Source organism: Ruditapes philippinarum, unplaced genomic scaffold, assembly GCF_026571515.1.
Source record: "Ruditapes philippinarum isolate M1 unplaced genomic scaffold, ASM2657151v2 ctg2763_1_1_1_1, whole genome shotgun sequence".
Classification (NCBI taxonomy): domain Eukaryota; kingdom Metazoa; phylum Mollusca; class Bivalvia; order Venerida; family Veneridae; genus Ruditapes; species Ruditapes philippinarum.
This window is the reverse complement of record NW_026865109.1, coordinates 4,525-76,613: the sequence shown is the minus strand read 5'-3', so window position 1 is coordinate 76,613 and position 72,089 is coordinate 4,525. Positions and strand designations below refer to the sequence as shown.

Genomic DNA, 72,089 nt, shown 5'->3' with positions numbered 1-72,089 from the left:
ATGTTGTGTTGAGATTTGTCTGGCCATGACAGAGAAAGCCATCTGTCATACTCATGGAAATGAATATTTGGCTTGATGTTGGTTTCAGTGGATATGTTGATGTAAATGTTGCATAAAGCCTTTTTGATTCTTTGCGTGTCCTTTAATCGGAGAGACATGAGTGTGTGTTGGTAAATGCGGATAAGATCATCGTTCGAGTATATCCCCGTGCGTTTTAATGATTTTGTGTTTTAAATGATATCTATGTTTGTTTGTCTTCGGACAAATTTAACGATAATAGAAAGATCGTTGTTTTCCTTGTATTGTCCGATTCTGTGGGTTATATCTTTTTCGTCGTCATTTATAGTTAGGTCTAGATTATCGCTTCACATTTTCAGAAACTGATATTTTGTTCGAGGTGACGTCTGTTTTGCGGAAACATCTATTGTCTCAGTAACTCGCAGATTGCTTCTGTGGCTATATTGTTCCTGTTCATTGGCATTTTCTTTTAATTTTTTATTTTCCGACTTTGTTTTTTTATTTCAGCACACAGTTTTTCGTCATTTGATTCATTTTTTTTCCTCCAAACTTGCTTTATTTGACTCAATATCTTTACAATTTGTGAGGTTGGCATATACTTGAGGTGTATTTCATTTTCCAATACCCCCGAACACTTAATGACAGAGCCTAGTCATTGCTCTCTCATTTCTTCAAAAGTGTCTTTTATGTTTTTTATAAATAGTCTGTCATCTTTTGTTTAAACATTACTTAATTTTTGGTAAATTCTGTAAAGTTTTTTTTCAAGGTTAGATTCTGTTAAAGACATTATTTTTCGCTTTTTGCTTTTCTTTTTATTTTGATTGGATCTACTTTTATTTTACTTTGAATTTCCTTGGAGAATTTTACTGATATTCGATTCTTCAATATATATTCGTTTAGACCAATGAACAAATGAACATAAGCGCTAGTATCTAGGTCACTACAACTTGTTGTGGACTTTTTTTCGTTTACTACTTGTACCATTCATAGCATGCACAATATATTGTATTGTTTACAATAATAATGTAAAAAAAATACTTGGTAACTCAAGCGTGACGAAATTTTGGCTAGACTATCTCGGCAGTTTGCTCACTTACTGCACGATATTCACAATAGTCATGCACTTCCATAACCCAACTTTTAGAATGTCTATGTAACCATTTCATAAACAAATTTAAGCAATTTCACTAAAAAAAAGTTTAATTTCTGTATGCCATTTAAAGCCTTATGTCATATATGTATAAATTGCACATTTTTCTCTATTGGCGATCTTGTAGTTTTGTAGAAATTGAGCCTTACATTTTATAAAAATTTATTTTTTTCAAAACCGGAAGCGGAAATACCTTTTGTTACTATTTTCCTTAATGTTTCTTTATTTGTTACAAAAATAATAATAATAAATAGAACAGACTTTGTTACTTTTGGCTACTGTTTTGCATGTTCCAAAGAGTACATTTAATATTCTAATCTCTACCAAAAGCCTTCCAAAATTGATGATGAACACTGTCTTTCGTCCGCCCATTTTTCTATAATGTACAATTCTGGTTAAATCCAATAAACCATAGAAAATTTTATAAGAGTATATTGTCTTCTTATGTCTACTAGTTCATCGTCATTTGCTTCATTTCTTGCTTGAAACCTCTTGGATGATTTGCAACGCTTAGTTTGGTTTGCCGCGAATATGTCAAGGACATTTTTGACAAAATAAAAATAACGTTAATGAAAGTTTGTTTTTTTTTTGGCTTATTAACATATGGATTTTTATTATTTTTACAATGATTATTTGTTGCTTTTTGAAGGAAATTAGTAGCATTATATTTGAAGAAGAAAATATAAGTGCTTTGATATTTTTTATCATCTTATATTACTGACAACAGTGGAGACACAAATAGAACAATGTTGCACTACTGTAATGTCACATTACATTTACAAGACTTGTAAGTCTCATTCGTATTGGAAGTACTTTTCTTACCTTCGGTATGCATCAGTGAAAGCTTTTTTTGATTCATCAAATATCTGGCCCCTCTCTTTTGGACAGTGCATACCAAACGATAAGTATAATTATGCAAAAAATGATTTGCAAAATATCTGGAATAATGCACAATAGTACTTAATCTGAATAGATTAAGGTATCTGTAATGGGCGTATCTTTACCCGAAGCTTCTCAATTGCTGCATTGCATCTACATTTGTATTTTAAACTACTAAGGTTTGCTTAGCACAAAACGTTTTTTACTATAGAATGAAAAGTTTAAGTTTTCATTTTGCATAGATTCATTCAGCAAAATTTTGAGATGAACCCAACCTTATGTAAGATGTTTGAATGGGATAGGCCTTTCCATGTGGTCAATGAAAGCGCGCATCCTTCATCCTTCTTCAACCATGAGTAACCTACCTTTATAGGAATTTCAGGAAAGCATGGGAGCAAGTGGACAAGACATTGAGAAATCTTCTCTTTTCTGATGAGTCCATATTGTGCAAAGACTCTACTGATAAGGGAGTGTGAGTTTGGATAAAATGTTTGGAAATATTTTTTGAGCTGTAAATATTGCTGAGCATCACTGCTATGGGAATGACTCAGTTATGGTGTGAAGAGGTATCAGCCTCGTCAAACTTACATCATTATACTATAAAGAGATACATTGAATGGGCATTGGATCATTGATGAAGATGTATGCCAGACAGTGGCCAACATTTCATTTTAATATGATTATAGGCGTCCTCGTGGGTCTGACTGGTCCATGACTGCATGCAAAGGGAAAATATTGAACGCATTGACTGCCAGCTCATTCACCCAACCTTTATACATTTGAGCAAATGTGGAATAATCAGTAGATATTTACTCAATAGGTGCAACACAGAATAATCAAGGAGCTTGAGTTCATGTTGGTGCAAGAATTGGTAGCCATTCCTGTAAGGATAATGAGAAACATCATTACGAGCAGGACAAGACATTGCCAAGCAGTTGTCTTTAGCAACGGGTCTCACGCACACTGCTCAGTATAAACTTGTAAATATAAATAAGTTGCAGGTCCAAAATCATTGAAGAGGGAGAATTTATATTATATAACATCTGAAAGATTTGTCATTGCTAATTTTATTAAATTCAATTTTATGTTAACTTTATTGACAATTTATTTATTCTAATTTTCAATGCATCAATTCCCTCTGAAACATGCAAATGGTGAATTAATTTTTGCACTTAAACATTGTAAATTGATAAAACAATTAAAGTACATTTTATAAACATCAGGGTACTTGAATGTCAGCTGGTGATGTAATGAAAACATCTTTATATTAGATAAACTATAATATAAAAAGGAGTCAACAAATTCTGTCAATATCCACTATATAATAGCTTAACATTTTTGTCTAAAATTTTATTTATTTATTTATTAGAATCAAATACGATCATTTTATGATCTTTGTCTATAACGTAAGTAAAATCACTAGAACTTAAATTTATGTAAATCCTTCCCTAATAATAGATTACACACCCGACAGGCGACTCTCAGCAACTTGCAAAAAAAAATTCAGTGCTTTCCAGGACAACTTTATCTAAAGGGAAGTCTCCAAAAATGTGTCATCATAATGGTCAAGCCTAGAGAATGGATAAATTACATTTCGAGACTCAATTGAACAACAGATGTACTCATTCCGATTTAACAGACACATTTATCAAAGTTTTGTTGATTGCTCCGCGCCCACAGGCGTGGAGCTTTTTATGTTTACAATTTTTTTTTTGTCCAGGTGCCCGGATTTGAGCAATAAATCCTTTCGATTTACAGCTAAAAGTAAATCCGCATTCTAGAACTTCTTTCGATTTCTATAATGGTTTCCCCGTCGGTGATTCGCAGCATGTCATATTAATGAATGAGAACCGAAATACAGTTCTGCTGTTACATAAATTCGAAAGCTAAAAATAGCTATAAATGTTCTGATTTGTTATTTCCCTTTTTAGTAGTACATGAAATCATAATGTGTTACATTTTGAAATACATTTACACACAGCATATCAAGTATACTATTTGTGATTGAATTTGTCATTATAAAGAAGATTTCAGGCACAAGATTTTAACAATTTTGCTTTTGATAATTATTTTTAATTTATATTTATGAAATGAAATGTTTAATAATAACATGTTAATATATTGGTTGTTTTGAAATAATTAAACTTTAGTATATAAGGTTACATTTCATTGTCGTCATTGGTACAGCATAACACTTTGTGAAAAAGAAAAGAAGTTATTTGTATGACTTGTGGTATATTCGGGGGTATGTGCCGTACTCGACAGCGAAAGCTGCATTTAGCAGCCCTACGAGCGGATGGATCGTCAATAAAGTGGACATGTTTGTGTTCACAAAGTCTGTGCAAAGTGAAAGTAGGCCAAAATTCACATAACAACAAAGCTCACATTGTTATATGATGAGCCATTTGCAAGTACACTTCCAATTTTATGTTTTAAAGACTATTTTAAACAAAAATACAAATGATAACAATAAGAAATTAACCTTGAATGGGCTACATTTCTAAAGACCAAAAACATTCTGTTGCAAAGTTTTATGCGCATTTCATGAATGGCAGAATCCAGTTTAAAGTCTATTTTAGTGCCAACAAATGCTATTGTTTACAGAAAATACAAAAAAAACTTTAAAAAACATAAATCTTAGGAAAGTAGTTTATCTGACCTTGAAAAAACATGGCCTCCATGACATGTGTAAAAAAGTAGTACCATGAAAATAAACATCATTTACCTATTTCCTGTGTACATGACAAACAGACACACTTCACTGTTACACATAAAAAGGTTAGATTTTAAAGTTAGATGGTGTTTTCATTTTAATTGTAGTTCATAAGGCTATAAATGATGATTGTTTTCTTGCACTACTTTTTTACAAAAAATAATGGAGGCCATGTGCTTAGAAGGACATGAAATACTGTTTTATTTGGAGTTAAGTTTTGAAAGATTTTTGGTATTTGCTGCAAAAAATAGCTTTTGTTGGCACTAAAACATACTTTAAAAAGAATTTTGCCATTCATGAAATGTGCATAAAACTTTGCAACAAAATGTTTTTGGTCTTCAGAAATGTAGCACATTCAAGGTAAATATTCTTATTGTCATCATTTTTATTTTTGTTGATAATTGTCCTTTAAATGTAAACCTGGAAGTGTACTTGCAAATGGTTCATTATTTTACAATAAGAGCTTTGTTGTTATATGAATATTGGCCTACTTTCACTTTGGACAGACTTTAGTGAAAACAAACATGGCTGACAAAGCGGAATCACCTTAAGCATAGGCTATAGATAGATATCATGACAACAACAGAAACTTTGATCTGCAACTTGAACATAAGTGTAATGTTTTTTTATGAATGGTTTTAAAGCAATTCAACAAAAAATATTTATTGATCTCCCAATAAATTAATTAATAATAGTATTTTTTATATACATTACCACTATCAAATAACTTTCATATCTTTGTCTCGCACGAATATGATATTAGTGAATTTCCTCATACCTACCTAAAATTCAGGTAACAGTCTTCTATTATATTGATAAATACTGTATCACCATGTAACGCGTGTATAACAAACAAAAAAAATCCTGAATTTGGTCTTTTTGAAATTCATCCTATTTTTTCATTCCAAAGTGTGTTCTACTTTCAGTATTGAAAGAAACCTTTTTTTAATTTGACATGAAAAATATGCATGTAATATTAATATATTATAATATAAGTCCCTTTTGTTACTATTTGTATATTTGTTACAATTATAACATACTTTGATATTTCTATCATCTATCTTCTGTTATTGACTACAGTAGTGACAGAACAGTCATGTCATATAACATTTACAAGTCTTGTAAGTCTTGTTTGTATTCAATGGAATTACTTTCCTTAACAGGTAAGCATCAGTGAAAGCATTTTTATATTAAATATTTTCCCCCTCTTTTTAATTATGGACAGTGCATAAGATAAGTATAATTATGCAAAAAAAAGGTTTACAAAACATTCGGAAAAAAACAACAATAGTACTTAATCTGAATATGCGTAGGAATAATTTGGTAAGGTATCTGTAATGAGCACATTTTTTTGCGCGGAGCTTCTCAATTGCTGCATTGCAGCAACATTTGTATTTGTTTGTTATATACTCTCCTTAGCTGTGATTTTCCTGTAATGTATTTAAAGTTTTACAAGCAGATGCTTGATTAATATTTGTATCAAAAGGCCACCTTCAGTTTTAAAATTAAAGCCTTTATCATGAGACTTTTTCTCTTTTATAATTTTAATCCACAATTTTTAAAATAGAAAACTAATTTGTTCTTCTTTTGCTTTTTTCCTTTATTCAATTATTTGAGTTTGGTTTATTACACTTGATATTTAAAAAACATAAGATGATTTAGGGTGCATTTACAGTACTTATTACCTTAATGAAAATAATAAAAGTATAATTTCAGCTTGGAGATTTTGTAATGTTATCTGATACTCGGGCTTATCAGTATACGTAATTAAAGATGTCAAAATTTGTATTCCAGCATTTTCCATATTTAACTGAAGTATTTACACAGCAGCCGAGTATTTGTTTCCCCACTGTTGTCACGAGGCGGGCTTGTTGATACAGTCTATAATGTATGTATTTAAAAGTAAAGCGGCGGTCTTTTAATCTTTAGTTTAATAACATAAATATCTTAAATATAAGCGAATATTTACATACTCATTTATAAAAGCGTGCAAGATCAGCAATAGAGTTCTCAGACATAAGAGAAAACAAAGATTGTGCCCATTGTATGCAAGGTCTTCTTACATAATTGTTAACCCTTAACCTGCTGATTTTCTTAAAAGGACTTGTCCAGTGTGTTTGGCTCTGTCCATATGTAATTATCTAATAAGCCAACAGAAAACAACTTGTTCGGACTAAATCTAATTATATGCATGCTGATCTGGCTGATACTGGTGGAAAACTTTCAACTGAAGCAGGTAAAGAACATAAGGATGCAAAACTTTAAGTGGCAATAGTCTCTCTAATCTAGATAAAATCATATTGATAGAATAGCAGTAGACAGTCATTTTTTAAACCTCTCAAGAAATGTATTTCTGTAGGGATTGTTACATTTCGTTCTTTTTGTTAAGAATGTTTGATTTTAATGTACATAATTTTCTTAAGCCTTAAGTAAAACAGAAATTAGTTCTGCTTTTTCTCTCTCCAGATAAGATCATAACAATATGAAAGCAATATGAAAGTACACCATTTTGTACTTGTTAGTTAAAGCACTACACTCTTTAGTATTAACTGCCCTTTTTACTTAGAACTTTTCTGATGTTTGTATAAATCGAAGTGTAAAATACAGTTTGATAATTTCACTTTGGAATTATCAAAATATATGTTCAATGTATACAAGCTATATTTGACTAAGAATGAAAAGAGGATGAATGAAAATATCCTGACAATGATATTTTGTCCATATTTAAATGTACATGATGATTAATAGCATATAAATAATTGCAAATTCCATGTTATATTGTAACCAAATTTGAGAACTTTACAGACTTAATTTTTCAGCATATATATTGTGATATCTTGAGTTTATACTTTTATGAAGGAGAACATAAGAATACTTAACACCCTCAAATAAATAGATGTTTGTTTGGTTTTTATAAATGTTAAAGAAAATGCTATGTTAAAGACACTTTAAGTCTCATAAAATATCTTCTTCATTTCTGTAGAAAGTGCAAACATGTACTATGTTGTAAGTGTTGATCAATAACATTTCATATGCTAATAGCATGTAATATGAAATTATTTTTATATAGATAGCAAAAATGCAAAATAAGTGGTCTGTTGACTTCGATACAATATACTATATCGCTATTTCTTTACGATTGTCCACAACCCAAAGTAAGCTCAATATGACTAAGCTGTTCGGTCATTTTTAAAACTGTTGCATTTTATCAAATTTTAACAAAATGACATGTTACCATTATTAAGACTAAATTTGCCTTAAAGATAATTTTGTTCATGAATTCAACAGAGAAAGGGGGTTTCAGCAACATGGATAGCCTAAAACCCCTGAATAACCTTTATTTAAATATTCCTTTCATATCGGCAATTAAATAGCCCTCTTAGCATAGATTTTACTATCTACTTGCCAGCGTTAGTACATATATTAAGTGAAAAACATACAAACATGTACTCACCTATTTTTTTGTATTTTTCAACAACTGTTTTCTTCAATACATCTCTAAGTGTCCACAGTGCACCATTGCATACGTTCTTAATTTTCTTATTTTTCGATGATTTCAAATCTACGAGTAAATCAACGACCTCAAGTTCCGGTTTTCCGGTAATGAGTGACTGGTTATCTTCGTCAAAACACAGCGCCCATAGCGCAGAAACACTCTCTATAATAATAATTCATATTTCAAATAATAACAACATATTTATGCTATGAATAAACTTGTAAAATTCATTATCAGTGGCATTATTAAAGGTATGGCATTTTTTGGTTGGGTTTAACGTCGCATGAACACAGTATAAGTCTTATAGCGACTTTCCAGCTTTACTTCTGCAAGAAGATCTCAGGTTCCCCTCTCAACATTATTTCAAGCAAAACCGGGCACTTGAATAAAACCACCGATGGTCTGTTAGCTGGATAGCATTTTCACATGAGTAATCCGAATGGCGTGGCTCAAACCGACAGCGGAGAGTGGCAAGTGGTGAAAGTTTTGCTAGAGACAAGAATAAAGAGACACGGAGAGTGAGTGTGATGAATCTATGTCCAAGGGCTTAAATCAAAAACTTCTCCTATTCGCTACCCTCTAAACAATGAAAGTTTGAACCTTAAAATGAGTTTTAATTTTTTTTAGAAAGCTATAGAGCTAAGTATCTTGTGCTGAATTAACAAAAGCAACAGAAAAGTAAACAATTGATTTCTTTTGACTTTTTACAGCCAATGCAAACTGAACTGAACTGACTTGTTTAATCCACATATTATATCAAATTGTGGCAAAAGCTTATGTTAAGTATCTTTCCAGAATTAAGGTGGAAACCTGTAAGAAGTCGGTAACTTAGTCAATAGAGCAGTGGAATGGTATTCCAAGGCTGGGTTGTGACACATCTGGTTTTTCTTTTTCCCACCCGTAACAGTGTATCACCTTGTGACACACTTAACAGGATTAGAAAAGTCAACTGAGATGAGCTTTATACAATATACAGTAAAAAAAAATATAGATTTGTGAAATGACAGTAAATGTAAGATTCATTTTATCACACCATAATACATGTAAATCAAGATAAAGCCATAAATGTGTGAAATTTTTGTTTTACAGGACATTTCCAAGCAAGTGAATTTGCAAAGAGAAACTAATGGCTATACAAAGTAATGTTCAGTTTCGGTGTGAGCCAAACCTTCATTATGTCTTAAATATGTTATCTCGACATTTCGTTACCTTGATTAATTCCAGGTTCCAAGCGACTTTGAGATTTCGAGAGACTGTTTTACACAGAAAACAAGTGATAACAAAAACATTAACCATTTTTACCTATAAAAACTTACCATACTGTTCATCTTCATCGCCAATTCTTGCCATCTCAACAAGTAATTCCAGGGCTCCAAGTTCTACCAAGGTCTTTATATTAGTATCATTTCTTGCCAGTAACTTGACAACTGGTTAGGAAAAGTTATTGCACCCATTACAAGTGTTAATATGTGCAGAACATGTATTTGTTTTATGTTAAGTCAAAATATGTAATGACCCCTGCCTAGAATATAGATTATTCCCCTTTTACCCTTCAAAGAGTGTTTTAATAAAACAATACAATAAATACAATAAATCTTCAGATACTACTATTTGTGGCATTATATTCCTAATGCATTATCTCAGCTTTGAAGAGTAATCAATAGGCGATAATTACTGTCAATTGCAAGGAAACTTGGAGGTACAAAAGTTAAAACCCCAAAAGAGGCAACATTTTATTTCTTTTTGGTACCAGATATTTGCTAAGTCTAATAAAATTAAATCTACACAGTTCAAGTATTTTAGATTTTGCAAGATTAACCAATACACTTTAAAGAAAATTTAATTTAACTTTGAAAACAGCCCCTTTTAGTGGTAAATTTTAGGGACAATTTTGAATAAGGATTTTTAAAAAGGGAAATTGTCAAGTAAGTGTTTAAAGTAGGTGGAGTAGGGTAACATTTTTATAAATATTAAAAACAATTTGTGTAGAAACAGTCATTTTGCTCGTGTGATTTATTACTTGAATTACTGAAACCTTTTTCATAATGACGATATTGTAGATTTTTTAGAATGTCCTCATTTCTAAAAAGAGGCCCTTCTTATAGCAAAATTTAGTTCAGAAAAACGTCCATAACTAATAAACCATATGGTATTTCTTATGTTATTAAATTTCACAAACAGGTGTCATTTGGTAAGGCATATAACTGTCCTATGTTGTTAATTTTACAGTGCCTTATAGTGCCCTTTAGGGGGTGTCTACCTTAAACATGCTACAGTTCTGTTCTAATAATTATTCTTGTAGAATAAAAAACATAACTGGTTTGGTTATTTTAGCCCAATAAAAGTCTAACAAGCCTATTAATAAAACTTATAAATTTTGAATGCCGAAAAATGACTTAAACGGCTATTTTGTTATTTTGTTCAGTGAATCTAGTACAAAAAAGCTACTCTCAAGCACGCATACACAGTTATTGTTAAGCTTTTTTGGACCGTAAAATGAAAGCAAAATTTAAGTCTTAATGTAAATGTTTAATTGAAATATACTATCATAACAATTTTAAGAATAGTGTCATTTGGAAAAATGCCTTTATTTCCTAACCTTTTCGTGATATAAATTACTGTAAAATCTTAAACAACCGGATATCCACTTTAAGCTTCTATGGGCCGCAAAATGAAAGTAAAATTTAAGTCTTAATGTACATGTTTAATTAAAATATACTATCATAACAATTTTAAAAATATTATTATTTGGAAAAATGCCTTTATTTGCTAACTTTGTCATGAAGTAAAATTACAATAAAATCTTAAACAACCGGATATCCACTTTTTGCGGAATCCTAAATAAACTGGATATTTTACAATGTTTCGGATTCTTCAATGCTTTCATTATTTAAAAGTCGTAACAAAACCGAATACCGCAACACAAAATCGAGATAATGTGTCGATTGTTAACTCGAATTTTACCTCGCAATAAAAAATAAACTTACTTGAAACTTATTCTTGACAGGACCGTCATTCACAACTTCATCCCCTTACTGATACAGTCCAACAAAACATAAAATCTTAGATACCCGGATCGCAACTTCATCAAGTGTTCTAAATAGACCGGATATTTTACAAGGTCTTTGTCCTCTGTTTTCATTATTTAAAAGTTCTCGTACAATCGGAATACCGTCACTCCAGATACGCATTAAAATAGCTAGAATTTGTCGATTGTTTTCAAAACTTTACCTTGCATAAAAAGAACTTACTGAAAACACATTCTTGACAGGACCATCCTTCACATATTCGCATCTTATCTTTCATCCCCTTCCTGATACAGTCCAACAAATGCATTACAATCTCCTTGTTACTTTTGATGATATCACATTCTTCTTCTTTGATTATAGCTATAAGGTATAAATATATATATCTGAAATTCCCAAATGAAACAAAAACTGGCAGAACATTACCAAACTTAATCACCTTCATCTAAAACAAGTGGCAAACGGTTGTTTTTGTGAACAGGAAATTTTACACTCATTGCTTAGTTCGGATTGTTCCTGGAACGGAATAAGATTTTGTTTCCTTGAGCAACCAAATCTACATTCATTGCTGGTTAGTTACAGCCTACTGATTATATCTTATATGAATATGAAGAACTATAATTTATGTTAAGCTGCTTTCCGTATTACTTGTAAAGATATATGTATTTCAATCATACTGAACTGTGTTTTTGTTTATTTTAATAACACTACGTATGGAACGCTTGGACTGTCATATGTTAGGACTGACTGACATCGACCTGTTCATTTGAGATTGGACTTAAGTTGTCGCCTTTGGATGACGTCATTTGGTGATACGGTTGGCATTGCCGGTACGATTAAGTTCATTAGTATCTTGTAAAATGGGCGGATTGAAATTGCCAAAATTTTGTGTAATTGAATAAGATATTACATTAAAACAATGGTCAAATGAATAAACAGTTTTACAATAATAAGGCTACTGATTTGTCTCAATACTAGATCATATGGCTGGGTTATTGATCATGGTTACCATTTTATTTGATACTAAATAATGACAATTGTCGCATTTAGGCAATTAAATCGTATAAACATGCTAATATAAGTACCCAAGAGCAAGTTTGGGTTTCAAAATTATAAGTTTTCTGAAGTTTCGAAACACGGCTGCATAATAAATAATTGCAAGGTACTGATTGAATAGATATTGTTTGGTTTAAGCATAACTGAAAGAAGAAGAAACAATAACATGAATCTGTTTTATTTAAAAAATATGTGAAAATATAAAAGTAACAATTATGTTGAATATACAAGTATGCTATTTGTGTCGGTAAAAAAGCGTTCTCAAAAAATCGTACATCAGGCCAATTGAATGCACTACATATTTTATGAAAGGTTGTAAAGTGATATTTTCACCTTTACATTTTTATGTAATTCATATTCTGCTTATCAAACATTTATAAAAATCAGTAAAAAGAACAAAAAAGGAAATCAAGAGATATAAAACGTACACAAAAATTCGTTATTAAGTGAAATGCAACTGTTCAATGGTACTTTCATTATCTTGTGTGCTAACTATATCTTTTCAGTCAAGTCGATGAGTTGCTCGGTGCAAATATCGTTCAGTTATTAAAAGGATATGTTTCTTGATACTATCGTTATTTATCAAGGTATATTAGTCATTTTAATACACATAAGACAGTTCAGGCGTTCCATAGCTATGCATTCATACTGTGGTGTCCTATAGTGAGTAGCGTTCAACACATAACATATCTTCTTTGCGTGTACTCAAAATACAATGGGTTTATTTTTTCGACAATTAACAAGGAACATTATTATAGCAATTATCAGTACTTTCAAATGTAAGATTAGAGCATAAAATATATGTATATGTCTAAAGAAATATACAACTATATTCTCTCTCATATTTGTTTTCAGAATTGAAAATACAATAATTTTGTAAACCACAAACAGCAGTGTCATGCATATGAAAATACAATAATTTTTCGTTAAAGATCAAAGTGATTTAGAAGTCAAAGTAGTCATACTTAAATTGCTTCGCTTTAATCATAGGAGTGGGTTACTTCCAAATGCTTTTTAAATCAGTCTATGAATAAGAAACAAATGGCAATTTTAGCAAGGTTCAATGACTTGGTCTTATCTGTCAGGCATTTAAGGGTCAAGATCATATCTAAATTGACAATTTTATCGTGGGAGAGATGCTGTGGATTACAAGGGACAGCAGACTATGGACAAACTACCATCACAAAGGAAACGAGTGAGTTGAATAAGATAAAGAGAAGCATATGCATCTTGTATAGGGCCAGGCCAAAATGGAAGATAGTCAAGTCCACAGACGCTTGGGGGTCAGATCCTGTCCCCCAACGTGATACGCCCCTGTAAACACTCTACCAAAACTATTTTAATATTTAAACACGAATGGGACATCTATTACAACGATAAAAATTGTTTTCAAATAATTTTTACATATATGAAAAAATACCGTATACCATCAAGTCCCAATAAAGTAAAGATTGTAGACTCCAAAATGTAAACACGATAACCCTTGTATAATAAAACCTTTATAAATCATTATTAAATGAACCTTACCGTGACTTTTCCGGTGTAAATCAATAGAAAATAGAATTATCTCCTAGATGCAATCAGAATAAACATTTATACATCTCATTGTAATATGAAAATCAACATTTAATTAAAACCGAAAGTAAATTTTGCGTTCTGTCCAACCAATACGAGACCTGATCCCGGCTCTGCGTGGAGCGCTTGTCAAGCCGGTATCCAAACGGTGTACATGCTTTCGACTAGATATCTACTCGAGCATTATATCCTCATGTCCCGCGTATTAGCTGTCTGCAAATGCTCGTTTAAAAGACATTTATTTGTAATAAAACTATTACCAAGATGCACAGTGTGTTGTTTCCCAAGTTTTTTTTATTCTATATTATGTACAATTTAAATATTTTCATATTACAATGAGATGTATAAATGTTTATTCTGATTGCATCTAGGAGATAATTCTATTTTCTATTGATTTACACCGGAAAAGTCACGGTAAGGTTCATTTAATAATGATTTATAAAGGTTTTATTATACAAGGGTTATCGTGTTTACATTTTGGAGTCTGCAATCTTTACTTTATTGAGACTTGATGGTATACGGTATTTTTTTTCATATAATTATGTAAAAATTGTTTGAAAACCATTTTTATCGTTGTAATAGATGTCCCATTCGTGTTTAAATATTAAAATAGTTTTGGTAGAGTGTTTACAGGGGCGTATCACGTTGGGGGCAGGATCTGACCCCCAAGCGTCTGTGGTCAAGTCAACTAAAACTTACGTTTGGTTATTGTTAATAAAACCACAATTTGATCACAAACCTGCCAAACTGGCCAATGCAGTTAATGCATACTGTTTGTTTGGTGACTTGAGATAAGGTATCATACACGAGATCATGTCAGCAGCACGCAGCGAGGACATGTTGGATTCTCTCCTTGACATATTCCAAATTACTCCTAGAGAACCTGACATCAAACGTTCCTCGCTTTCCTGAAAAAAACTCTTCTACCTCAAGTTAAACCATGTATATGCTGCATACTACTAGTATGACAAACAAAATATTGAAATTACACTTAAATTCTATATTTATCTGTCTTAATACACGGATTTATAAATTTAAAAATACCATTATTCATTTCTATGTTGTTTTTCTGTCGATTATACATGTACTTATGAACTTCTGGCAAACCCTTTGAACAAATTATCAGCTAACAATGCAATTTGTTGCAAAGATTTAGCAACTGGTATTAATTTTGCTAAATTCAAACAGATCTATTAAAACAGTTTTGTGAAAGAAACAACTATTAACAAACATTTTTTTAAGTTAACTTACAGTCAGTTTTGGTCCTTCTCCTTCCTTTACAAGATATTTTGGCAGTGAATCTCCTAATATTCGTTTGAGTGTATCAAGAAGTCCAGGCGCTTTTGCAAGGCCAATTGCATATTCATCACTACAATCACTGAAGTTGTGCAACGTCAGGAGGCTAACTGTTAAAGGCACAGTCATACTTTCATCTTCATTTCCGTCTTCATTACGCCACCCGTTCCTATATGTATTCATTACAATTTCACAGCTCAAATTGATATATTTAGTTTCCATCATTAATTTTGCTATTTCTTTCCTAAATTTGTGTAAAGTTATTCGATCTGCTTTTTTCAAAGCATAGTAACTATTGAAAAATATATTAGGAGCATTATAGATCTCTGTAACAAATGCTCTTTGTTGTTGAATCTGAAGTGCCAGTACTTTTTCTGCGGTATTTCTGAGGTTATCTAATTCTTTTAGTTCTTCGTCTGTCATCCATTCTTGTTCTTCGTTTGTCACTTCGTTTGTCATCGATTCATTGTCAATTTTCTGCTCTCTAATTCCAGCCTCTTCAATGTCTGTACTTTTGTCGGTTCCATTATCTTTGTCACCAACAATATCTTTCTGTTTATTCAATGTTAACTTTGTAATAAAAGGTGCAGGAGGAGGAGTTAGAATATCATTTGTAGGCGGAGCTTCAAAATGGTCACCAGGAAGAGTGGATACAATACCTTTGGAAGGAGGAGCTTCAATAGGATCAATCTTTAGACAGTGAGAAGAGGATTCATCTTTTTCTGTACATTCTTCAGTTTTTCTTTCAGACCTTTCTTTCTTTTCTAATTCTGTTTTGATAAAGTTTGTATTTCCAGTGCAAGACACCGAAGATCCCATTGCAATGTCGTCCTATTTGAAATAAGAAGATTAAAATGAAAGTTCATATTATAACTGGAAAATTAGCGTTACAAAATTAATTAAAACAGCAGAAAATTCTGAACAAAATCACCCAAATCTCTTTTCTTATTTAAAAAAAACGCTACAATATTTCAAACTACTTGACAAGTTGATGAAAGCATGCAGAGTAATAATGATTCTTGATTTTTAAACAATATTGGGGTTTGTTTTTTAAAGGGTTTGTTTTTATCAAATACAGAAATTATATAATCCATATTAACTTTTGTACAATTTAACAAATAAATGGAAACTTTAACACTGCAGACTTCTTAATTCAATGAAAATGGCACCTGCCTTTCAGATTTACATTTAGTACGTATTAAGTTTTTACACAAAAAACAGGGAGAAAGGGGACACATGCACTTAACCGGTATTAAGAATTACATGTATACTTGATGTGTTGATAACTAGCACCCTTAATTACAGCGATGGCTAATCACATGTAAATGTGTAAAGCTATTCTTTTTTGTTGAAAATTCAATTGCAATTCTGTTTCATATGTGTGACTCCTGACACCACAACGGTTTTCGTAAAAACATAATTTAGTCGCTATTCTGCACAGTGGTAAAACACGATAATTTTTGGCGACTATATGTAGTATACAATTAACATACCATACAAAGAAAGAGCATTTGATTATTTACAGTAATTACAATAACAAACAAGACAATGACAGTTTTTACTTAGTGATGCTCCCCGAATAAAGTGTTAACAAAGAGAAGTAGTTTCTACATAAAGCATTTACCGAATTCGCTAGCCTGCACCAGCCCGCATAACTTCATCGGTTAGAGCACTATACTTGTAATTTTGACATTATGAGTTCGAGTCCAAGACCGACCAACTTCAATTACTAACGAGACTTTAAATAGAGGTCCCGTCTATACACACACACGCGCGCGCACGCACGCACGTACGTACATACACATTACCAAAATCAGCATAAAGATATTATGTTAACTGTTTAAATATGCATTGTAGAAAATGTTACTTATTGACATCTCTAATGCTGTCAGGTGATTGTCCCGTGTAAAAATAAAAAGATGTAATTTCTCCAAAATTAGACAAAACAGAGTTAAAGTTCTTTTGCACTTCATTTCTAATAAATGAGAGACTTTAATAATTTTTCAAAAAAGCAAACAAATAAACGGGCAAAAAGTCTTTAAAAACAAGTTTAAAGGTAAAATAAAGTTTTCTTTCTTCAATTTTAATAGGTCCGTCTAGTCACACTTGTTGTTTTGTCCATGTATGAGTCCTTTCCATGAATAAATGGCACAGTTAAGATTACATAATCAAAATTCAATCGTGTGACGGTCAAGACCATTTCATGTCAAAGTCATTTCTGAATTATTCCGCATGTCTGTTTCGTCACAAGTGTGGTGTCCGTTCATATATAACAAAATTGTGACAACTTATCCAAAATCCAATACTTTGACAGTCAATGCATTTAAAGTTCAAGGTCAAGGTCGGTTCAACCTCATATAAAATCTTGTGCAATGTGTTGTTTGTTTAAGTATGACAATAATACATTGTTAAGTTACAAAGTTACAGCCAATTATAGAAGTAATCGGTGACATTATAATAATTTGACCTTCAATGTCATACATGAGTCTATGTCAATTTAAGTTTGATATACATTGACAGTCTGACCTTAAAGTTGTAGTGTCTTAATATATAGGTAATCCATAGATAAATAACAAAGTTATTGTCAGATTCAAAAACAATATCATTTTATTTTGACGGTTACGGTCAATGTAAGGTTAAGGTCATGAATATATTTGTTAAAAAGCATGTCTTTTTTCCAAATTTAAAAAAAATAAAATCCGTACACATATAACAAATTTTGACAATTTAATCAAAATTAAAAGCTCAAGGCCAGGGTATGTTCAACCTTTTAGAAGGTCTTGTACAAAATGTTGTTTCGTCATCCATTTACTAATTAGTAAGTTACAGACACTTAAAGCAAAATATAGTGAGAATAAATCAATTTTCAAAGTCAAAGTCCAAAAGAGTCAAGGTTAGTATCAATACATGAAGTTCTTGTCCTAAAAATGTTATGTTATAGACTGAAGTAAATTTATTCACTTATTCCAAAATTATAGCCAGCTACAAAAAAAGAGATGAGAATTCCAATAATAATAACCTTTTATATGGTCAAGGTCATTTATGAGTAAAGATAAAGGTCTGTCTGGTTAGTTGTCTTGAAGGCTATCCTAAAAAAATATTATGTTTAAGTTTGAAGACATTACATTTACAAATAGCCAAATTATAACCACTTTTATGTTAAGGTTAGCCTTGTCTACTGAAAGGTCTTGTTCTAAGGGTTGTTGTATGAATCAATACACCAAGAACTGAAAAAGTTATGATCAAGATACAAGTTTGTGGAAGGCGACTGGGGGCAACGCCGACGCGACTGTGACTTACTTACTTACTGGCGTTCGCTCTACACGATCACGCCAGTATCCGCGATGAAGGTTGTGGTCCGCCGCAGGTCCTCATCTTCTCCGTACAGCTTCTGCTGGAGTGTTGCACCTCGGGGCCACGTTGCTCCTCGCTCCTGGTCGTGTCTTTTGCATCTTTGGAGGATATGCTCTTTAGTCTGGTCCTCTTCTCCACAGGGACATATGGGGGACGGCACCAGTTTGTACTTCCTGCACATGTGTGCATTCAGTCTGTTGTTTCCCGAGCGAAGCCTGACCATCACCACTTGTTCTGGTCGGTTTAGCATGTGGTAGGCATCCGCTTCCTGTCTTGTCTTGGTGAGAGCCTTGATGATGGTGGCTTTCTCCTTGTATGTCACCTGGTTATCTGGTTGCTCCAACTGGGCTCCTAACCTAGCCAGCTTGTCGGCCTCCTCATTTCCGGGCACTCCACAGTGAGATGGTATCCACTGAAGTGCAACATTACAGGACGACCCAAGCTTGTTCACGGCTTGCGCTAGTTCAGGGACATTGTTGTTTTGTAGGGCCTCCAGAACTGATCTTGCATCTGTGAGGAAGACTACAGATGTGATCTCTTCTGGCGAGTTTTCTATCAAAAAGACTGCCTTCGTGAGTGCCTCAGTCTCTGCTCTGAAATTGCTGCAGTGCTTCCCAGTGGCGATGTAATGGGCTGTTTTCTGGCCTGACGGGTACGTTATGTAAATACAACCGCCTCCATCCTTAACGGCTCTAGTGGCTGACCCATCTGTGTATACATGGGTCCATGTGTCCGAATGATAGTCTGCGTAGATAGCCGCGAGTGTCAGACTTCTACGGATGGTCTCATTTTCCTGTTTGCCCATGTCTAGTCCAGGAATAGCAAGTGCAACTTTGACTGCAGACAGGTCATTTGCTGTAGGGTTGGTGATGTCTGCTCGGCCCAAGGGAATTGTCTGAGTGTTTAGTTCAGCTGCATGCTCTCTACTCAGCTTCTTTGCTTGATGTACAAAGCTGCAGCGCTTGAGGCGGTTCTTGGTGAATCCCTCAAGTCTGCTGTTCATGGGTGGTCTGGGAGGGACTGGTACTTGTTTGCCTGGAGAAGGACCTTGGTTTGTCTTTTTTCGTGGAAGTGTTTGAATTCCGGTCAGTTTCTCCATGAAGGCGATTGGTGTAGACTTGGTGGCCCTGTGATGATACGAAGTGCCTGGTTCTGTACTTTATCCAGGGCTTGCTGGTTTGTCTTGGCTGTTGTGGACCATGTGGCTGAGCTGTACTCCATGGTGGGTCTTACTGTGCCTTGATATACAGTCTTCAGTATTTGCTCATTTGTACCCCAGGTTGTCCCAGCAAGTTTTCGCATCATCCCAAGTTTCCTTCGTGCCGTCCCTTCTACACGGCTGATGTGTGCTTTCCAAGTCTGCCGCTTGTCAAAGGTGACCCCAAGGTATGTGGCTTCGTCTTCCTCCTTCAGTGGAGTTCCAGCCAACATGACCTTCCCAGCTCTCTGCTTTGTTGACAAGGTGAACAGTGTGGTGGACGACTTCTCTTTGTTGATCGTGACACACCAGTATTCGGCCCATGCTGCGAGTTTGTCCATAGCTCTTTGCATTCTGTATGTGGCCGTAGAGGCGTGTTCTTCTTTTGCACCATAGCACCAGGTCGTCAGCATAAAGAGCAGCATGAACTCCCTTAGGCAGTTCAGACACCAGGTCGTTGATGAAGACCAGAAAGAGTGTCGGGGACAGGACACCACCCTGTGGGACGCCATGCGTAGCAGGAACTTCCACTGTTGATTGGTTCAGGCTGACTCTGGCTCTTCTATTAAACAGATAAGAGTTGATCCATTTCAGCATGGCCCCTCCAACTCCATTCCTCATGAGCTTTACTTGTAGCCCTTCTGTCCAGACTTTGTCGAACGCTCTTTGTAGGTCAATCCATGCTGTAAGACCCACCTTTTGCTCTTGGAATGCGTCTTCGACTTCCTGCGCTAGGTATGTAGTCTGGTCTTCTGTGGAACGGAATTGCCGGAAACCAGCCTGTTCAGATGCCAGCAGGTCATTGGTCTCCAGGTACCACTTCAGGCGTGCCTTCACAATCCTCTCCATGGTCTTAACAACACAGCTGGTGAGGCTGATTGGACGGTATCTGGCTGCCTTTTTTGGGTCCTTCCCTTTCTTCAGTATAGGGATCATCGTTGCCTCTCTCCAAATCTGTGGTAGCTGCCCTTGTTTCCAGCTGTAGTTGTATATGTCTAGGAGTTTGCACATTGCTGTATTGCCCAGGTGTGTCAGCATCTCATTTGTGATTCCGTCAGGACCGGGAGATTTTTTGGTCTTTAGTTGCCTGAAAGCTGCCTGAACCTCATGAAGCGTCAGGCGCGAGTCCATGCACTCTGACGTAACCTTAGGTGTTTTTCCTGTCCTTTGTCTCTTCTTGCTTCCCTCAGTCGTTCACTGTGATAGGGATGTCGCTGACATCTTTGTAGTTTGGGCAAAGACGTTTGCTGCTTGTTTGCCCACCAACAGCTCTCCCTCCTCTTCCAAGGTAACTGAGCTCTCGCTTGTCTTGGTCTTCGTTCAGCTGTTTTGTCAACCTCCACAACTTTCGGCCATCTCTCTCGAGGTTCAATGAAGCTGTCTTGTGTCTCCAGCTCTTTCTTTGGGCCTCTAGCTTGTGCCTTAGGAATTAATTGGCCTGGCATGCTGTAAGTTGTGGTTTGCTTCCTGTGAGGGATTGTTTTCGGCTTCAACTCTGGCTTCGGACACCTTTGGTTTGCAGCTCCTCTAACTGCTCACTCCAGTAGGCTTGTAGTCTTTCCTCGCACCTCTAGGGATGGGACTGCTGTGCTGACTTGAGGATGCATTGGTTGAAATCCCTGACTATGTTGTTAATGTCTCTGCCTTCAATCTGATGTCTTTGCAGAGTTCATCACTCAACAGACTGAAAAAGGGGCCAATCAGCCTTTTTTGTAGTTCCATCTGGGTAGGCTAGATAACATAGAGACAGAGCGGTCCAGTATGATGAGGACTGGACGGTGATCACTGCCTCCAAGTTGATCAGTGACTTTCCTCTGGACATGTCCGTGTATGTCTCAGTACAGAAGGCAAGGTCAGGCGTATGATGTCGAGTGCATCTTCTCGAGTAAAAAGTTGGGGATCCTCCGGCTGATTGATGAGGTTCAGTCTGTTGTCATCCTGCCAGTCTCCACTCCTCTCCTCGGTAGTCCATGTGGTCATATCCCCAGCTTTGTGAGTGAATGTTGAAGTCTCCAACAACCATGAGGTTTGTTGCTTCCATTGGGATACTGTCTAGGGAAAGAGCTTTGTCATTTTGAGAGTACATATTCACAAGAGTCATTTGAAAGCCGTTCAATCTGAGGCTCAGCACTTGGAATTCCGAGTCATCCATATGCATTTTAGTCTGGATAGCATTGATGTTGTTCCTGACTAATGTCATGATGCCTCCTTTCTTTCTGCCAAACCTGTCGCTTCGGAAGCACTGGTATCCTCTGATCTTAAAGGATTTAGCTGGTTGCAGGTGTGTTTCCTGAATGCAACAGACATTGATGTCATTCATTCTCATGAAGGAAGTGCTGAAGTTCAGTCTTTTTGTTGAAGACTCCTTCTGCGTTCCAATGCATCACTTTGAAGAGTTGCTGTTGGACTTTCCTCCTTCTTGGCTTGTTGTAGCCCTTTGGTCTCCTCTTGGCATGATGGAAGGAGTGACCCCCAGTAGCTTTGGGTGGACTCTGTCGAGGCTCAGAGCCCGGCACTGTATCTCCCTGGAGGGATTCCAAAGATCCAGCACCACATCGATGAATACCATTGTTTCGTGTAGTCATAGCGTTGGTTACGTGATGCAGTGGTTTGTTAGAGAGTGCCAATGGCCCAGCATCTCCGATTTCAACTCTGCAACTGTGACAATACCTCTATTTGTTCAGTTTTTATTTTTTAAAGTCGAGCTAATAAACACCCATAATCCTTATTCCAAACAACGAATAATTCTTTAGAAAGATGAAAATATATGCAGGTAAGTTCCGTTATGTAAAATGTCAATTTTCTGTCGGTATTTTCTGTAACGTAGCCGAAAAACACTTTCATATTGCATATAATATAAACAATTGCAAACATTTTACGCTGGTTACAAACATAAAGTAAAGGTCAATCAAAATTTTGAGCATAAGTATTTATTTGCACTTGTTTTAAATACATGTATACCTATTTGGTAATACTATGTTTTATCCTGTTTTTCCAGACTGTAACGTTGCCGAAAACCACTTTTCTATCGCATGGATTTCAAAATATTGCTAGCGTTTTTAATAAACTAAATTAATAATTATTTATCCAAACGATTGAAAAAAGAAATATTTGGTCCTTTTAAAATATATATATTTTGTCGCCCGTTAATGCGTTTTTCGTCTTTCCATGTATTTGAAGCTATAGACTGTAACGTAGCCGAAAACACTTTCATATTACATTGTATATTAAATATTGCTAAAATTTACACTAGTAACATATAAAAAGTAAATTCTAATATACACATTTAATCGCCCTTAAAAGGTGTATTTCTTTATTTGGTGTTCGACTATTGCATTGACAAACAAACAAACAAAAACAAGTTTTATGTTGCGTTAACGTATATTACAAAATATTGCTGACAATTAATAATTTATCAATCAGAAGAGTGAAAATATTTAACTTCAGAGATTTATCTATAGGTATACATTTTTTATAATGTGTTGCATTGTTTTTCTATGTTCGACGCAGAATCTGCAAACATCTTCAATGTACAACGTATTTTGTTATACTCTTTTGATTTAAAACCGATATAACCAAACTCATCTCTTCAAACAAAGTCAGAAAATGTTTATATAGCAGAATTTAATCCGTACCAATTATTTCTTTATAACTGGTGTTTGTCAGTTTTTCAGTGTTTTCTCCGGCTTTTCCATAGACCGTGTTGATCCGTCATTTTTAAAAATTATATCATCTGGGCGAACGGAACAAATACCCTGTGGAGATAAAAATAGTTATAGGGCTATCTGTTTTTCGTAACTGATTCCCAAATTCTTGAGCATTATATTTTGATAAGATGTAATAGTATGACGTTCAATGATTGTTTACTAATTTGTTTATTTAGTTTCTATGACAGGGATTTTCAAACACTTTAGCCAATTCCCTCCCTTGCTAAAGGGGTCCGAGATAAGCCATTGCAAAAGGTTAAAAAGGAAACCTGAAATAAAATACATTCAACGGTGAATAATCTTAAGTAAACAATATATTTCAGATTAGTCTGCTTTCATGAAAATCATGTCACATCATACGAATATGTAAACAATGTGTCTGAATAAAAATTTCACAGGTGTTTAGCTTATGCAATATTTATCATCTTAGGTGCATTTGGTACGGAAATTTGAATAGCAAGACCTTGATTGGAAGAGAAAATTACATACATGACATTTTTGACGCTCATGGTGCGCTGTGTTATGCCAGGTCTCTGACTTCCTTTGGTTGTCTATATTAAGTTGTGTGTCTTTCGCCACTGCTCATAAAAGTGAAGCCACGTCTCATCGCCAATGATGATATTTGCGAAAGATCGATTGTTGTATTAAGAGAACTGTTTCAACAATAGTCCGAGCAAGTTTTTGATCTATTGTAAGAAGATTTGGTATCCATGTGGCATTTAGCCTTCTCATTTTAATATCACGTCTGAGAATTGTATAAGCGGCTCCTTCGGAGAAACCAACACAAGTAGCAATATACTTAGTTGTAAAGCAATCAAATCCTTTCATTTGCAACACTAGTAGATAGCGTTAATCGAGCTATTGTCAAAGCTAAACTGAACTGAGCTTACACAACACAACAATCTATGCGATACATGTAGATAGTTCGTGTAAAACGTGTTTAAAAGCGAGATATTGGCCTAATTGCATTCATATTTGAACACCCTCGTATAGTAAACATAATTTAGTTGAAAAAAAATATTAAAAGTCTCAATTTCAGTTAAAAGATAATCGTATGACACTAAGCTAAAAATGACATAACGTTATGAATGTCTGAGGGATGACTTAATTTTAAGGTCAAATTTGAAAACGGAACTTATCATTGAGTTTGTATTGAAATTATCATTCCAATGATATATAACACTTACGGCCAAACCCTCTTTTTCCGACAGTTTAAATGGATTAAATCAAACAATAATTTGATTTTAGACATAAGCAATGAGCATGTACCGGTTATACCGGGATTTATCTTTTCGAAGCAAAATAAAGGGTGATTAATTACCGGCAAAGGAAAAAGACATGATGCATAATCAAACCGAAACTAGCTTTTTCAAACAATTTCAAACTTTTATTTGCCCTCAGGTTTACATCAATTTAACACCTGTAGAGTATGGTTTGGGTAGAATACATGACCAACTCTGACTGGGTGTTCAATTTCTATTTATTTAGATGATGTGAAAATAAAACCTATAAAGTGAATAAACAATTATAAATACATGAAATACAAAACACAAATTCAAATGCGAATTCAAAATCAAAATCACTTCAACATTTCATATTTCAAACAATTTCAATTATTTAATTCATACATTTCAATACATTTCTTTTAAGTTATTTAAAATAAAACATATCTTTCCAGGTGCAACTGGCTGACCTCTATTATATAAAATAATAGCAAATCTGTTCTATAAAGAACAAACGTAAAGTTGATTTAGATAAAATACAGTATTCAAAATGTTCTATGAAGAACTACTGAAGTTAACTTTACAATGCAAAGTTTGAAAATGATTTCTGCTTTAGGAAAGGAATGTAAATTACCCATGCATAAAATGATATGAAATCACTCACATCCAATCACATTCTTACTTAACAAATATACAATATATTTATTGGACATCACTTAACAACACAGGACATAACAATGACATAACAAGAGACAGTTCACTGAGCATAGTAACTCACAACAAGAACAAGACATTACCGATGAATGAAAATGATGTCATGTGATTATGCATGAACGTATGAGAATGTACAGTTAGTTGTTCACTACAGTGATAACAACAGTGTGTGTAAATATAGGATGTGTAGACAGATAGGCAGTAAATCTACACACCATAAGAATCAATTTTTATGAAATTATCAGTGAATGATGGCAGCATAAACGGTGGCATAAAAGTGACATTTGCAAATTTATGTTTTGTTTAGTTTTTGATACTTATTTCTTTTTATGTTTTTCGTACAATTTTATTTTAGTTTTGCATACATATTTTATTCTGGTTTTGATTACATACTTTTCTTTAAGTTTTGCATACATATTCTATTTTAGTTTTGATAACATATTTAAGCGCAGTCTTCAAAGTGAAGTAACAAATATGCCGAGCTTACTTTACTATGATTAGCAAACGGTCATCTCCAGAAACTTTGGCATAATTAATGTTGAAAATAAAGATTTGGCTCAAATGTCTTATTGAATCTAGTTGAATCCTTATTTTAGGCTCAAATTCATGCGATTGTACAAGAAGCAATAAACCGTCTATTTCATCAATCGTAGATGGTGTTCTTAATGGTCTAGAAACTAAAATAATGTAAACAGAATTCAAAAATATTCGTCTCAAAATTGGAAATGATAAGCTTAAAAAGGGGTCAAAGCAACACTTTTATTATCTGACCAGTACAGCAAAAGAAACAATGTTCGATTTTACCGGTAATTCAGTCTCAACCGATGAGAATACATAACAAACATGTAAAAAATGTAAAAAAAAAATCTTGGTACCGAAATCATTTGATTGTAAAAGATTTTTGTTGAATATCCACTGTAAATACTTCCCACCGTGATTCTTTCTGTGTTGTGATTTATATACACATTTGTGTTTGACAAGGTATGTTCAAAAAGTTCGTGGACTTTTGTTGTCATTTTTTACTTGGTTCATAAAAACAACCTTGGTTAATATGAATCGAAAGAGTGTCTTTATTTCTTAAAGTAAGTTTTAATAAAATCTTATAATTTTACTTCCTTTACGAACTATGCGCAATTCAATAACCATGGCAACGCAACATCGGCGCACGCCGATATTTTCATATTATGTTTAAATATAAGCAAATGTTGATCTAAATTAAACGTTTATTTCATCAGGTAAAATGCGGGTAACCATCAATTAATATTTAAATGACATAAATCTGAAATTTGACGTCAAGTAGACGTAAAATGGCTAAACAAACAAGTTTTGATCAGCAGTAGTCAGTAGCGTAAATTGCGATATGTAATGCCCGTTTAAAAACTAGAAATTCGCACTTTCGGAAAGTTTTGTCATCAAATTGCGAATACTCCTCATCTTCATATGAGGTGGTAAAATTAGCAAAGAGAAATGAGTCGGCGAATAAATAACTCGGTTTCAGCTTGCGCAAATGATTCAAAAATGGCGAATACAAAACACAGACAGATGGGGGCGAGGAAGAATGCGGGCAGTTGTAAGGACGTTTGTAACGTCAATTGCAAAAGTTCTACTCGAGGACTGACAGTATGAAAGGTTTGCGAGCTGTCCGGCATGTTTGTTTTCTGCATAGGGTCGACACGTTCAATCCTGACCAAACAATTAAATCTAAACAATGCTTAATTTATTCATCTAGATATATGCGTATTTACAATAAATAAATGTAGTTACTTTTTGTATTTCGTGTTTTTTTCCTGATTTGTTTGATAATAAATGCTAGCCGGTGTTCAGTAGATTTACCGCAGATAATAATTATCAGTTGACAAAGTTGTTTTCTTTTCTGTTAAGAATCATACTGTTTAAAGATCAGACGACGGTGGTTTTTACTTTATACTATATCAACTTGATAACACTGTCAGTAAAGTGTTGAGATAACTCAAAAATCGCAATAAAGAGCGCAAAGTTGTCGGCTCTCGGACCCTTAAACGGAGAATGGAGCGAAAAGTTAACCGCTTTCTTTCTTGATTCATCATAACAAACAGAAAAGTGAAAAGCAAGAGAATTGACAGTTGTTGGACTTTTGATGGCACAACATTCATCTAATATAATATCTTAACAGTTCATTGTGTTGTCCACAGTGATGATCTTCTACATTTTAAAACAATAATTATAACAATCAGTTTCACTTGCTTACTTTGTAATGCAAGATAATTTGTAATTTCTTATATTTTCGTCAATCTTTTATCACTAATCACGTAACAACATCAATATCTTCACTTTTAATTGATCATCATGTTGTTTTTCTTGTTCAATATGCCATTTTTGCACTCAGTAAAGTAAATCACGGATAACCGCCTCCGTGGTCTAAGTGTTAGAGTCGATGACTTCTAATCCAGTTACCTCTCTGGCGTAGGTTCGATTCCCGGGAGATCCTTAGGTAGTTTAGCGCGGAGGAAGGTGTAGTGTAACTCTCCAGCAAAGATGGGTAGAAAACTACCCGCTTATATGACTGAAATACTGTTGGAAAAAGGCTTGAAATGAAACAAACAAAAAGCATGCTGACCTATTCAGTCTTCTAAGTCAGTTAACTTTGTTATTATTTCAGTTTTTATCTGGTTATTTTACAAGTGAAATAAATATAAAGTTTTTTTTAATATGCACGAACTATATGCGGTTGTCGTATAGCTGGTTGCACAGGCTAATGAGTCATACACGCTATATTCAAAAAGAATGACAAGTCAACATGTATATACATATAATAAGGTTCTGACCTTATGTCAGGATGATTAATATATGTAACTTTAAAACGTGTGTATTTATATACATTATAAAATGTCCTTAGGACAGGTTGATATTATATATACTATTCTCAAATGTCAGAGGGAGAGTTCGACTTTGGTATTCCACTCGTTCACTTGTGTGTTTGTATTTGTATATTAAAAGTATGTAACATCCGTGAGTTCTTCCTACGTTATACGACACGGTAAGTGATAAATTATTGGGAGCGAGTTTGGTTATCAAGCGATTTTTTTTGCTTCCTATTTTTTTTAACTTTCAAGTATTCTTCTCGTGTAAATATTTTGTGAACTTTGTTTATTTTAGTTTATCAGGATTATTATTAGATGTACTTGCCTGCCTCCGTTTAAACTGTAGTCAAGTAAGTGGCTTTAAAAACATCTTAAATGTGTTTTATTGTTACATTTTATTGCGGTACATTCCAGACACACTCTATACAAATACCTTTTACAAGTAAAGTTTAATTGTAGAATTAGGTAATGGATCGACTATATCTTATTCATTCATTTTACTGGTGAATACTGTTTAGTTTAATATATTGATTAACGTTCTTCAAGTGATGAATGTTTAGAATGTCTAAGGTTTTCAATTATGTTGCTTTGTGCGTTCTTTGGGGATTCTTTATTTCTCTCTATTTTGCCGCCACACCAGCGTTGCTTTTCCGTTTGGTGGCCGTTAAAACTCGCCCCATACATTCATTCAGGGATGGTTGATTTCCGATCCTTAAAGATCGTTCGGCACGATAGTATTGTTGTGCTTGTGGTATTTTAAGTTCATTCTACTCGGTCAGCTGTGCAGTTCCATTATTCCTAAACTAAAAGATGTGTGGCTTGCTTTTTAAAATTGTCTTTTGAGAGATAATCTGTTATATAAAGGCTTCAAAACATCTGACCCCCTTTCAAAATTCAATTTTATTTAGTTCCGCCCATTATTTTCTATTCTTTTCTATTCTTTTATTATACTATACACCGCTTTTCACTGAATTGCACTTACGTGCCACATTGAAGGTTCCATGATATCCGCCCATTAAACACATCTGCGAATGTTTCACAATGCAAAATGTTGCCATTTAATGTTGACAGTTAAATATTGCTGAAGCCGGTGCTAGCGGGTGTTGACAGTAACTTACACTTTCCATTACCGTTTATGAACAGGCTCAATCAAACCGAGTCTGTAGCATATAAAATTTTGTTTTGTGCGTTCTTTAGGGATTCTTAATTTCTCTATTTCATTTCGAACATATCATAACACCCTTTTTTCCGATTCATGTGCAATACCAAAGTGATAAATGAATATCGTTCTAATAAAGAATACATTGTTCTTTATCCATACTAAATTTTAAATGACGAGAAATCAGTTGTTAATGGAGTTATCTTGACTGTAAATTAAAGACAAATTATCCTTACATATTTTGAAATCAAGCAACTGTCCAGAATGCAATTTATTATTTTAGACAACAAATCTATCTTTAATATTTTTCTTATTTTAAACTTTAACCCTTTGTTATATATGACCCGATTTCAGCAGAAATTTTATCCGTTTTGAACAAGTTTATTATTTTATTTACACTTAATCTCTCCCTTGGTATCTTAAGTCAACATTGTACTTAAGATAGCAAAGATTTATCTGTAAAAGTTACTATTTTTGTAACTCCAGTCGAAGGAAAATCGGTTACCGTATTAAAATCACTAGCCCTCAAGTCGTCAATCCTATGAAAACTCTCACTTGAACTCAGATGCTCCCACTGCTTTCTTTTCAACTACTCTCTCAAAATGTGTCAAGTTTCTGATGCTTGGATGGAAGCAAATGGCTCTTCACTTTTTATGAATCCGGCGATCCGTCTTTTGTATTGAACTACCATCCCATTTCTCTGATTAGCACTAACAATAATTAAAAGTTTTTTAAAGAATCACGTTCATATGGGATTATTTTTTCTTTATACAAATTTCAGACATTCATTCAATTTTCTCTATTCTAATAATATTCCTACCCTATTACAATCAGGTTTGTTCCTTGTGTTTCTATAATCAATTAAATGACGTACATGTATAGTTTTTTTGTTCAAGCTATTGATTCTGGAAAAGAAGTGAGAACTGTTTTCTGTGACGTAAGTAAAGCGTTTGATCGGGTATGGGGCATATGGGCCTTATTTATAAACTGAATAACATCAATTTGGCATTTCCGGTTGTCTTTTACTCTGGTGCACTTCCTATCTTGATAATAAGAAACAAAAAGTTGTTCTTCAAGGCTGAAAGTCCTCTAATAATTATACAAAATAGTGTCCCTCATGGATCTGGGTCCCTTCTTTTTCAAATACATGTTTATTTAAATAACATTGTTCTTGACATTGAAGCAAAAATCGGACATTTTGCTGATGATATTAGTCTATTCATTGTTGTTGAAGATTCTTTATCAGCTACCAATAATCTAAATGCAGACTTGCAAACAATAGATAGCTGGTCAAAAAATGGTTAATCAAAGTTAATTCTTCTTAATCTGAATCTATATTAATATCCCGTGAAACAAGAAAAGTAACCAGAAATGTAGTTCACTATCCATTACATGTATAATGCAGGGCTTACAACAAATGAAATAAATGAGCAGAAACATCTGGTTATAATTCTTTCGAATGATATTCGCAGGTCGACAGATCACGATTTCTGACAATGCAAACGTTCTAAATCAAAAGGTTATTCTGTTTAAGTGAAATGAGGTAATATTCGAAAAAAAAACACAGAATATACAAATACATGCACAAAGTAAAGGGATTGAGCATCTATGGTGTTTTTACGTCTGATTGACTAATTTGAAGAACAGCATTTTTAGGGTGTAATGCAATATGGTCAATAAATCAAACAAAATAGCAAATATTTTTCTTTTTCAATGCTGCCGCTAGATGTCGCACCATTGCCGCTTCATTCCATAAACGCCGCTAAATATCGCAAAATCTTCTGCAGTTAAATGTCGCAATGGTAACGTTGAATGTCGCCGAATTGCCATTGTCGTTAAATGTTGCAACACTACCGTTTAATGTCGCAACATGTATAATCATGACAAAATTAAGTAAGCCGTTCGTATTAAATAACAACAAGCAATTATCATAGTATTGCAAGCAATCCATCAGTCCCCTACCGGTTAGAACCCTAGCAACATTCTGAAGGGTCATTAACCTTTTATTTTATGTCATTTAATGAATGAATATCAAGTATGTACCATAGTAATGCGTAATAAGAAAATTATGTTAATACAACAAATAACCAAAAGGTCCAATTTTCTCAGGATGAATTAGTATTACTAAGTATAAAGTTTCAATTAACATTTAAGCTTGATAAATAATCAATATAATAAACATATTAAAGTTAAACTTGACCGGATGTCTCTAGAGATAATCCTTTTTAAATTTATTAGACCTATTCTTGAATATGGAGATGTCATATACGATAATTTGTACCAAAATTGGAAAAGAATGGAATGGAAGATATTCAACATAAAGCTGCAACAATTGTGCAAGGAACAACCCAACTCGTTTCTATTGACCATTTTAAGTCTAAAATCGGATGGGAAACCTTAGAAAAAAGAAGATACAGTAATAAACTTATTTTATTTTACAAGATAAAAAATAATCTCACCTAGACTATCTCCTTAATTCTGTCCCTTCTTCAGTTGGCTCCGAACATTGATATCTCTTAAGGAATGTCAAAATAAACAGACCATTCGGTCATAAACAGGTTTCTATTATATATTGTCACTACCATTTGTAAAAAGGGACTGGAATGCCCTTCCAGTTCAAACCCAACATACTTCTACGCTTTCCGCTTGTAAGCGTAGTCTTCAAAGTGAAGTAACACATATGCCGACCTTACTTTACTATGATTAGCAAAAAGACCAAATAATGCATGCCATAATTCGAACTTTATTTTGATTTTCTTTTTTTTCCGATAATATGTTCAATTACGCTCTAATCTAATCTACTTCTCTACTTCACACACTTAATTTTGTACTCCAACTTTACATGTGATAACCTGCTTTTTGCTGGGACTCCAACACCGCAGTTCATATCTTTATAAGAGATACTTAGAGATTTTATCATGTAACATACTAGTTGTCATACAAAATTATGTTCACATAACTTCTTTTTGACATAGATTTTACCAAAACATACTCCTTTTTTCTATCTTTCTCTCTATTTTTCTCTATCAACTACGTATATGTTCGTACATATTCTTTAATTTTCTTTTATTTCTTTTATTTTATAGGGTATTATTAGAATTATAAGCGATTTTAATTCGTACGTATAGATTTTGTTAAAGGAGAGGACTACTTTGACCTATTGCAACTTTCGGTCTAATACCTCCGGGGTCCCTGCTTTTTATTGTAAATTATAAACGTGTGTATATACCTCGAATGAAAATAAAGATGTTTAAACCAAAATTGTCAGTATTATTTGAAGTATATGAGTATGTAAATGAAAAATATAAATAGTGTACGGGCTTAGAAAACCAAGTTGTCCGAGATTCCCGCAGCTTGTTTATGGATTAACCAACATCATAATATGAACTGTATTTTAAGACATAATGTAAAATAACAGTAAATAAGACATACGTTTATAGAAATTTATAGAAACAAAACACTTGCCTTGACAATCAAAGGTAAGAGAAACATCCACTTATCTATACCCAGTAGATATAGCTATTGTTTAAAATTGCGTTTCGTCTGAACATTTTTATTGATTTGATAAGTGTGTGATAAAGTTTCATAAAACTCACGGCGGTTAGTCGGTCACAACGGGTAGTCGATCAAAGAAACAAAAGGGTGAAGCAAAAGGCATGGCGCAAGTTTCATGAGTTATGTAGATATACATAAGGGACAACAACTTGGTAAACTGACGTACACATCCAGATTTATATACACTTAAATAAATCAGAATAAAGATAAAAACTGTCAATTTATATTAAAGTGGTTTTCGGAGTATTGAAATGTGTCTTGATGTTCGGACAAAATGAACTTCGTATTACCCCCATCATGCAAAGGATTCAGACACTTAATCGAAAGATACAAGGTTATTGTAATTCAATAATTATAAACAGACGGTAATGGGAAGTTATCATGTGTGTCGTTCATGCGTGCGAAACTTTTCTTTTCACCTTTAAGTTTTTCACATTTATTCAATATGGTAAAACAACAAATAACAGTTACATAAACAATTATGTGAAAGTTAGACACAAAACACTGTAAGTCTTGGTGTCTGTGACATTTATCCTAAGTTAAAATAGTATGCTAAATAAACATTAGTTTCAATACAAATTGTTATTCCATACATAGTACGAATAGTTTTACATTCATAGTATGAAAATGTGTTTTCATCACCCTGTATGGATGTGAACATATAAATTCCTTATCAATAAACAAGTTAAATACACAAAATAGTGATAATGTTCAATTACTCGATTTAGATGAGATTAATCTTTTTTGTTTGTTTGTTTGTTTAAACACATGTTTAAATATCAGTAATAGCCTACGTTTGAAGAGCATATTAATAATATTCGTACTTTTTGAAGATTTATTATCTTATCATAAAGATTGTCAATTTGAACTTTCAACTATTGAATAAGTCTAACACAATGGATTCCAGGCTTATTAGACTGTCATCATTCTTTGTTAAAATACAATTTATATAAAACAATATATGCTAAATATTTACTAATTTATACTACATGCTAAATATTTAATTTGCGTGAAGTTAGCCAGACAGCCGGAACATCAGAAGCAGCCGGAACACATTTTCGTCTATACCGGCTGTTCCGGCTACTTCGGCTAGCCAAAAACTGGTTCCGACTGAACAAGCTGGCCAGAGATAATACGGTAAAACCTGTGCAAAGGACCATTGTTTAATTCAATAATGTAGTGTCAAATTACTTATCACAACGATCTCCGGCTAGCCAGAATAACCGAAATCAAAGCTACATAAGATGGAAATGTCACGGTTCAAAACTGTTCACTATTTAGGTTGGAAGATGTGTAAGCGGCCAGATAGCTCAGTCTGTAGAGCCGTTGTACGGTATTCCGAGGGTCCTGGGTTCGAGTCCCGCTCAGGCTGCACAATTTTCTCACCCTGTGACAGAAAAACACGACGATAGATTGAAGAATATGTTTCTCCTACAGTGTGTGTTTGTGGTATAGGTCTGCCGTCGGGAATACTCTGGTATTTTGCCGACGTTGAGTCGACAATCTTACTAAAGCTGGTCATTTCAGCTCATATTTCGCCAATTTTGGCTGGCCCCTATGAGGTCCTGACTAAATTATGCGGAACCCCATATGGTGGGATGGTTAGGGAGTCTGAACCTTTATTAAAATCTCTCAATGCATGTAAAAGCTCTAAAAAAACATTTTCATTACATGTAACAGACTAAATAGAGTGTTCGTATAAAAGTAATCCCTCTAAAACTTAAAGGTTAATAATCTTCTCGTAACAAATATGCAATGCATTTAATTTTTCAGTTTTTGATTGTGTCGTCATAATTGGCAAATTACCGTGAGCCAGGTGTTTTTTTCCCTTCCAAATTCGCACATACATCCAGCATCAAAATAAGACACAGAATACTTTACCATATTTTTTGTATTCTAAATGAAAATGTCCATACCTATATAGTCTTTGTTGTTCCTTCCAGAATTTGAAAAACAGTTCTACCTCTGCAGTGGTTCAATGTACCAAAACAACAGTATAAATACTTCCCTGATTATGACTTAATTATCAATGTAAAGAGAGAAATAATACTTTTTTGGTTAGGTTTTGCGTCGCATCGAGGGAGGAAGACCTCAGGTGTCCCTATCTAAAATATTTTAGGCACAAACAGGCACTTGAGTACAACTACAAACTTGAACGCTTTCTCACATAGAAAATTTGAAGACGTTGGTATAGCTCGAACCTTATAGTGAAGATCTATAACCATTCAGCCACTGACTCGCCCTCTTAATCACCCTAAGACTAGTTCTTTTTTTCTATCAGTAAGTAAATATTTTGAAAGATTCCCTAAAAATGATCAATTGTTTGTTCATGCCTTCTAAACAGTGGCTCTCGATTTGTTTAAATGAGAGCCCTCGATACTTCCGTTGTAGAGCCATCGACCAAACCAAAGCTGAAAAAGCTAAATACAGTTACAAAAATTTTTCGATTTAATAGAACATGCTTGTTTTTTTTTTTCAAAAATCGAAGAATGCTATGCGACGAACAATATTCTTCTGATCATTTTGGAGTGATTTCTTGAGTGATTTTTCTACATAAAGTTAATGTTGACCCACAAGATATTGCATGTAACATTGTGCCTACCTCAATTTTGGTTCAACACTAAAATTATTTGGTTACTATTAGATTGGTTAAAAATGAAATATTTACATTTATTCAAATTTGATCCAGCCATGGTCATCGGCAATGTGAAAGAGTGATGGAGCCAATACAAACATATAGTTAGTGTCGATATTGTGGAATATGGCGATTAATATTCATAAATAGACAAAATTGCATGAGTTGATAAAGACTTACATTCATGAAATGTTTTAAGTGTGGCTTTTAGCACGAAGTAAATTTTGCCAAAACAATTCAATACAATTTAAACGTGTATGTCAAAATAATGAATATTAAATCAAGAGTGAATCTTCGGCAGACGAAACCGGGGATATCCAATTAAAGAATTTACACCCAATGACCAAGTTTCAAAAAAGCAAATCAAATAATTTTGATCAAAGACACAATATTTTTGCAAAGTTAATATTCTACACTTAAGAAAAGTATTTGCTGAATCTTACTATGTGCTATAATGTATTTTTAATTATATTTCATCGGTTTTGGGTATTCTCATTATTAGAATTATACAAAATTATAAAATGAGCCTATTTTGGGCTAAAATTTCATTCCAATTCGACTGTAAATAACTGGATAGAATGATCGTTCATTTCGGCCATTCATCCGCAAAACATGTGTCAGGTGCATTACCTTATCAGTCAGTGAAGCTCGTCTAAAATGATATGATCATTTATTTTGGCAGCAAAGCCTTTTCCCCATGATGCATAAAATGGTCTCAGACATTGACATCCGTGTATCAAAATAGCATCATCACAAAAACTGACTTGTATACATATTTAGTGTCATTCAGTGAATAACTGTATTCAAAATTTATAGGACACCTTTTGGTTGAAAATAACATTTAAGGACATGCATGATGACATGTACTGTGTCAGTCCCTGAAAGGAGCAGATGGACCCTCATTAAACCTATAATACATATGTACATAAAAACCCTATCTCATTTAATTTCGAGATTCATTGGTAAGTGAATGAATATAAATCCCGATAATTCCACTACCTCGAAATTAATTATATCTTTGTATTGGCTCCATCACATTTTCGAGAGCTCTTTCACATTACCGATGGCATCAGCACCGAGTCGATGACTCGAGCATATTTTAACAATGTAAATATTTCATTTTTAACCAACCTATTTGAAATATGTTTAAGTGTTGAGCCAAAGGGTAGGATAGGATCCTGTTCCATGCACGATAAATTGGGCAGACATTTTCTTTACGGTAAAGAAATCACTAAAGATGTGATTTCAACGATGTGATTTCTCAACGTAATGGAAAACACACAAGTTAATATTTCGTAAAAGTTCTAGCAACGTCATTGTGGGGTATTTCATATCGAAATTGCATGCAAAGTGATGAGGAAAATGTTCTACGTGGCATAGCATTCTTCGATTTTTTAAAAAAAACAAGCATGTTTTCTAAAAACGGATATTTTTAGAAAGTATGTTTTACCTGTTCTTGCTTTGTTTTGGTCGATGGCTATACAACGGAAGTATCGAGGGCTCTCATTTAAACAGATCACCAAAATGTGAAAGAGCCGGTTTTTGGTAGGCGTCATGTTTGTTTGATTGGGATTTACCTCACACTGACACAGTATGGATCAGCATTACTGGTGGAGGAAGACCTCATATACCCTTCCGTGTATTTTTTCAGACACGAACGGGAACCTGAGTAGAACCACCTACTAAGCTAGCAAAATGATGAAAAGTTGTGTCAATATTTATAGATAGCAAGTCAATTTAAGATATTTTGCGTGGTAAACAACAAGTACCTTAATTTGAACACGGTTTTATTAACACCATGTCAATTTTTATCATGACGTAAAAAAACATAAACTATAAAATCTGCAAAGGTATGTAGTGTGATGCAACTTGAAACAAAATAATACATATATATGTGAGAAACAAGTCGCATAAAGTTACAATAAATTGTTTGTGTACCATTTTGAAATAGATTATAATTATATTGATGTTTAAGTTTCCATTACCACTGTGTATCAAATGTAGTGGTGTTAAACCTTACAATGATATCTAATTGTGCAATAAACATTTTTTAGATTAAATGAAAAAATCTAGTTTGATTAGTACTTAAATATTTTCTGCACGAAAGCAAAGTCCAACCATGCAGTTATTCACAATACCACAGCAGTAACCACCCTTTTAAACACTTTTTAAAACAAACATTTATAAAAAAAATAATACTACAGGTACAGATACTTAAGACTTAAAATGCGCATTTAGCTCTGAAAATATTACTTTATTTCTGAAAAACTTTCTATTGTCTGTGTCTTCACAAAAATTTATTCATTTGCAAAAAGATGACCTATCGTTCGCTTTTACCAACTTTGTATAATCATAGGAATTTAGTATTTTGTATGGAAATACAAAATTAATACTACTTTGTTTACGTTTGTAACATTAATGATACATCATTGCACATTAAACGCAACTTTCTTCAATTCTTCAATTGTTATCATCTAATATGCTCTAAATCCATTATTAAAACATTACAAAGATATGTTTGACCTTTCTGATGAAAAACAAATATTGAATTTTGAGGTTTAATGTTTAAGCTTAAAGTCACATACAACAACGACAGCAACAACAACAACATAAAACAATTGTAAAGGGTACAATAAAAGTGATTCAAGCACTTCTATAGAAATTATCATAATTATGAAAAATATGAAAATAAAACAAACAAATTGTATGTATTCACACATTACGCATGTATAGAGGGATCAAAATATATCTTAAGTAGGTAGCATGCCTTCAAATATGTGTCATTGCTAATGACAACCTGAAGGCTGTTCTAATGAAGTTTGATTAAAGTGACTTTGCCCCCACACAAGAGTTTTCAAGAGTTTACTTCAAAGTACATTTTGGCAATATGCCCATGCACAGTACATATAGTAAAGCATACAATACAATCAAATGGTCAATGTCACTTCTCTATAAAGCATATATCTTTAAGTTACACAGTTTTTTAGACATCAGAAAACGTAAACTAATAATAGAATATACTATCACTTAGTGACACAAGTATCAACATGTCTCAATTTAAATAAAGAACTAAAATACTAATGACAGATACAATCCTATCAATAAGTAAATCACAAAACAAAACGAAAATAAGTGTATGTAAGAAACAGTGATACAGCGTTTGGGTAACTGTAAAGAATAGTGTTTCGAAAATCGAAAGCTATAAATATATACATTGATGAGTTTCTAATTTCTATTTCATTTTCTGAAACCATCAATGTAACAAATTTAGGTATATTTGGTCTTTTCCAAAAGTGTTTGTTTTTATATATTTTTTCATAATTCATTATATAGAGAACATTCTAAAATAATGTGAAATGCATCTTCCAAAATGAAACAATCTTTACATTTCTTATCATCAAAAGGTATCGCACAAGGTTTATTCCACCTGCCAGTTTCAATTTCGAGTCTATGTGAAGAAACTGTAAGCCGGGACAGAACAATTCTAAATTTTTCAATATTAAAACAGTTTAAATACTTTCGAAATTTAAAATCTGCAAATATTACATATGTACGGGCTCTAGTTGAATTATTTATTTCTGAAAACTTATCTTGGATAAAAAACATCATTTACTCTTTGTTTTACTAAACTAATAAATACATCTGCATTGCCTACACCTTGAGATAACCATACATAATTAAAACCAAGTGACTGTAATAAATCTCTAACACTTCTAACCCATGTGTATTTGTTAGATCTTACCGGTAACTCTATGTACAATAAATTGTAAACTATTTTAACATATTTTATATCTTCAAACTTTATAATTTTAAGCCAGTATTTTATTACAATTACAATTCTTCTGCATTTCAAATTTGTGCTATCTAGTTCTCCATAAATAAAATTGTTCTGAGTTTGTAGTCTGACTCCTAACATTTTTTTACAAAAGTTAAATGCACTTTTTCTTATTTACAACAATGATATATACAGCTTACCACTGAAGCATAGTTTAAAATTGGTGAGATCAATTTAACAAAAAGGTCTAGTTTATGTTTCGCAGTTATACATGTAAATTTAATCAAATCTAGTTGTAGTATATATTATACCTTCAAGACCTGACCATTAGTGTTTCAAAGGAAGTATTAAAAGATCCACCAGTTGTATAGACTACTACTAAATAAGAAAATTTTTCGGAAATTTCTAAATTTTCTCCTTTATATACGAATGAAATGTTTTGTCTTAGTCTGCCTTTTCTGAAAATCATTATTTTAGTTTTCTTAATATTAACAGTCAATCTCCACTTATCACAATAATTCTCCAATAACAATAAACCTTTATGTAAGCCTTCTTCTGTTTCAGATAGAATAACGATATCAGCTGCATATAAAAGTAAAATCAATTTTAAGAAACTTAAATTAACTGCTTCATATTCATTTATAATAAAATATTTTTCTATGTCATTAAGATACATGGCGAACAAAAAAGGTGATAAAGACGCACAAGGATATATGTAATATATATAAAATACTTGTTTATATTCTACTTCATCTGTATCGTTTATAATCTTAATGAAATATTCTTTTCCTATATTAATAGGTTCGGCCATGATTTCACAAATGCCCCACAAACCTTTAACAAAAGTTATACTGACACATTTCTTTATATTACCACTATAATTGACAGAAAACAAAAACAAAGCTGTATACACTTTAAAATTTAATCTCAAAGTTGAACCTCAAAATTTACCTTTAATATTTCTACCCAAGATAAGACACATAACTGAATATTAAATTAATGGAAGAATTTTATTTTGAGTCTTTGTCCCATTTTGGTTTGATATGGATTAAATGCTTCCATATTATGTTGCAATTTTGATCCACAACTTTTATATGACTCGAAATAAGACTAAATAACAAAACAATTATCAATAAATAGTAACAATGTACAATTAAAAGTAAAAAAAGTAAAACACAAATAAATTAATTATCATAATTGTGAAAAATAAAATTACAAAATAATGAAATGACTTAACATTCGATTGATTTTTAAAACATCACGTAAAATATTATAGATAAATATCATTACAAATACATGTAAATGTTTTTATATTTATCTTTCATAGTGCTTGTCACCTGGAAAAAAATCTAATTAAACTGTCTCAAATTTTGCCAAATTACCTACATTCCTTGCATAAATAAGATAAGAATGTATTTTTTATTTTTAATGACATTCATTTGAGTTTCAATAAGACTTTAATCTTAACCTAAGACTTATATTTATGTATCAACAGACAATGAGATAGAGCATGTTATAACAGAAAATAAAAGGGCATGCAATAGCAGACAATGTGTTAGAAAAAAATCAATAGCAGAAAATAACAGAGCATGAAACAACAGACAATATAATAGAGCATGCAGTAACAGGCAATGCCAAAGAGCATTTAATATCAGAAAATGAGATATAAGATTTCAAGATTTTATTCAATCAAACCAGAAGGTCATAAACCCATGTGGTACATATATTACAAATAAATTTTGAACAATATATAATATTACAAAATATACATGCATATTATCTGAACATACCTCTGCATGTATCTAGTATATGTACACAATCATTTTAGTCTCTTATATATATATGTGTTCATAAATTTCAATAGAAAGGGGACATAACTATACATGAAAAGCAAATACACATTAATTTGTGTTATCTCCCATGCACTGAGGCGTATTTATAATATAATTTATCAAATTTTCGATTAGTGAGACTTTCTAATTATGTGTCATATATTATCTACTCATATATTGTTGTAATCATTAATATAACTATTTTGCTTCAAAAACCCATACAATTCTGATTCTGAATAAAAACCGTATCATGTATAATAATAGCGACTAACAAATTACACGTTTTGAATATTGTTGTGGTATAATAATCGCATTTGCTGTTATATATATATATATATATTTTTTAATGTTGTCGAACTGTATGAGTATTTCACCTTTACCGACAAATAACGAAAGAACGAAAGTGGTAAAACTTTGATTTGAATTGAACTTAAAAGCGTAATAATGATGAGCACATAAAATGCGTATAATATGTGACTACACCCTTAATTTGAAGTTTATAATATATATAGATATAACATGTTATAACAATGTGATAAACATGTTATTACAGACACGACACAACAAATACTTTGATAAAGCAATAATAAAAGATATATTCTAACAAAAATGTGATAAGGAAGTGATAACATGTAATGTGATAGAGCATGTAATAAAGGCATTGTAATGAAGAATGTAATATCAGAAATAATGATAGAGCATGTAGTTAAAGAAAATCTGATAGAGCACGCAATAACATACAATGTGATAAAACAAACATAGAATTAAAGACAAAGTAAAAGAACATGTAATGACATACACTGTGGTAGGGCATGTTATTAAAGACAATGTGACAAAGCATGTAATAACACACTTCTTAACAACAGGTTGTTCACTGCAACCATTACCAAAAGCCTCATTATATGTAATACTTGAACACTGAGATATACTCTGGACAATACCTGGATATTTAATATTCTCTAGTGATATTGACCTTGCATGTATTTACCGAAATTACATGTGTCATACATATAGTCATGATAGTTACCATTAATCTAAGAATCCATCAATGAATGATGAAGTATTGGTTCCTAAATTTATACATTTTCATATTTTTATCTGAACTTTGATATCTTTGTGAGACTCTGTCGCAAGGATCTGAATTTTACAAGTGCACCTAACAATTGTAAACATTTGTGCCAAGTTAAATCAAAATCCCTCCATGAATTAAGAAGTTTTGCCTAGGACATAGCTCTAAGTGTAACTATATCTTTGACTTAAATACCTGGACCATGCGTGAGCAATACGTCTCATGGCGATGACTACTTCTATATAATATAAAGTAGTCTTAAATTTTTATCCTGCGTGAAGGAGATATGCTCCAGACAAAGCTTGCATATTTCATCATATTATGTGAAATACGCCTTGAATATATTAACCTACAATACATGTGTCATAGCTGTAATTCTGGCAACGCACCACCAATAAATGATTACTAAATGCTTCTATCGCCATCATAATTTTAGCTGAACTTTGACCTCTGTGTGACTTTGAGTTTAGCCAAAGGGACCTGTCTTACGCAAGCGACTCTCTGCTTTAAAATGTCGAACAATTGAGATAAGCTATATTACAATCCACCGATGAAAAAAAGAAGTTTCGCTCCGAACCTGCATTATTCTATAACCTCTAAAGTTTGACCTTTATCTTTTACCTTGAGACCTGGAGCGAAATGTTTCATAGCAATGAATACTGTATTTCTAAATTGCATGTGTCACAATCATGGTCATGATAATGACCATATAGTCTTACAATAAGTGACGACTAAATGAACCTTCTATTCTAATCACTAGTGTGACATTTAACTTGGCTGCACAGTGCGCATCACTTCCCATCACAATATTTGTGCCAAATTTTATTGAAATCTCTCTATGCGTGTAGAATTTTTCTAGAGCATTAAGTGTGACCTTAACCTTTGACCTAGAAACCTTGTTTTAAGTGCAACACGGGTTCTCATATTGGTGCGTATTTCTTTGAAGTTTCATCAAAATCCCTCTATGTTTGTAGGACATATACTCCGGACCAAATTGGACCCATTACGCTTGGGGCGCTCCAATAATATTTTCCGTTCAAAACGGCCAGTAATATTTATATGTGATTCAATTAAATGATTACATCAATAAATTATTCAACTAACTAAACTTACTGAACTAAATAATATATAAGTGGTGTAAAAGATATGTAAGCACATGTTTAATTTAAGATAAATCATGTAAAGCCCAGACTATAGTTGACAATGTTGACAAATTCGTAACCCTAAGCATATCTTGGAGGCACTTGTAGAAAAAATCGGGACATTCTACTCGCATATTAGCGAGAAGTGCGATGTCTCCGCCCGTTAAACTGCTGATACCGCACCTGTAACAGATTATAATGGTGTTATGGAATTACATCTTACATGAAGATATTAGTATTCTGTATTCTCCATTACAAATCCCAATTACAATAGGAATTATATTTAAATTTTATACTGGCTGTCTATATAGGCGGAGGGTTACTGCTAAGTTTCCCCTTAACAGTTATCGAACAGCAAGATATTCCCCCCTGTAAAGTGAATGTGTTTGATTTTTTTGTTGCATTTGAGATATTAATTATATATTAAAATACAAATAACAACAAGATTTGTCTGTAAGAATATGCTCGACTTTTTCAGTGTCAACAGTTAGAAATGTGTAACTATGTACAAATTTAATGCGATTTGTTCCAATGATGTCATGTAAGAATTTCAAAGAGAATAAGTATGTGAAGTTTCAGCCTTTTTTATAGAAACCAACATGCACACACAAAACCAAAGGATTACCCTGAGGCCGAAACCAACACTTACACTTTGGTGAGTGTAAAAGATCTCCCTTTTCTTCGAACAATCAAGCAAACAGGAAGTTTCCTTAAACTTGTTTGTTTATACATTTTTACATTTATAATTTTACTCATTACATCCTCATTTATTACGGTGATGCTGATGTTATTATATTATATCAAAAGATGAGACCCGTGTGATACAAACACTAAGAAAACCTATCTGATTTATGCGAATATCACTACAGGACATTTCAAAGTAAAGACCAGGCGAAAAGTAACTGTCAGACTATGTGATTGTTTTGATATTTTGATTGTCATTACACCTCTTTTACTTATCATTCATTTATAACCTACCTTTTGCACGCATATATTTTCGATTTAAAGTTGAGTTAAATTTTGACATCACTGGTGGTCAAACAAACTGCCAAACTAAACAGCTCACTGGGTGCAATAATATCAAAATATTGTTATATATTATTGGAAACGTGTTTAAAACGTAAATTCATTTCAATGTACTTACTCCTCAAGCCGGTTCTTGACAATCCATTTTTTAACATCGTCTGCCGTCCACTTTCTCACGTTATCAATGGTTGTCTTAGAAACAGATATTCTTCCAACGGCATTACTCGGCGAAGAAGCTGTATCTGCATGATCAACAGAATGGGCACCTGCTGCCTCCATTACCTACAAGAAAAATTGAAAAATATAGTGTAACCGCTACGGAACAGCCCTTGGTAACATAATTACCTCTTTACAAAAACAGTAACAATTTTCTCAATTTAAGAGTTCACAATTAATATAAATTATCTAAGGCAAGCAAGTAAAATTAAATAAAACTTTAACAAAGTAATTCACAGTACTGTGATAAAAGTTGTTGAAAGATCAAGCGGCCAATTATAAACAGCTTTTGACAGAAAAATCATCATATACTCTTTCAGTCATTTAAACTCGGTCATATAACTTGTCAGAAAAACATTATCACTAACGGTAAGGACCAAAACACAATTAGTAATGTGTCGATTCAACTAAATAGTCAATCTACCAAACGTGTGACAGCAGGCCGAAGAAGGGTCCTTTTAATCCTCTTGACTTACAGAAGCAATCTGAGGTTTGATAATATTCCCTGAATCAGGAACATCTTCGGATCCTCCTAGTACACTATCTATCTCCTTAAGCAAGGCCTTCATCTTGTCTTCAAATGGATACTTTTGGCTGAACTCGTAGAACAACTTGGCGCCCACTATAAAGCCGAGCCACCCATCAGGAGTGTATCCTCTCTCCATCTTTAATGGAATAACCCTTTTGCGTAGTTGAAATGCATATTCTGCCTCTGTAATGAAAAGGCAAAGGAAAAAAAACAAACACTTTTGTATGACAGTGTGCTTGAATATTCACAGTTTTTGTTAGTTAACAAGAGCCTTGATAATGTAAAGCTTTCTAAGTTTAAAAGAGCCATTATAAAAAGAATCCATCTTGGAGTTATGGACATTACATACTGAATTCCTATTATGCTTTCAAACAAGTGTGTGAAGTTTCAATTCATTCCGTTCAGTAGTTTTGGAGATAGCAACTTGCACAAAAAAAACATATCATAGTTGAGAGTAAAACATAATTTGATGATGATTATGCACCAGCAAATTGAAAACAAAGCAGCCCAACCACACATCATAGTTAACACTTTTGAAACCTCTAATGGTTAGTGAAGGCCTTGGCATGCGAGGACTCATGATCAGGGTGTGAGGGTCAGTCCATGCTAAATTGTGTACCAGGTATCAATTTGGCTAGTTGCTTTGTGCTGAAAGAAGCCATCCATTTTACAGACAAAAAATTACAAATTCCAACATCCAACTCTCTTTTTCCTCATTATTAACCTGAAAAAAGTATTTTCTTTAATGTTCTTTAGATTATCTATTTAAGAATATCTTTATCATTAGTTATTAAGTAAGAGCGTGTTTTCACCGTGACATTATTTGAGAATAAACCAATACGATAGTTGGGTCTGTTATCCATTATTCAAATAGCAGCAACATGTATGCTTGAAACTATTGCCAGGAAAATGTGTTTAAATAGTTTGCAAAATATTTAATCACTTACCTGCCCTGCAAGCAGGACTATGCTTGTACTTATTGGACATACACATGAGGAATACATCAGCACCTTCCACAGCCTCTGCCATAGCTTGAAGAGTGGATCCACCCATCTGGTCAATATCCATCCAAACCTGAATTTACGAAACATCATTTTAAGGATCAAAACATAAAAGTAAACCTGTGTTAAAGATCATATCCAAAACATGATCACCTTGTAAATAAGGGCAACTTTCAACATCCATTTATTCACTGTGAACAAAAAGAAAAGAATAATCTTATTATGAAGACACGTTTTATATAAAGATTTTACTAATATAAGACAAACTAACATAGTTAGGACATTAAATCTTGGTTGCATAGTGTGGACATTAAGTCTTAATTGAATATTGAGGGCACTTAGTCTTCATGGCAAAGTGAAGGTTTTGGTTGAACAGGGAGGACAGTTAGTCCTGATGGAACAGTAATGACACTTAGTCTTGATGACATAGTGACGGCATATAGTCCGGATGGCATAGTGAACACTTTGTTTTGATGGCATAATGAGAACACTTAGTGTTGATTGCATAGTGACCACTTTCATTCTGGATGGCATAGTGAGGACACTAAGTTTTGATGGAATAGTGCAGATACTTAGCTTTGATGACGGAGTACAGATACTTTGTATTAATAGAAGAGCGAGGACACTTTGTATTGATGGCATAGTGAAGAAACTTACTATTGATGAAAAAGTGACGAGACTTACTCTTGATGGAAAATTGAGGACACTTGGCCTGAATCGAATAGTGTGGACACAGTCTTGTTGACATAGAGAAGTCATAAAGTCTTGTTCAAATATTGAGGACACTTAGTATTGATGGTATAATGAGGGAACTTAGTCTTAGTAGCATAGTGAGGACATTAAGTTAGCTATACGTTATACAATTTAGCTTCAAGTTAATGTTGAAACCTCCAAACTTTAAAGTTTGTATAATTGAAATATTATTTTATAGTGAATGCGGCGATATCTTTTTTGTATTTCAGCTAAATTATTGATTGTGTGGCAAATTGTATTCACATATATATCTGTTCAATTGTAATTTTGTAAGCATACCTTATATCCCCTTGTCCTGATGTTGTCTCGTACATTTTTAAGTACCTGCTGATCTGCCCATTGGTAAGAAATCATCACATGACCTCTAGTTGATGCCTTATCATCTTCCAAAGTGGTCGTTTTCTTTTTATTTGAGAACAATTTCACTGCTTTATCTGTGTTATGAAGCTGTAACCCTATTCAAAATAATGACAGACTATAACGCTTAACCAGCTGATTTTGTGTAAATGACCTACCCTGCTTTGAATTTGGAAAAAAATTGTATACACATAATGATGATAACCTAAACTGATAAAATATGTAGTTCATTATAACACATAGTAAGATTCAGCAAATGATATTGAACATACCAATTTGTTTAGCCTTTTTAATGAGAGAAGCTTGGGTAAAAAGGGGGTCTTGACTTCGCAGATAATCTAAAATTGGTTCATACGACTATATTTGTTCAGTTGGTGGCCAGGTATCGGCCATATTCTTAGAAATCTGTCTCATCTTGGGTTGCAATGCAAAAAGACTATATTTTTTGTTTAATGACCTTGGCGTGTCCAACTATTTGATACGGTGGCTCATATGGGACATGGGCTTTGTATAAATTGGTTGTTGTCATACTTAAGGGCCTTAAAGTGTCCAACCTCATATTATCCGCTAGCTTCTTCTTACAAAATTGAAAGTAAAATTAAAATAACAAAAAAAATGTTACTTTGGGTTGTAAATATTTTCATTGAAAGAGTGAATTACGTGTACTTATTCCAGGTGATAAACTAGACGCTATAACATAACAACAAGCTACTGAATAAATATGTACAAAACTCATGATCCCATGTCAGCTTTATTATTTCTGCCTGTTAGTCGTCCTGGTGCATTGTTTTCTCTTTAAATATTTCTAAGTATATTGAATATATTTATCAGCTAATTACTTGTGAAATAGTATTCAACAGTCTCCAAAGATTATAGACAAACGTAACAATAAAAAGCAATAAAAAAACTTAAAATTATTTATAAGAAAATGTATGGTGACTTTAAACATAAAAACGCCTTAGTCGCTTTATAACACGTATCATCACCTGATGAAAAAAATATATAATTGTTGTAACAAATTGCAAACAACATACATTGGCCAATCTTTTTAAACTATTTCTAAGTACATGTATGCCGAAAGCGAAATGTTTTTAAGAAAAAAATCTATAATTATATAAACAATGGACAACATTTGCTTATTAAAATAATGTTCGCATTATTAATTGTTGATCTTTATTTGCCATTTTACTTTCTTATTTTTATTTATTTTTCATTTTATGTGTTATAATTTCAGTTTTTTTTTTTTGTTTATTTGTGTCTCATCCATGCATATTTACATGGTACAAAACATTTATAAAATGCAGATACAAAAAGCATGGCCAAGGAGACTATCGTTATACAACTAAATAAAATAAAAAATAAAAATGATTAAACCTTTTTGATTGTTTCTGAGTATAATATTTTCTTATTCATATCTTCAAAATGATATATTCCATCCTGACATATAAACATTGATAAAATAGTATGTTGTAATAAATGATATGTGAGACAGTAACATTTCTTCACCTTTACTTGTTTATTCAAATTTAGATTACCATTGCCAAACCATACTTTTAAGATCTGCCCTATTATAATAATGATGAAGATAACTGTTTATAAAAAATACACCTATAAAGACCTATATCAATCCTGATCAGACCATAGATGAACTGATTAGCAATGGTTATCTACGTTAAGCTTCAAACATAAAAGAAATTTCCTTAAAAAAATAAAAAATGATACAACATTTATGTACATTTTTAAATGAATTCTACATTTAAATAAAATATATTTAAGTATCAAAACGTGAGAGAAATAAATTATGGCGGCAGGTTTTGGCAGTTAATTTGGCAATTTCGGGATTTAAGAGTACAAACATACTTTTTTGTTCATCATTCATATTAATAAAATCAGCATTGATATCCTTGGCTTTATCAAATAAAACATTTCTAAGAAGTTGGTAAGCAGGACAGTGTGTTAAAACATGTATTTCTGTTTCAACATTTTGTTTACAAATTGGACAAATCCTGTTTTTGACGTCTAAATTCTCATATCTTCATGTTTCCAGACGGAGGGGTGCAACTCCACATCTAAATTTTGCTAATGCTGATGGATGCTTTGTAAGCATTGGTAAATATACATATTTTTCAGTTTCATACTGATATTTAAACTTCATATGTGCGTAATTTATTTCTGGTACTACCAACAGAACCATTTTGACTAGATACGCGTTGTTTCCATTTATTAATAAACAAATTAATACTATTTTGCTCAAGCATATAACAAAATTTCCTAGATGACAAAACATTACATGTATCTAATATATGTGATAAATTTATCAATTTTAAATGTTCTACACAAAGTTGAACTGTCAGTTTTTACATCTAGTGCTAGATCAAGAATAACAATATGCATAAACTTTATAATTCAGTCTATCTATATTTATTCTATGATATCTATGCCACATCCTAGCTACCGATACCCACTGTTTCACATGCGGTGGTTGCCAATCAAGTTTGCCATACAGAGCTGCAGTTGGGGTGTATTTTCCCCAACCTAAACAAAAACGCATAGCTCGATGTTGCACTGCGTGTATACGCGAATAAGACTTAGTACCCCATATGGAGGCGCCATACGGAATAACAGGCCATACCATTTGGTGAAAACATTGTATGGCATGCCACCGAGACTTTTGGACTTTGCAATAAGGAGACCGAGTGCTCTTCCAGCTACAGAGTTGCTGTTTTACAAAAATCTAAATGTTCATTTAAAAGAATGCCTAGATATGTATACCGAGTGGTAGACTATGGGTACTGCAAGTGAAAGCAAGAGTGGTTTTTTCAACAGATGGTGGTCTAAAGTGTACAATATTGCCCTTCTGTTGATTAACTATCAAAAAATTTACATAACACTAATTTGACAAAACATCTAAGAGATCTTGTTAATCATTTTCATTTTCCGCTATAAGTGAAATATCGTCGGTACGATATACAGTAAGATACTGACACACCTTTTCCTGTAGCTTCAATCTTAGTGACAAGGTCATTTAAAAACAAATTGAACAATAAAGGTGACAACGAACAACCTTGACGTAAACCACATGGATTTTTAAAACCATTCTGTATTCTAACACAGATAAAACCATTTTGTATAAGGATCTCAAGGCATTAAACATGCTACCTTCAATGCCAGTATCAAACAGTTTTTCCATGACAGACTACGATTAATAAAATCATACGCTTTTCTAAAATCGATAAAGACACGAAAGGTAGACTGTGTAAGCTTTTTCCTTGAATCAATAATATTACATATGTACTTAGTGTTGAGACATGATCTATGTTATTTCTATTTTTTTCTAAACCCATTTTGTTCATCAGCTAAGATGTTATTACTTTCAGCCCAACTAGAGAGTCCATTCTTTAATATAGAACAATAAATCTTATACATGGAGCAAGGTAGAGCTTTACCGCTGTAAGATAGTGTATCACGAGGGTCAGCAGTACTAGACTTGTGCATAGGGGCAGTTCCCCAGTTAGAAGGCATAGTTCATGTTGAAAAACCACACATTAAATAAAATATGTAATAAATGGGTCAAAGACAGAAAAGGCCGGGTTGCATTTGTATACCAAATATCATGATGCTGTGATGTTACGAAAAAAGAAATTTACCACTGACCATTAATGTCGAAATTTTACTAAGTCAGTAAACAGGAAGTGGATGAGCAACAGACCTGAAATAAAATCGCAAGGTATGAAATACATGTCAATGCTGTATGGCAAATATCAAGAGACTGTGATAAGTAGTTGCTGAGAAAACTGTTACGAAAATTTCCTACCATTGACCATAAATGTCGAAAATTTAACTAAGTCGATTAACAGGAAAAGGATGAGGAACAGACCTGAAATCGAATCCCACATTATTGGACCCTGTGTTAATGCTGTATGCAAAATATCAAACGGCTGTGGTAAGTAGATGCTGAGAAAACTGTTCCGAAAATTTCCTTCCATTGACCATCAATGTCGAAAATGTAACAAAGTCGATAAACAGGAAGTGGATGAGTGATTGACCTGAAATCAAATCCCACAGTATGGGACAACGTGTCAATGCTGTATGCCAAATATCAAGAGGCTGTGATAAGTAGTTGCTGTTAAAACTGTTACGAAAATATCCTATCATTGGCCATTAATGTCGAAAATTTAACTAAGTTGATAAGCTGAGGAAGTGGATAAGTGACAGATCTGAAATCGAATCCCACAGTATGGGACCACCTGTCAATGCTGTATGCCAAATATCAAGAGGCTGTGATAAGTAGTTGCTAACAAAACTGTTACGAAAATTTCCTATCATTGGCCATTAATGTCAAGAATTTAACTAAGTTGATAAACAGGAAGTGTCAGATCTGAAATCGAATCCCACGTGTCAATGCTGTTTGGTAAATATCAAGAGGCTGTGATAAGTAGTTGCTGAGAAAACTGTTACAAAAATTTTTCCCCGCCAGCCCTCCGCCCGCCCGCCCACCGCCCATCATTAACCATACTATAACCCGGGTTTGCACATATGCAATCCGGCCAAAAATGAAACACATCCGTTATTTCTGAAAATATCTAATGGAATTTTGTAAAAACCCACTGGTGTACCTTGCTTAGCTTTAAAAATGGCTGTTTTTACTTGTTCAACAGTGATGCAACAATTTAAACTCTCATTTTTAGCATTTAAACCATTTTCTTGATCAGTAAAAGCAAACTAACTGTGCGTAGGCTCATTATTTTTATTTAAAAGATTACTAAAATCATTTTTCCATCTGTTCAAAACATGTAATATATTGCTAGATATGCTACCATCAGTCATTACTACCTCCATTGGTACCTCTTTATTTCTTGACTGTGCAACGCCTATCTTACCAATGGATTTCCAGAATTCCTGTTAATTTATATAAGTACAGAGGGGGATATTTCATCTGGATTTGTAACCTGGATTGGTTTTTTATGAAGTATTCAAAGTACCCACCACATTTTTCGCTATGAACTACTTTGATAACAAAAATAACAGTTCTAGCTACCATAACTTAATATAAACAGGCATGCACTAGTATCATAAAAGCTATATCATAACAGTATCAACAGTTTTATTAGTATGAAGCCGGTTTAAACATACAAAGCAGTCTCATTTAACTGTGATTGAGATGGGCGCACATGTTTTCTGTTTGATTAAGAATATGAGTTGTACTGCAACCTGATGGACATAAAATGTCATCGTAATTCATACTTGCTCTTATATGTTAAGTATTTTAGTTTGATTTGATGCAATTAGTCGGTTGATTGAGATGTGCGCCCATGTTCTTGTTTGATTACAAGTTTGGGCTGTACTGCAGCCTGATGGACATAATATATCATCGTTATTCATACTCGTTCTTATATGTTTAATATTAACGTTTGATTTGATGAAAGTAGTCGGTGCGCCCAGCGCCGCATTCCTTGTAGGGTGTCTATCCAGCAGGTATTTCATATAATCTATTATCATTGTATTGTTAGTATTATTTTAGTTCTCAGTCGGTTGATTAAGCATTATGTCTCTAGTGAGGTGACTTTGTTTTTACATTAGGGATTAAAAATAGTTTAAATTAGTATGCTATTTTATCTTTACTGTTGTTAAATACTACGTACCATCCTAAGTTCCCTTGGACCTCTCAACAAGAAGATTCCATGCGTGTATTTATCTTAAATATTTTTGAAAATTTTGAAGTTTTACATATTAGATTAAATTAATAGTTGTGTATACAATTAACATCATATCTACTTATCTGACCATGGAATGACTTTACAAATAAAATGTTTGTGAGATACCAGTATGTAGCTATTCAGCTCCTACAATCAGCACAAAAATAAATATGTTCTGAGCTGCAATTTCTAATTTAAAATCACTGTTGTGCCAACTTAGTGTGCCTGTCAAAAGATATGTCTATACTTGTGGGCATTTCCATACTAAATTTTGCCCTGCTAAGTTCCACATTCATAAACAATAGCTCGTTATTTCAATCCCATTTTATAAAGTAGCAATCTTTAATATGATACTTTGTGTAATTATATCTATATTAAATTGAATTTTATTTGTAAATTGCATATCTTTTATGAATTTGAATATCGCAGTGCAAACTTGATCAGCTATTTCAAAGAGTATTTTTAATAATTGATAATATCCCAAATTTTGGTATGAATGATTCCAATTCTTTGCGTTGTATTGCATGACACGCGCAGTTGATTAACATGTGTTCAAACATTTCTGATTCATTACATGAGGGACAATTTTTATCGGCGGAATATGAGTGATCTTTAAGTTTTGAATGGTTTAAGTGCCTATATCTAATTTTCGAATATGGTGATATGATACTAGGTTTTTTGGGTGGTATCTTGTTTATTTCTATATTCTTTATTTCGCAGTGTTCGTTCCATAATCTATTTCTTTTTTTTTCTATCACTTTTCTATAAATTATACTGAATGCTTTTTATATACTAAGTGCTAAGTCTGATGTGATGTCATCAATGCTTGCACTTTTTGCGCATTTATCGGCTTGTTTATTCCCGACAAGACCAATATGACAGGGTACCCACACAAGCGTTAACATAAGGTTTCCATTAGTATTGCAGAACTATTTCTTAAAATCTTAAAATAAAGGGGCATTATTCTGCCAATATTGCAGGCAGAGTAATGCAACTTTGCAAACAGATGTACATTGTTACTATAAACAAGAGGGCCAAGATGGCCCTAGATCGCTCACCTTACCCATCGAACCCATGACCCATATTCGAACTTGACCTAGAAATCATCAAAACAAACTTTCAGACCAATTTCCAGGATATTTGGATTAAAATAGTAGCCACTAGAGTGGTAACAAGATTTTTCTATGTTTAGCTCCTGTGACCTAGTTTTTCATCCGAGATGCCCCATGTTCGAACTCATCCGAGCAATCACCTAGACAAGCATCGTGATAAAGTTTGATGATGATCGAGTCAAATATGTGTCCGCTAGAGTGTTAACATGTTTTTCTATTTTTAGCTCCTGTAACCTAGTTTTTCATCCGAGATGACCTATGATCGAACACATCCGAGTTATTACCTTGGTAAGTATCCTGACCAAGTTTGATGATGATTAAGGCAAAAATATGAACGCTAGAGTGTTAACAAGGTTTTTCTATTTTTAGCTTGTGTGACCTAGTTTTTCATCCGATATAATCCATCTTCGAACTTATTTGAGCAATTACCTTGACAAGCATTATGACCAAGTTTGATGATGATCGAGTAAAAAATGTGACTGCTAGTGTTAACAAGGTTTTTTCTATTTTTAGTTCCTGTGACCTAAAGTTTTATCCGAGATAACCCAAGTTTGAACTCATTCGAGCTATTACCTACATAAGCATCTTGACAAAGTTTGATGATGATTGATGCAAAAATGTGACCGCTAGCGTGTTAACGAACAAGTGTGGACGGACGACGGACTTTCAACGATCCTAAAAGCTCACCCTGAGTTAGCTCAAATTTCATTTGAATATCTCAAGCAATAATTGAGATATTTGACTTTACAAAAAAATTTTAACCAATGCAGACGCCGACGCCGGGGCGACTGCAATAGCTCTCCATATTCCTCAAAATAGCCGAGCTAATGAGTCAAATTCTGTCAATACCTACTGTATAATAGCTTTACTATTTTGTCTTAAATTTGATTATTAACAATTTTATTTACTTCAATCAAATATGGGTCTTCCCTGATAATAGATTTTTATACTACACAGCAGACAGGGGACTTGCAGCAAATGCAAAATATTTCAGTGCTTTCCTGGACAACTTTACCTAAGGGAAGTCTCCAAAAATATGTCATCATAATGGTGAGACTAACACAGCATCAACTAAAGGAATGGATAAATTGCATTTGAAGGCTCAATTGGACTACAGCTGTACTCATTCCAATTAAAAAGAAACATTTAGCTCTTAACCAAGACTAAATCTGAAATAGTTTTATATTCATTTTCAAATTACACATTCTTTCAGTCCTAGAAATACTTGTATGCATAAATATATTTCACATATATCAATATTGTGTTGATTTGTTATTTACTTGTACCAATGAAATTGAAAGTTGCATTATTTCATCGACAAATATTTATCCTTTAGATTTATTGACCCGCCAAAAATGTTTAAAACTTCGATCAATTATTAAAGTATTAATTAATACATGGCTCAAAATTTATTTCGATAAGAATATCACACAGTTTTGTGGGGTGTTTTTATTTTGGTTAATTAAACTTGATATTCAAAAAAATAAAATGATTTAAATTGCATTTACAGTATTGATTAACTCAATGAAAATTATAAAAAAGGATAATTTCAGCTTGGAGATACCTTTGTAATGTTATCAGATACTCGGGATTTTTAGTAATTAATGGTGTCAAGATATTTATTCTTGCATTTTCCATAATTAATTGCAGTATTAACAAAGCAGCCGTGCATTTGTATTTGTTTTCCCAATTGTGTAACGTGACGGGGTTGTCGATGCAGTGTAAAAGGTTCTGCATTCCTTAAAGTAAAGCACTTTTTAGTCGTTAGTTTAATAACATAAATGTTTCTTAATATCAAGCGAATGTTAACATCCTCCTTAATATAAATGCTGCAATACATCAGCAATAGACCTTTCAGACATAAAGGAAAACAAAGCTGGTGCCAATTGTATGTAGGGTCTATATTCTAACGGACGTTTAGTATAATATCCTGCTGAATTTCTTAAAATGACTTGTCCAGTTTCTTTGGCACTGTCGATTAATAAATTATCTATTTAGCCAACAGAATACAGCCTAGTCGGACTATACCTTATCATAATTATACAGGCTGGTATAGCTGAATACTGGTGGCAATGCAAGGCTTATGACTTTCTATTCAAGCTGGTTAAAAGCATAAGGATGCAAATATTTTAAGTGGCAAACATCTTAAAATCTTGATAAAATCATATTGACAGAATAATGTTTGTGAATTTTCGTTTTCGAAAGCAGGTGGCAATCATTAATAATTCATTGTTAAACATTTCAAAAAAAAAATTTTGTAAGGGACTGTTTAATTTTGTTCTTTTTAAATAATGTTTAATTTTAATGCACATAAACTTCAAACGCCTTAAATTATGTCTGCTTTTTCTCTCTACTGATAAGATCATAACAATATGAAAACAATGTGACAATACCATGATTGTTTGTGCTTTGTAAGTTAAAGCTGTACACCCTTTAGTATTAATGACTGCCAAGTTTGTTTCTTAGAACTTTTCTGATGTATTATAAAGGGGGTTGTAAAAACAACTTTCTACTTTAAAGGGGGAAAACGTCTTATACAATGAGCATTTTTCCTGTGCCATAAGATGTTCCTAATGCAAATGATAATTTTTAAAATTCTCACACTAATTTAATCAAGTTGTTGTGAAAATATAATTTTAAATAGACAGTTATAATACAATTTGAAAACGTCGCTGTGGATATAATTTCAGTTTGGTCCAGCTATATTTCAATGAGAATGAAAGGAAGGAAAGAAATATCCTGGCAATGATGTTTTGGTCGAAGTACATGATTTTTGCAAACACAATGTTATATTAAAACTAGTTCCGAGAAACTCTTACAGACTAAATTTTCAGCATCTACATTGGGAAATCATAATTTGACAATTTCAGGATGGCAACATATGACAAACGTACTTAGAGCCATCAAATGAATATAAAATGTGTTTGTTTCTTATAACTTTTTAAAGAATATGCTATGTTGAAGGCACATTAAGTCTCAGAAAAATATCATTTTGTTTCTATTGAAGTGCAAATGTGTACTTTGTTGTTTTATTGATTTAGAACATTTCAGATGCTAATCACATGACGATTTTAGCATGGAATGTGAAATTATTTTATATAGATAGCAATATGCTAATAAAGTGGTCTTTCGACTTCCATACAAAAAAACTAAATTGCTATTTCTGTACAATTTGTCAAATCCCAAACGAAGCAAAAGATGACTAAGCTGTTTTGGTCAATAAGTGACATTTATAAAGCTGTAACTTGAAAAGTGAACATATCACCATTATTTAGGCTTAATGTGCCTTTAAGTTCAGCAACATATATATATAGCCTAAAACTGTCACTCATACATAAAGAGTATTCAAATTTCATAGCGGCATTTAAATCACCCTCTTAGCATCGTTTTTACAATTTACTTGCCAGCATTAATACATATAAGTGCAAAACATACAAATATGAACTGACCTATTTTCTTGTATTTTTCAACAACTGTTTTCTTCAATGCATCTCTAAGTGTCCACAGTGCACCATTGCATACGTTCTTGATTTTCTCATTTTCCGAAGTTTTTAAATCTACGAGTAAATCAACGATCCCAAGTTCCGGTTTTCCGGTGATGAGCGACTTGTTATCTTCGTCAAAACACAGCGCCCATAGTGCAGAAACGCTCTCTTCAACGAAAAAAAGCAGTCATTCTTATTTCAAATAATAACATTTTTTTTAGAAAATGAATAAACATATGTACAAATTATGAACACTGGTATTATTGATAATGTGACTAAGAACAGGAGTAAAAGCAGCAGACGAGGAGAGCGAGTGAGGTAATTCCAAATGATTTAGTCAAAAACTTCGCTTCACTACCTTTTCAACTTCATAGGTTTGAACTCCTAAAGAAGTTTCAATTTTTTAAGAAAGCTTTAGTGCTAGCCATCTTATGCTAAACTAACCAAAATCACAGAAAGTTTAATATTTGATTTCCGCAGACTCTGTAAGGACAGGTAATTACATTCATATGCTTGGATTATATTTAAATAGAACTGAACTGACTTGTGTAAATAAATAAGCTTAAATTTCGCTATATATATCAAACTGTGGTAAAAGTTTTTTTCAAACTGTAGAAAAGTTTTTATTAAGTATCAGGGAAGGAGCAGGGGACAATGGGAGAAAATACTTACCGTTAACAAAAAATTTAACGAGACATCACAAAACGTGCAAACATTCCAAACATGTAACAATAAACAGAGGACATACATGTTAAGGACAACAGAGGGGTATCACCTCTGAACGGTCATTAGTAATAACACCACTGGGGAAATTACACCGGTTTTGACGTGCAAAAAGTCACCTTTAGCCTCAAAATGTTCTTATGTGACAAGACAGTCAATTAAATGAATTCCCGCCGAAAAAAATCTAACAAAAGCCATTGTAACATTAGATGAAAACAATAAAAGACATAAATGACCATGTAAATATGTACAGAAAGGTACAGCCTTATGACCATAAATAAGTACTCTATACCCTCAAGGAACCAAGAGCAACAAGAAAAGCTCCTACAAGGGCATGAAGAAACATGACAGAATACAAAAATTAAAACAATTCTTTTTGAAAGGTTTAAGAACTGTCTTGTCATAGAGCCTCCACTTGGTCTGTCATATGTAATCAAAAGAGGAAAACGTAGTGTCAAGCCGTTAAAGGGTTGAACACCAGGCATGCGGTATACTTTGAAATATTTAGGTCATAGCATAGCCTCTTTTAATAAAACTTTGATAATATTAGTAAAGATAACAGAAAAATTACTATGACACATAATCCTACGAAGTTTATAAACCACAACTCCGAAGTAAACAGGCTTGCTAATACATAGTCGTAAAATAATTTTAAATACTAATTAGATTAAAAATAAACAACATCTGAATTACAACGGTCCAGTAATAGATAAACTGCAATAATTAAAATCATCCACACGACTTCATGCCTCAACAACTTTATACCCCATAATGTTGCATGAGGTCCATTTCCATCTTAATGTGGATTTTAACGGTATTAAAATCCAAATCATCTATTTTATCATAGATTTTAGAAACTACAGTATTGTTTATAATAGAAATGTTTAAATCTAAAAAAGATATAGTAATGTCTGAAGAGTTTGTTTATTAAATTTAGTTCACTTGGATATATATCAGAATCCATTTTGATCAAAAAAGCAATTACTCATGCTAAGGATATCATCTAGATAGCGGATAGTGGTATTAATGCAAGTATAAGTTTTTGTTGTGAATCAGGAGAGATACTTAATATAAAATCCCTCTTGTTACAATATAAGAATAAATCAGCTACCAGGGGTGCACAATTAGTTACAATTGGAATGCCTGTTGTCTGTTTGAAAAAAGTATTACCAAACCTGACATAAATGTTATCTAATAAAAACGAGAGTCCCTTACAAACTTCGTCACAGGTCCACATTGTATATTATGTAATGATACAATTAGTAAAGAAACCTTCTTTGATTTACAAGCAAAAAATAATAATGTTTTAGCTTGCAACTAAAGATAATAATGAGGCCTGTCCGGCTCCACACTATTCTCACCCTAGATTTTGTCTTACCCTATGACAAATCTAACAGGACTAGAAAAATGTGCTGAGGTGAGCTTTATACAATGTACAGTTAACCAGTCCTGAGGCAAATTCCATGTAGATCTATGAAATGACAAAAAATGTATCTCACATCATAATAAATCCAGAAAAACGCCATAAATTTGCAAAATTAATGTTAAAGTTTGGCAGCAAATTTAAACAAAACATGAATTTGCAAAGAAATATTATTATAGATAATTATGCAAAGTCATATACCATTTCTGCCGGATCTAAGCAATTAAAATGGCTTAAATATTTTACTTTTCGTTATCTTGATTTTTCCAAGGTAACGTCGACTACCACTTTTCGAGAGTCGGCTGTATTACACTGAAAACATGTAAAACAAAATGTCAAAAACAACTTAACATTTCTTTTCTACCTATCAAAAAAAACTCACCATACTGTTCACCATCATCGCCAATTTTGGCCATCTCCACAAGTAATTCCAGAGCTCCAAGCTCTACCAAAGTCTTCATATTAGCATCATTTCTTGCCAGTAACTTGACAGCTGGTATAGAAAAGTAAACTGAATAATTACAAGTGTTTTTATTCGCAGTTTATGTTTTATCTTGTGTTTGGGAGCTTTCATCCACCCCACCCCTGTCTAGAGAATTTTTTTTCCACATCACTTTCACTTTTCCTTATAATTATTTTTTTTAATAAACTATACAATATTTTCAAATACTACTGTTTAAAATGTTACAGAACTGTTCTTCTTATTTGTCTTTTACATTCAAAGAGTTTCGGACAAGAAAACCAAAAAAGATTGGGATAGAGGTTGGCAACATTTATTAGCCCAATTAGGTTTTACAAGCCCAAAAATGTTAAACTCTGATGAAAATGGCTTAAATGTTTTGTTTTTTTTGTATTCAAGTATAAATAAAATGTTCTTTTTTATCTCTTTTAAAGACACTACGATGATTCACTGTTAAATTTCACAGACCATTCAGGCTAGCTGCTTGGATAATTTTATCGTATGGGCCACACCCAAATTCTTCTAGCATTTGGCTAGCTGGTTAGTGCTACATTCGCAGACTGCTTTTATGCAATATTTGAAATAGTTAATAAGAGTAAAACTACATTACAATGTCTCCATCACATATTGTAGAAAAAATTTCCCTATTGCCAGCTTGACCACGAACACACACACACGCACACGTACGCACGCGCGCACAATACTCACACATTGTTTCTAGTTTTATGGATCACAAAATAAAAAAAAGTCTTCGAAACTGTTTAAGCAAAGTTTACTATCGTAACAATTTTTGGGGAATTGTCAATAATACTTAAGAATTCTAAATAGTTTTGTAGATGGGAAAAATGCCTTTAATTGGCAACTATTTTATGTAATTAAAACACCGAACACTACAGTCAAAGCTCGAATAACTGGATCTTTAATTATTACTGAATCATCAATAAAACGGACATTATACATGTCTCAGATTTTCCACTGCATTCATTGTTTAAACGTCCTATAAAATCGAAATACCGCTACTCAAAACAATTTGAGATAATTTGTTGATTGTGTACTAAAACTTTACCTCGCATGAAAAAAAAACTTACTGAAAACACATTCTCGGCAGGACCATCCGTTACATCTTCGCATCTTATCTTTCATCCCCTTCCTGATAAAGTCTAACAAAACCATTACAATCTCCTTGTTACTGTTAATGACATCACTTTCTTCTTCATTGATTATACCTACAATATATAAATATATATATTCAAGATTTAAGATTTTCAAAACAATTTTTTAAATGTTCATCGCCATGTTGGACGGTTCAATGAACACATATTGAGAAAAGTATGTACATAATAAGAATCTGATAATTATAAATTAATATATTAAAATATATATTTATTTATAATTATCACATTCTTATTATGTACATACTTTTCTCAATATGTGTTTATATCATTTCTCATATGTATTATTAAAATATATATTAATTTATAATTATCACATTCTTATTATGTACATACTTTTCTCAATATGTGTTTATATCATTTCTCATATGTATTATATACTAAATTATATGTAATATATAATTTACATATAATTTGATATATAATACATAACACGCTTGATGACTTTTACTTATTGCAATCAGCAAAAACCTTGACATTGGTTTTTGTGTATAGCGATTCAATGATCATTTTTGAATTATATGCCTACCCAAAGTGAAAGGTTATTGGCCTAAATATTGGTTTGGTCAAGTAAATCAATAACAACAAAATGAAAGTAACGTTCATGAAGTAAAAAATACCAAATATCAAATCATTTAAAGTTAAAAATCATATTCATTTGAGGAATTATGATTATGTTGTTCAACATGTCATTTCATTCATTAATTCATCAATAAAATCCTTGCATAACTAGTCTTAACATGCCGCAGACACTGAAAGTTAGGTTCTGGACATATATCCATTCATGTTCATAAAGGTAATAATTTTGCTTAGAGTGACCTACCAAGAAGATTTACCTAGTTTTAGGGGCGTCCATGGCCGAGTGGTTAAGGTCGTTGACTTTAAACCACTTGCCCCTCATCGCTGCGGGTTCGAATCCCGACAGGGACTTTGGATTCTTTCATGTGAGGAAGCTATCAAGCTAGCTAACGGAACGTCGGTGGTTCTACTTAGGTGTCCGTTCGTGCCTGAAATAATGTACGGAAGGGCACCTGAGGTCTTCCTCCACCAGTTAAGCTGGAACGTCGCGATATGACCTATACTGTGTCAATGTGACGTAAAATCCAAAACAAACAAACAAAAAATACGTAGTTTTACAGAATTTGAATAGATGTGTCCTAGGGGGTCAAGGAAAATTAAAGGTCAAAGCCATACCTCGGTTACATTATACAAAGTTTTTCTAAAGTTGTGTTTTGTCCAAATTTGAACCAAATCCATTCATTAAAGAGTATAGATCTATATGTTATGAACTTGTTTTATAAAATTCATAATCTTAACAAGAGCACTGATGGCTGTGCTAACGTTCGTCTGTTAAATATTCTTAGTAATAAGGGAGGGGGACATATATTTTTTCAGAAGTTCGACACTTCTCGAACTGCACCGTATTATGATAAGCAAATATTCCAAGTTACATGTTGATAACTTTAAAAATGCAGCGGTCATAATAGCTCTAATTTCTCTTCGAAACATACGAGCAAATATAATGTTGTTAACACAAGCTTATAGTTGGTTCTCGAAAGAGTTGTAAAATAAAATGTCCTTGTTATCAAATACACATGAATATTGTTCGTAAACTTAAACAAATGTTCACCAATATAGAAAATAGAAAACAACAGCTACTTTTAATAGGATTTACACAATTAACCCATTACGCGATATACCGGCCTTTTAGCGCATTTTCTTTCACCCCTCCCCCTTATTGTTGTCTCAAATGGTGAAAAAATGCCTTATTTAGGCCCCAACACTTGTTTTTGTCTGACAAATGTAAAACAGTGACCACTTTTTCGGCGCAGCCCCTTTTTGGCTATTTTGAGATGTCCTCTCGTTGCCATAGTAACAAGAAATTTAAGACTGAGCATGTTGTTACAAAGGCAATGGTCCAGTCAATATTTGTGATAAGTTTGATTAATATTGAAGCAGTTTTAGTAGTGTTATAGCAATTTGAACTTGTAGCGGTAGACTGTTTAATGAAAACAGACATTTTTTACAAAATGATCATGCAGTAATTGGTTAAATAATTATTTCGTACATGCGAAAATTCTTTTAATAGATATAATATGCACATATTTGGATAAATTACTTGTGCAGAAATCTTAAAAACTCCCACTGAATATGTGTTATTTTAATAAGAGGAAACATAATCGGTGTTTAGTGGGCTACATTCCCTATGACTGGTAAAGTTAATTCAATCATTTTGTGTCGCCTCTACTACAGAATAGCGGCTTCATATATGAATTACTTCTCCATAGTCTGTCTTTCCGTCAGTCTCAAAACTTGTCCGGACAACTACCCAGAAAGTACTGATGCAATAACATCCAAACTTTACAAGAATCATCAGTACCAGGTTTAATTGTGTATATCGTCTGTATCTAAAGGTTCAATGCTGTTTGTCAGAGTAATGGCCATTTAATCATTTTTATTTATAAAGTTTGTCCTAACTAATCATCTGAAATGCATTATGCAATTTCAATGACACTTTACAAGATTGATTTGTACCTCAAGTACATGCGCATATCACACGTGTTTTCCGGTTGAATGATTTTTGAGTGGTTTATTGCACTTGAACAAAAAGTATTTTTTGTGTTGCTAGCTACACATCCAAATTATGCTGTAATGATCAGTACCAAGCTAGTTGTTTATATTATTTGTATTTATAGGTTCAAAGATTTTTGTAAGAGTGAAGGTTTTTCATGATTTTTTATAATTTCATTTTTAGGTTTTGCTCTTATTCGGACTGCTTTGCTCATACTAATGATGCAATATACATAAAAATTTACACGATTGATAGCTACCTCAAGTATTTTCACGCGTTACAGAATTTCATAACTGTACATCAAAAAAACAAGAAGGTAGATCACAAGGTCAAAATCTAGGTCAGCTAATATCAAAGCTCAATTTCACATCTAAAATGTGCATGTGGTCAAAATACCAAAGCAATACCTCGATGGACAAAAAATTAGGTCACAATGTCAAAATTTAGGTCAACTGATATCAATGTTCAATTTTATATCTTAAACTGTGGACATGATCAAAATTTCCTAGTTAAATGATATAATAAGAGAATATCATTTATTTTACCTTGACGGTCAGGGTTAAGTAAAGGTCAAGGCAACATCTAAATGCTCAATATGTTTGTCGAAAGTCTTGTTTTGTTTAAGTAAAAATCAAATACGTACATTAATAACAAAACAAAATGTCAATTAAGCAAAAAATTAATAATTTGGCCTGGATGGTTAAGATTATTTTAAGCTTTAAGAGATTTTGTCCCAAAGGTATTTTTTGTACATATATAAAGATTATCCATTTATCTATTACCAAATTATATTCAATTATAGAAACAATCTGTGAAAAATTCATTTATTTAACCTGCAGATAAAGGTCATAAAAGTGCCATTTTTAATAAAAGTTTCATACACATGAAGGTCATAACCTTAATAGTGTTGTGTCTTAATATAAAGTTAATCTATTCGTCCATAACTTAGATATTCCACGTTACTGCAAAAAAGAGAAAAATTCAATGAGGTCTAGGTTATTTATAAGTGAAGCTAAATGTCTGTCTGTTTAACATAATAAAGGTCTATCTCAGAAGATTGTTATGTTCAAATTTGAAGACAAATAATTTATTCAAAAATAATAAAGTTATAAGCACTCATAGCAAAAATTAGTAAACATTAAGCACACCTTGAAGGTCAAAATCATTTATAATGAAGGTCATGTTTAGTCTGGTCTACTTGAAGGTTTTGTCCAAAGGGTTGTTATGGCCAAGTATGAAGACAATTCAGCAACAAATCAAAAATATTATGAAGTTTAAAATTTGCGGACGGCAACGCCGACCTGACTACAACAATACCTCTATTTTAAACAAGTAGAGCTAAATATGTTATTTTTAAATGACACTAGATCTATGTATTCATACTGTTATGATCTACGATCAACGCATAAAACATCTGCTCCATGTGTACTCAAAGTACGTTGTTTTTGTTGTTGTTGTTGTTGTTGTTGTTGTTGTTTGTTTGTTTGTTTGTTTTTTCTTCATTTTACAAAAATTGACTGTTAAGCAATTTTCATAATTTTCAAATATAAAAATTCAATCATTAATTTTGTAAACTATAAACGGCAGTTACATGCATATGAAAATACAATAATTTGATTAAAGTTAAAGGATTAAAGTACTTTAAAGGTCAAAGTCATAATTGCATTGCTCGACTTTAAGTTTAAAATCCTAGGAAATGGTAAGTTAAAATATACTTATCAAGTCTATTTATAATACAAAAATGGCAATGTAAACAAAGGTCAATGACTTGGTCTTTACTGTCAGTCATTTCAAGGCCAAGATCACATCTGAAAGGACAATTTTATGGTAAATGATATATTGGGTGAGTTTAAATAAAAGAAAGAGAAGCTTTAGCCACTAGCATAGGGCCAGGCAAATCGGTAGCTAGTTAAGTCAAATAAAAGTAATTGGTTATGGTTTTCTCAAAAAGAAAAAGATCACAAACCTGCCAAACTGGCCAATGCACTCAATGCATGCATTGTATTTGGTGACTTGAGATAAGGTTTTAAACAAGAGACCATGCCAGCACCTCGTAGTCTCGAAATATTGGTTTCTCTCATTGACATATTGTGAATAATACCTAGAGAATTTTCAACAAAATCGACTTCAATTCCCTGAAAAAAAATTGATAATTCTCCTTGTTGTCCAACTATACAATGTAAATGCTGAAAAGTGTGTCAAGAAATAATGAATTAACACAGACAGTGAATATTTACCTCCTTAATTCGTAGATATATAAAATCAATACAAAATAATGTTTTTATTTATTTTTATGAGCGTTTTAATTAATTTTACCTTATGAACTTTATTAAATATATCCCCAGTAGTTTTGGAGTAAATATAACTGAAAGAAATTGTAGATTACAATTTACAATAAACAAAGCAGTTGATAACACTGGCACACCTTTGAACAAATTGTGAGCTAAGGATGCATTTTGCTTCTGGTATGAATTTCGCTAAAAATCAAACATGGTTATAAAACCAGTGCAATGAAAGAAACAACTATTTACAAACAATTTTAAAGTTAACTTACAACCAGTTTTGGTTTTTCTTCCTTTGCAAAATATTTTGGAATTGAATCTCTTAGTATTTTTATGAGTGTATCAAGAAATCCAGGCTCATTTGCAAGGCCAATTGCATACTCATCACTATCATCACTGAGGTTATGCATGATTGCAAGACTGCATAATACAGGTACAGTCTTACTGGTTTCCTCCTCTCCGTCTTCACTGCGCCATCCGTTCATATATGTATACATTACAATTTTACAGCTCAAATTGAAATATTTAGTTTCCATCATTAATTCTGCTATGTCTATTCTAAATTTCTCTATTTTTACTCGATCTGCATTTTCCAATGCATAGTAACTTTTGTAAAAGTCTATAGCAGCATTATAGATCTCAGTAACAAATGCTCCACCATTTTGGTGGTAAGTCTGAAGTGCCACTACTTCTTCTGCAGTATCTCTAAGGTAATTAAGTGTCTTTGTTCTAAATTCTTCAAGTTCTTCGACCGTCATCAATTTATTTTCATCTTCCTTATCTTCAATTCCAGTCTCTTTCTCGTTTGTACTTTTGTCTGTCCCAGTATCTTTGTCATCACTGATTTCTTTCTGTTTATTCAATGTTGACTTTATAATAGAAGGTGTAGGAGGAGGAGTTACAATATCATTTCTAGGCGGAGCTTCAAAATGGTCACCAGGAGGCGGAGATTCAATATCTTTGGAAGAAGGCACTGCAATACGATCACTCTTTAGACTGTGAGAAGAGAAATTATCTTTTTCTATACATTCTTCAATTTTTCTTTTAGATTTTTCTTTATTTTCTAATTCTGTTTTGGTAACCTTTGTATTTCTAGTACAAGACACTGAAGATCCCATTGCAATGTCCTCTCTGAAATATGAAGACTAAAATGATTGTTCAGATTATAACTGGAATTTTATCTTTAGAAAATGAATATGGACAAAAAACAGCAGACAATTTTGACCAAAATCACCAAACCTCTTCCCTTATTGTATGTGTTGGACTTCTATCCTTTGCATATAAGACTGAAAGCTATTTCTTGTTTTGCCCTTGCCACACCGATATTTAAGATCACTTTGTATCATTGAAATGAAGAACAACATACCATAATTTCACTTCATTTATTAACACTTTGAGATTTAATCCAATTTTCACAATTGCTATAATATAAGATTAAATTCACAAATAAGTGCTAGTATTACGCTCCAAATAGAACAAATTTATTTCCAACATGTCTATTTCACCAATGAAAGATGTAACTGAAGTCAATATAACAAGTTGAACCGAACCTTTATAAAGTAAATGTTTAAGAGCAAGAGAAACTCGAGAGTTTTTTTGAAACATGAAATAAGGAGTAAGAAATTAGGACTGTGGAGTTTCAACGTATACAATTAAATAACAACTTACATAAGAGCTCATGTGGAGTATGAACTAAGACTAAGGAGCTAATAAGTGAGTATCATAATATAATAATTTTTAAGACTGACATAAGATTGAAATGAAATATTACGATTGAGTATATGCCTAGTATGTCTATTGAGTATAAGCACAAATAACACATCAAAAATATGAAACAATACATGTATGTGTTGATTTACATATGCAAACCATGCATAAATACATTGTATGATACAAATAACAAAAATGAATTATATAAAGATCATGACTTCTTGACAATGTAAGACCCGCCTACAATTTTTTTCAAATTACTTGACAAAGTGATGAACGCATGCAGAGTTATAACAAACTTTCATGTTAAAACATTATTTTCAAGTTACATGAATTGTTTATAAAGAACAGAAATTGTATAATCCAATTATTTATCATTAAAAAAGAAAAGGAAACTGTGACACTGCAGACTTCACGATTTCAAGGAAAATGGCATCTGCCTTTCAGAATTACGTACGCCTGATGCATTTATCAGTTTATAGGGGGAAAACGGGACAGATGCACTTAACCGGTAAAAAGACATATACTTGATGTGTCTATAACTAACACGCTTAATAAAAGAAATGGCTTATCACATGAAAATGTGTTAAGCTATTTTTTTGGCAAATTCCACTGTAAATCTGTTTCATATTGATGCTCCTGGCGACCACAACGGTATTCGTAAATACATTAGTCCCTATTCTGCACAGTTGTAAAATTCGTCATTATTGGCAACTGTATATATTACACATTTGACATAACATACAAAGAAGGTACTTTTCATTTTTTTATAGTGTTCACAATAACAAACAAGACAATAACTGAGTGATGGTCCCTGAATAGGCTTTTATCACAGATAAGTAGATTTTTACCGAATTCGCCAGCCATCATAGCTTTGTCATAGCTCGATATTTGTAATATCGACATTGTGAGATCGATTCAAAGACCGGCCAACTAAAATTACTAAAGAAACTTTCAATCGAGGTCCCGTGTATGAGTGTTTGCTGTATCCTCCAAAATATAAAATGACTTATAGTCTTCTAGAGGACTTGCCCATGTCGGCATCAGGTCGCGTGAATAAATAGACTCAAATACACACACACACACACAATTACCAAAATCAGCATATAGATATTATGTTATGGGTAGTTGTTGTACAAAGGTTACAACTGTTTAATATGCATTGTAGAAAGTGTTTCTTGTTAATACCTATCATGGTGTCACGGGAATGTCCCGTGTAAAAATGAAAAAGGGGTAAAGCTTTAAAATTTAAAAATGCCGAGTTAGTGTTATTGTACAGTGCAGTTCTACTTAATGAGATCTATCTATTTATTAAGTTTCTTGTAAATACCTTTTGTAGTTTCGGAGTAAGGTCCCGGACAAAGTTCAAAGTGAAACTAGAGCCACCGCCCGGCGGGGGCAACGCTCAACTTTTTTACTTTTTCAAAAAGCAAACAAATGAACGGTCAAAACAATCTTTAAAAAGAAGATCAAAGAAAAAATAAGTTTTTCCTTTTTTTCCATAAATCTTTCCATAAGTTGATTACACAGTTTATAAAATATAATTAGAATTCAATCGTTTGACGGTCAAAACCATTAAAGGTCAAAGTCATATCTAAATTATTCAACATGTCTGTTTGGTCACAAGTGTTGTTTTATCCACATATGAATCAAGTCCGTACATACATACCAAAATTATGACAACTTAACCAAAATTCAATAATTCAACCTTGACGGTCAAGGTAATTTACAGTTCAAGGTCAATGTCGGTTCAACCTCATAGAATGTCTTGTTAAAATGTTGTTTTGTCAAAGTATGAAAATAATCTATTGTTAAATTCCAAAGGTTCAGCCAATTATATCAATGATCATTAAAAATAAGATAATTTGATTTTCAAGGTCAAGTTCATACATAAGTCAATGTCAAATTGAGTTTTATATATACGAAGGTTATGACCTAAAAGATGTTATGTCCTAATATATAGTTAATCCATAAATAAATAACAACGCTATAGGCAGTTTCAGGGGAAAAAACAAGAGTACGTCATTAATTTGACCCAATTTAAGGTTAAAGTCATCGATATGTCTGTTTAGTAGCAAGTCTTTTTTTCCAAGGTTAAAGTAAAATCCGTATATATATAACAAAATCATGACAACTTAACCAAAATTTGATAATTTGAACTTGACGGTCAAAGTCAAGGTGAATGTTAGTTCAATCTTTTAGACTGACTTGTCCAACATATTGTTTTGTCAAAGAATGAAGATAATCCATTCACTTATTACTAGGTTAAAGTCAATTAAAATCAGTGAAAAGTCAATAATATAACCTTCAAGGTCAATGTTATAAAGAGCCAATGTCGGTTTTATATATTTAAAGTTCATTTCTTAAAGAATGTTATGTTATAATATAAAGTAAATCTAAAAAATAATAACAAATTATAACCAGTTACAACAAATAATTGAAAATTCCAATAATTTGACCTTCAAGGTCAAGGTCATTTATAAGTGAAGGTCAAGTTCTTTCTGGTTTCCTTGAAGGTCTAAATCCTGTATCCTCGCTAACTTTAAGGACTTGTTCTAAGGGTATGAAGACAATAAACGAGCAACTTAAAAAGTAATGATCAATGATAAGGCTCCAACGTTTACAATATTTTGTAATCCTTTACACGATAACCTTTACCGAAACGATACCGTTTATACTTTGGTACTTCTATGTACTATATATACTATACCCGGTAATCGAGTTGCCAAATGATTACTTACTCGCCGGTAGAAACCGGCCGACTATATTTGTAACAGTTTAATATTATACCTATGGTAGGAGAAGCCCTTAAAATCTGAAAATCAAAGCATATCAATTTTTGAGCCATTAAAGACCACAATTATTTTTCAGTTATCTCAAAAATTCAAACATAAGATAACTTTGCTCAATGAAATGAAATATACACATATTGACATCTTAAAAAGCAATATTATAATTGATATAAAATAAATCAATTATAATGTATCCCTAAGGATCAGTCATTGAATTTAGGGATACTTTTACTTTTTTCTATGTGTCAAGCGTTGCTATTTTATGATATATAAATCATGAATGATATTTGAAATGACACTTTTAAATTATGTGGTTGTTTATTTTTTATGAGACCTATTATATTTCATTATTTTATCTAATTATAAACCAATTATCCCTGTTCTTTTGTAAGAATCACGTGCCTACACGTTGTATGTTACGTTATAAAATCAATTTATAGTAACCGATTGCTGATAAGACAACCTGGTAACTTGTTAATGGTTGGCAAAAGGTATGGAGTCTGATAAGATGCAAAATATTGTAATTTTTATATATTTTTCATTTTTCAGTTTCATATTAAATATCATTAGAAAAACATGAATACTCATATTTTACACATTTAAAATAGATTTTCAAAACCTTTTTTTTTTTCTTGGTAAAGGGTTAAACTTGGCCCTTTTTGTCAAACTTTTGACAAGAACGTTCAATGGTTTAGTTTATGTTGAACATCATAAAATAATTGTATGCTCAAGAGGCAAATAATGGTTATCGTTGAATTCGTTATATTCCGTCGGTTTCCGTCGCGCAAAACAAATCGGTATGACGGTAGGGGTCAAAAATCGTATTAGGTACATAAAAAAATAATAAACTATCTTTGTGTTGATAGTTTATCGCACTGAAAGGCAATTAAACGTTAGTTATATCGTATGTAACGATGGGAATATATGTATTGATTTCTACTTAATTATATTTTGCTTTCGATAGCGCGTAATGATGATGGACACCACTTTTACAGTAGAATTGCATTGTTTCATGCAATAATTAAATATATATATATTCATAGCCACTTTGCAAATATTCAATGATCGGCTATAATTTGTCGGTAATTATCGGATTCTGAACTAGTAATCCGTCCGGATTACAATGTGTGGTACAACAGTATACGTATAAAGTAGAATTACAAGCATATCATTTGCCTCGGTGGCAAACATTACTCAGCATTCTCTTCTTTTCTTTATACTTTAACCATTAAACTGATATTTTCTTAAATTTATGATAATACAATCATTTTTCTATCCGGTGACTTGATGTTTTAGCATTAAAATCTCTACTTGTTAATACTTGTACAAATAAATAATGTTCACTGCTCATCGCGAGAGAATCGGCAA

At 32.7% G+C, this 72,089-nt stretch overlaps 2 protein-coding genes across 2 annotated transcripts in view; both read right to left on the bottom strand.

Annotated features, from left to right (window-relative positions):
- The window catches only part of LOC132727835 (uncharacterized), a gene marked incomplete at its 3' end in the record, with an annotated part of 28,576 nt that extends 12,548 nt beyond the window's left edge, over positions 1-16,028 (bottom strand). The window contains exons 1-5 of the mRNA XM_060713421.1: positions 15,165-16,028; positions 14,653-14,821; positions 11,508-11,645; positions 9,573-9,683; positions 8,215-8,418 (exon numbers count right to left, since the gene is read on the bottom strand). Coding sequence (XP_060569404.1) covers positions 8,215-8,418; positions 9,573-9,683; positions 11,508-11,645; positions 14,653-14,821; positions 15,165-16,028 — 1,486 coding nt within the window. The remainder of the gene's footprint in view (positions 1-8,214; positions 8,419-9,572; positions 9,684-11,507; positions 11,646-14,652; positions 14,822-15,164) is intronic.
- Positions 16,029-41,050: 25,022 nt separating this feature from the next.
- LOC132727836 (uncharacterized) lies at positions 41,051-67,355 on the bottom strand. Its single transcript, XM_060713423.1, has 10 exons — positions 66,492-67,355; positions 65,904-66,072; positions 61,282-61,419; positions 60,116-60,226; positions 57,552-57,755; positions 47,217-47,392; positions 46,131-46,257; positions 45,131-45,366; positions 44,557-44,720; positions 41,051-43,595 (listed from the first exon to the last, which is right to left on the bottom strand). The coding sequence occupies exons 1-10, from the start codon at positions 67,335-67,337 to the stop codon at positions 43,436-43,438; spliced, it is 2,331 nt and encodes a 776-aa protein (XP_060569406.1). The 5' UTR covers positions 67,338-67,355; the 3' UTR covers positions 41,051-43,435.
- Positions 67,356-72,089: the final 4,734 nt, after the last annotated feature.

Bases quoted from the DNA above. Each gene is read 5' to 3' on its own strand.
- LOC132727836 (XM_060713423.1), bottom strand. From the start codon at position 67,337: ATGGGATCTTCAGTGTCTTGTACTAGAAATACAAAGGTTACCAAAACA. The intron at 66,073-66,491 runs GTAAGTTAACTT...ATTTTTTTTCAG, and splicing joins AAGAAAAACCAAAACTGGTT to GGAATTGAAGTCGATTTTGT. The intron at 57,756-60,115 runs GTGAGTTTTTTT...TTTTCGTTGAAG, and splicing joins CGATGATGGTGAACAGTATG to AGAGCGTTTCTGCACTATGG.